The 72,089-nt window shown below is 43.5% G+C and overlaps 1 protein-coding gene across 1 annotated transcript; it reads right to left on the reverse strand.

Moving 5' to 3' along the window:
* Positions 1–20,851: 20,851 nt before the first annotated feature.
* Positions 20,852–22,091, reverse strand: LOC118476388 (uncharacterized). The gene is made up of 2 exons (XM_035965396.1): positions 22,047–22,091; positions 20,852–21,477 (listed from the first exon to the last, which is right to left on the reverse strand). Exon 2 carries the CDS (start codon positions 21,469–21,471, stop codon positions 21,088–21,090), a length of 384 nt encoding a protein of 127 aa, XP_035821289.1. The 5' UTR covers positions 21,472–21,477; positions 22,047–22,091; the 3' UTR covers positions 20,852–21,087.
* Between the last annotated feature and the right edge of the window lie 49,998 nt (positions 22,092–72,089).

Raw genomic sequence — 72,089 nt, forward strand, 5'->3', positions numbered from 1 at the left:
CGGGACTTTGGCTACAATCTAAGCAAAGTCCCACTCCTATGTGACAATGAGAGTGCAATCCGCATGGCGGATAATCCTGTTGAACACAGCCGCACTAAGCACATAGACATCCGACATCACTTTCTGAGAGACCACCAGCAAAAGGGAGATATCGAGGTGTTCCATATTAGCACCGAGAACCAGCTAGCCGATATCTTTACCAAGCCGTTGGATGAGAAAACCTTTAGCAGGTTGTGTAGTGAGCTAAATGTCTTAGATTCGCATAACTTGGATTGATCTATAGCATACATGTGTTCTATGCCTTTGATCATGTTACTTATGCATTTATGTAATTTGTTGCTTATTTATGGTGTTCAAGTTGTGCAAGGGATCCCCGGACCTCACAAGTCCATGTGTGAATGATGCACATATTTAGGGGGAGAAGTGCTACAACTTGACCCTTTGAGACTAACCCTTGTGTTTGAGTATACTTGATGCAGCCTCAAAGGTGAATTGAAAGGGAAAGGTGAACTTGGACCATGCAAAGACTTCCACTGCACTCCGGTATTAGTGTACTCACCTCCATGTTCATTCTTATGCTCTAGTTGCCTTTTTGCTCTTAGTTGACATTTTTGGTGAGGCAATGGGGATAAAGGGCCAAGAGTGATCCCGTTTTGGTGCTTAATGCCAAAGGGGGAGAAATTAAGGCCAAAGCAAATGGATCAGCTACCACTTGAGAATTTTGAAAATAGCAGAGTTAGAATTTTTGATTTGTCCAAAATACTTTTATTGCAAAATTTGGCCTCTTGTGGGGGGAGAATTTTTTATTATGGCAAAAAGGGGGGTACTTGATCAATTTTTCCATTGGAATATCTCTCTTTGTGCCTAAACAAGTGTGTTTGACTTAGAGATAGGAAAATGAATTTGGTTTGCAAAAACAAACCAAGTGGTGGCAAAGAATGATCCAAATATGTCAAAACTTGTGCAAAGACAATTTTGTTCTCAATTGCATTGATGTTGCACTTCTTTTGGTTGCTTTTGGATGTGTTGGCATAAATCACCAAAAAGGGGGAGATTGAAAGGGAAATGTGCCCTTGGGCAATTTCTATTATGTTTTGGTGATTAAGTAACCAACACATTTAATTGAGTTCTTATGTGCTAAATGAAGAGAAAAGTGCAAATCAAGACATGAGGTATGTTTCTAGACTTAGTACATTGTTTTGAGTACTAACATATTTTGTCTAAGTATTAGAAACAGGAAAAGAAAGAATTGCAAAAGACTTGGCTGTGTGCAGCCAAAGTCCAGCTCTGCCTGGCACACCGGACAGTCCGGTGGTGCACCGGACAGTGTTCGGTGCGCCATGCTGGTTTCCGGTGAACAGGCCACTCTCGGGAAAAGTTTGGCGGTGTACGGCTATAATTCAGCGGACTGTCTGATAGTGCACCGGACTGTCCGGTGAGCCAACTGTCGTCTGTGCCAATGGTCGGCCGCGCAATCCGCTGACGACGCGTGGCAGCTCCAACGGTCGGCAACGGGCTCCGGACTGTCCGGTGTACACCGGACAGTGTCCGGTGCGTCAACTGGCCCGGAGCTGCAATGGTCGTCTGTGACCGAAAAGGAAGGAGATCGGCACCGGACAGGCTACAGTAGCTGTCCGGTGGTGCACCGGACTGTCCGGTGCACCACCCGACAGAAGGCAAGTTTGGCCTTCCTTGATTGGTCTCCAACGGCTCCTAGCTGCCTTGGGGCTATAAAAGGGACCCCTAGGCGCATGGAGGAGCTACCCAAGCATTCACTAAGCATTCTAAGGCATCCAGACTCTGCTCCCGCGCATTCGCTTTGTTGTGTTAGAGATTTGAGCTCCATTCGAGTCGAGAACTCCCTATGTGTCATTTGAGCTCAAGTCTTCACTTGTGTGCGTTGGTGTGCTGCATTTTTGAGTCTTGTGTGTGTTGCTCTTCCCAACCTTACTCTTGTGCGTTCTTTGTGATCAATCTTGTAAGGGCGAGAGGCTCCAACTTGTGGAGATTCCTCGCAAACGGGAAAAGGATATAAGGAAGAAAAGCCGTGGTATTCAAGTTGATCATTGGATCACTTGAAAGGGGTTGAGTGCAACCCTCATCCATTGGGACGCCACAACGTGGAAGTAGGCAAGTGTTACTTGGTCGAACCACGGGATAAAATCGCGTGTCTCTTGTGATTGCTCTCTCTTTGATTGTCTGTGTTCGCAAGAGCTCGTCTCATTGACTTGATTAACCCACACTAATATCTTTATAATCAAGGTTGTTGGAATTTAGTGTTGAATTTTACAGGATCACCTATTCACCCCCCCTCTAGGTGCTCTCAGTAGGGGAAGGCGATGTGGGGTCCTGGGCGGCATTGCTGCGTCTGCCAAATTTGTGGGTGCAGCGCGTAGGGGAAGGCAAAGCAGATCTGGGCGCCATTGTCGTGGCTTCCAAAGGATTGGTCGCTGGTGCACATAGGCGAAGCCAGGAAGGCTTTGCCGGGGCCTGGCTGGTTGAGCGGCTGCACTGCAAGCCTGGCATGGCTGGTCGGGCATGTGCGCTGAGGGATAGTCGAGGTGGGTCCAGTTGGCAGTAGGAATATGTGTTGCCGAGGCGGGTCCACATGGCAGTCGGCAGGCTGCGCGTAGGTGCCTAGGTGGAGAAGAGGCGGGGGCATTGGCCGCGCCAGCGCCCACACTGGTGGCTTAATAGTAGTAGGGATTATGATCTGCACATGTTAATTTTGATGAGACCCAATAGGTCACCCTAATCTGACTATCTTTATACCTTGTTTACCATTGAACTTTTGGGTAGTACCTGTTATTGCCTTATGTGGTTTTGGGTATTAAGATACACATTATTCATGATCATGCTTTTATCGTCAATTTGTTATTTATTGTTCATGACAAGATCATTATGTTAATTGGAACATGGAGCGTGACCACCTAGGAAAACAGTGCTACCACAAGGGTGGTATGGGATTTCCTTGGCTGACTAATTAGGAAAGCTAGTGGAGGACTACCTTACCTGAAAGGGGCAAGGGTAGTAGGGGAGTGGTCGGTGTAGGGAGGTTCTCGGGTTGATTTTGCTGCGATGGCGGCCAGCCGGGGGATCCGTGCATTGCGCTTCCTAGAAACTGTAGCGGGTTTTCTGAAACTAGTGGAACTTTGTAAAGGCCTCATAGTGTTACCCTGCCTCGCTTCCTTGGTAGAGGTATATGAGATTCATGACCCCTTGGCAGATGGGTATCATGACTTGTGTGGCGGAACCGCCCGAATTATTCCAACTTAAGTGCCCAAGTCACGCCTTAGAGGCAGCAACACACTTAAACCGGAATAACCCGTCAGTCTCTCGGATCTAGTCCGATAAAGCCACTTATCCAGGATCGAATACCACTAGCTCACTCGAAGGTGAGGCACAGAGAAATACAATAAAACATAATACCACAAATTTAATAAGTATCATTGGTGATTACATTATCAGAGTTTCAGAAATAATAACCATAAATTTTAATGCAGCGGAAATAACTAACGAAGAAGAACCGAGTAACATGGCGAAGCCTGGCCACGCTACTCCTCCTGGTCCTCTCCTGCGGAAACAGTAACCCACTCGACCATCTATCCCGGTGGCAGGGATGGAGGCCAAGTCACACCAGCAACAAATCATCCTAAGGAGTACTTGCAAAAAATTGTGCCACAAGCAAGGCTGAGTATACTAATACTCAGCTAGACTTACCCGGTGTGAGGAGTCTACTCCTCTACCTCTAGACATGCAGTTGTTTGGCTGAGGGGTTTGGTTTGCCAAAAGCACTAGCTAAGTCTAAAATCAAGTTTTAGCTTTTCAAGTTTTAGTATGATCCTTTTAACTAGATGTGTACCTAGCTATTCATACATGATATCAAACATTTTATCAATCAACATCATTTTGCCAGTCACCTCATTTCCACTTATTACTCAATGTAGCAGCATGGATCAAGCAGTCTCATTAGCTGCGAGAAGCAGACGATTCGAATCGAGTTTTTAAACCTTGCAAGGTAAACCTAAACACACGACGTGGCGAGGCACTCCGTCCCCACACACATCAACCGTCCCCATCGATTCCCTGGCAACAGATCAGGGCTCACCGCCTTGGCGTACAATGCCTCACTGACCCCGACTGCCGTCGTGCAGTGACCGCACTTGTACCCACCATAACCGGAATGGGAGACCACGTCTCAGGTCGCGTGAGGGGTAAAGTCTGCGGGCAGGTTCACTCAGGTACTAGGCTTACCGATTTACCATATTTCTTGGCATATGTTTAGTACGTTCAAACGCTTGACTCACGGTACCACACCATAATCCTTATTCAAATTTTTATCCCGTAGACAACAAATCCCCATGGATTGTTGCCCACAAACCAACCTCGTTATGATATGAAAGTGAGTACAACAAATTCCTGACCTCGCGTGAGTGCTAGAAAAATCACTCGACTTCTACCGAGATCCCTAATTAGCAAAGCAGCTACTCGACCTAGCATACAAGTATCCATCTCAAAGGTATCCTGAGTTCATGCAACTAGGGTTTCAGGAAACTCCTACACTTAAGTGCACAGTACAAGCCTACAAACATTAAGTGCAGTAAAATAGCATATATAACGATTATGCATAAAACCGGGGCTTGCCTTTATTTTAACACTTAGATAGTGTTTGCTGGGGGAGGCACTCGATCGGCGAGCATCCACTGGTTAAGTCCACCATCCTCCAGTACGTCCACCAACTGCATCTTGTGGTTGGCACCACATCACTTGCACGGTCGTCACCTCCCGGTCCTAAATGAGATGCAGATGCATATGTATGAATACAATGAAAAATATCACAAGCTATATAAATACATGGTAGCAAACTAACATTTGATTGTAAGACACCACAACGACTATACGCAAGCGCTAGCTATTCGTATGTTATCGGCGTTCATCATTAACACCATTAACAAGACGACCATATTTTATTTATTTATGCAACACAAATACGATATGACAAGTACACGCATTTTCTACGCTCACCTTAATCATTCATTTGTTCTCCTATTGACCGCACAAGAGCAACCAAGACAACGTAAGTTTAAATTGGACCTAGGCATCAATGTCTATGAAACTCCTATATCACAATCAACTAGAGAAGAAACATATAAAACATGACACACATGCATTATTACGCTTAGTCATGGCAAGTCTATATTAATTTAGTGCTAACCAACCATTTTTAGCCAAAAGGGTGAACTAACAATTAAATAAGCAATAGCAGAAATTTTGGACAGCAATACAGCAGTTACTTGTTTCAATCATAACTTTTCAAAATATTAATCCAAAAATAGAAAACTAGGACTTTTTGAAAAGATTAAAAGGTGAACAACAACTTTGGTATTGTCATCACAGCATGATTAAACACTTAGCAAGGTCGAAAGGTGTTAACACAACAGCGCTGTCCAGATTTGGACAGATTCAGACTTGTGACTTTAAAAATTCATAACTGAAGATTCAGACATCCAAACAAAGTGATCTTAGACTTTCTGGAAAGCTAATTAAATGTTCTACAAATTATTTATAAACATCACTGGCTGGTTTAACATGTATCAAGGGTAAAATACACTATGAAGGCTGTGCTATCCAGAACTGGACAGATTCAGTCTTCAGACTTTAAACATCCATAACTTAATCTTCAGACCACCAAAAATAGTGATCCAAGACTTTTTGTAAAGCTTGGCAATTGCACTACATAACGTTTATAATCACCCAGAATTGGTTCTGTGCTTAACTGAATCAAACAACGCAGTTTTCAAAATCTGTTCTGACGGTGGACAGAACACAGCAACCAAGTTGTAAAATTCATAACTCTTAAACCGTCAGGTCTTTAGTTATGAAATTTTAACACAAGCAAGATCAGAAAAGCATCTAGAACTTTCTTATAACGACCATGAACAGGTGGCAACATTAAATTGAGCAAACAGTGCAGTTTCTGAAATCTGTACAGAATTTGGACAGATTCAGTTACTGAATTTGTAAAAAGCACAACTCCTAAACTGTTAGACCTGTGGCTGTCAAATTTTAACACAAGTAAGATAATAAAGTTATCTACAACTTTCTTGTGACCACCAATAACTAATTTCAAGATTAACTTAAGCAACCATTGCAATCTCTGAAATATGTTCAGAATTTCGACAGATTCAGGTGCTGGGCTTGTGAAAAGCACAACTCCTAAACAATCAGGTTTATGGCTGTCAAATTTCAGTACAAGCAAGATAATCATGTTATCTACAACTCTTTTATATGACTTTTCTACAGAAAACATGATTTGGTTTATCAACAAACAGCACGGGAAAATCACTGTGTGCAGTCCAAAACAGCAATTACTAAATTCAGCTCCTATACAATTCAAGAATTGCCGCGTTCTAGAGACTTGAATTATTCTAACGCTTTACCATTTGTTAGAGTTAAATTAATCAAATTAGGATCAACAAATCGACTTACTGCTTTTTATCCAAGTCATCTCGTGCCTAGAATTTCCATACTCAATTAACAACGCATTCTCTACGAAAATCAATGTCGAAGCGCTTTTCACCCAATAATTTGCATTTTAACTTAGACATCACATGAGCACTAATACTTTTTATCCGTGTCATAACCATACGCATTTAGACGACAACCAGCAATTCATCGTGACTACGAGCTTACCCAAACCCATCTATTAATTCGGCTAACTAGCGCAATAACATAGGCCGTTATACATCCTAAACGCTAGCTTGCCTCTTATTATCGCAATCCGAGACACAACATATATATACAACAATCACTTAACGAAATCGACTTCTACTTAACATGAGTTTACTAATCACAGTATAAGACCTACCGAACCATTTTAGACATCGTAACTCAAAAACATGGTTTGGAGCAGATTAATCAGCGTTTCTTACCCATGACTCAACTTAATTTAGTTAACACACCAGTCACCTAAAACAGCACATTGTTGGGGTCTAACCTAGAGGCATTTACATACGGCGTAAAACTCCATAAGTCTTACATTTGCTACTGAAGGACCTAAGGCACTTATGGGCATATGTTATCTGACTGTTCTTCAATTTTAGCAAGGATTGACTCATGAACGCTACTTGCCTCCAATAGTTATTGGACTGCGATAACACTCGTATAAGACCTCTAATCGACCAACAAGACATTTATTTATCCAAAGGGGCATGGAATGCAATATTTGACAAGGCAAGGCATCGACCCGCCATACCACAGAAAGCATGACGACACCGACAGATGCTATCAACTAATCATTTTTAAAAATATTAAACTTACTTCTCGCTTTACCACTACACCACCATTTAGTCACGTGACCATCGGGAGAGTCCTTCACACGATTATACAATAGCAACCTAAACGTCGGGTCACACAATACATACATATTTCTTTGTTGCGAGTATAACCATATTACGGCATATACCCATGCACCTCAATTAAATATCTCACGCCACCACTACTATAATACACTACGGCACACACACACATACGTGTACTAATTCAATCCTCACATCACATATATTTCCAAACTTACTCATCACATAAAACAAGCACGACACGCGTGTTTACCAAAACGTGAATGCGACCTTGCCACGACATATAATCCAAACATTTTATGCCCACATCTAATCAAACACCACTATACACCACATCGACCCAAAACGTAATTAGAAAACTACAAATCGCACACCTCAACAACCGCTTATTCTTTAACCGCAAATGCGATCCTACTAACGTGTATTGCCGAAACATATTACACACATCCACATATATACATGCATTGTCCGACATCAACCAAAACATATGTATTATAAACTATAAACCAATCAACCTGAATGGGTCGTGACTAGACGCATGGTTGTCCACATGGCTCGGTATTTCGTCGAACGGGCAAGGCACGACATCGACCACTAGCTGCGAAAACACACAATTTGTTGGCGGCAGTTCATCGAACATCACACACATTGGAAAATAAACATCGAGAACAGCGGGGGTTTCTCACCACGGTTTTCGACGGAGCCACGGATGGGCTGCGCAAAACAGCGAGCACACGACGGGCGTCGACGACGCGCTATCCATGGGGCTCCACAAAACAGCGAGCCGGCAGCGCGCGAAGACGTCGGGGCTGCGTAGATCGGCGGTGGAGCTCGCTGCGCGACGAAGCCGAGGCGGCTGCTGCAGCCCGAAACCAGATGGAGGGGGCTCGACATGGGGGAGCACTCGCGCGCAGTCAAGGGGTAGCAAGGGTGCGTGGTGGCTGCGACGGCCATGGAGGCGGAGGTGCGGTGCCGCGGAGGAGAGCAGAGGCGTCGCGGATCCAGGCGTCCAGGAGAGGTCGCCGGACCTGGGACCTAGCGCCGAGCAGGAAGACCAAGGAATGGAGCTCGGCGGCCATGGAGTTTTTGCCCCTGCGCACGTACAGGAAACGTAGAGGAGCATGTGCAGAGGAGGCCGACCATGGGGTGGAGAAGGGCACCGAGCACATGGGCTCTGGACGCCATGGCCGTAGGGGGCGGCTCCACGCGCGCCATGGGAGGAAGCTTGCCTGGGCGTCTGCCATGGAGGAGCTTCTGCGCACAGAGGAGGAAAGGATCCCTGCACTAAACGCCGTGGAGAAGAGGGGCGCTGGGCAGAGGAGATGGGAGCAGAAAGCTTGGGCGCCATGGCTGGGAGCGCGATGGAGAGGGCAGCTCGCTGGTGGCTGTTGCTGCCGTGAAGCAAGGAGGAAGAAGCTGGCGGCTGGAAATTTTTGAGGGGTGGGAATGGAAAATTGCCAAGGGCAAGGGGAGAGGGGTTCATATTTATAGAGGAGCTCTAGGGTTATGGTTTCCTTAGTGGGCTGGGCTGGGCTACAATGGGCTTGGCCCAAAACGCTAAATCGTGTCGCGCTAAATTATTTCCATTTTATTTTATGGTGTTTTGATTAAACACGGATTACCAGATCGCTAATTATTTCCCGGAATACAAATGCTCTTGCGGAGTTCGTTTGTACGCAAAATAGCGTGAACTAGAGTTCGGACGAATGGACGATTAATTCGGCCGAGAGTTGGATTTGATTTCGCTCGGAAATAATTACCTACGCGTGATTCGAAAATAAATCGTCCTAAGATTTGTTCGGCTTTGAATTTTTAGTCGGAGAAAATCGGATTGTGACTTTTTAAAATCGTTGTCGATACGGGGTTTTGAGCTCAGTCCAGCCATGAGATATTTGGCCGAGTGGAGTAAGAATTAATTAGAGGACGACATATTGAGCATTCCGTTTGAGAGTACGGACTTGGATAAAATAGTCGGACATCGATCGAAGTTCGAGGAATTGGACTCGAGCTCAGATCAAATAAAGGTCGTCGAGAGTTTGATTTAAAGAGCTTCTGATGAGATTTATAATTCGAGAATGATCTTCGAGTCTGCATTAGTTCCGAGAATTAAAAGTTTTTAACACGCTCCAAAATTGGTTGTTTCTCGCGATCGATTAACTCTGAATTCGGTGAACTTCCAAGAGAAAGCCTGATAAACAGAGATAGGCACGATCGAGAAATAGGAATTTTTACTGAGCATCCGAGATTAGGATTAATCTCCCGACATAACGCGAAATAGACACCTGGGGTGTCACAACTTGTGGGTAAAGATGAGCAACCTCTGTAGAGTGTAAAACTGGTATATCAGCCGTGCTCACGGTCATGAGCTGCTAAGACCCTCACATGAGTAACTTATAGAATTAAATTTAACTGGTCATTTGCATCGCACTATGGTTTATTATTAATTCTGATCTATTATTACTATGGTTTGGTATATACTTACATTTAGTAACTGCTAATAAAACTTGACCAACTTATTAAAAGCAATGCTCATCTTTAACCATTATTTGTTGATCAGCCTTACACTTCACATGAACTCCCACCTTTGGTGAGTTCATACACATTATTCCCCACAACTTGTTGAGCTATGATCTTTTGTGAGCTCACTCTTGCGATATATAACCCCTCCCACAGGAGAAGAACAGGTAGTCCAGGAGGAGGCCCGCAATGGGAGTACGAGATTATCTAGGTGGCGTCTCCTAGTCAGCTTGATGGTGCCAAGAAATAATTATTTAGTTCGTTTTATTGTTATCATTTATTTCTGTAAGACTTCCTGAAAGGGAAATAGGGTTAACCTTTCCTACAATTAATTTTGGTGGTTGAATGCCCAACACAAATATATGGACTAACTAGTTTGCTCTAGAATACATGTTCTACAGGTGCATAAAGGTTCAACACAAACCAATAAATATTCAAGTTAGGGATCAAATTCAAAGGAGCAAAATAAACCAAGTGTATTGTGGTCTGGCGCACCGGACTGTCCGGTGTGCCACCGGACAGTGTCTGGTGCACCATGACCGTACAGAGTCCAACCAGCCACTCTCAGGTTTTTGCAGGCGCCCTCCGATATAATTCACCGGACTGTTTGGTGCACCAGCGGAGCAACAACTAATGGTGAGAGGCGCACCAGATAGTGAACAGGATCTGTCCGGTGCGGCACCGGACTGTCCGGTGCCACAAGAAGACAACGACGCCAACGGTCGACTGCTCCCGAACCCTAACGGTTGGGTGACGTGGTGACGCACCGGACAGCCTACAGTGCCTATCCGGTGCGCCCATCGATAACAGCCTCCCCAACGACTTCTTTGGTGGTTGAGGGCTATAAATACTCCCCAACCACCACAACACCAAGCACCCAAGCATTCTGAACATTGCATTCAATACAAGAGCAATAGACTCCACTTCAAGACACAATCAAAGCGATCAATCCACTCAAAGTCCCCAAATTAACTCTAGTGCATTAGGACTTGTGAGAGGATCTCTTGTGTTCATTTGTTGCTCTTGTTTGCTTGGCTTGGCATTCTTTTTCTTTTCAATTCTTACTCTCAAGTGCTTTGTAAGCAAGGCAAGAGACACCAATTGTGTGGTGATCCTTGCGGGGTCTAAGTGACCCGTGAGATTAAGGAAGAAGGCTCACTCGGTCTAAGTGACCGTTTGAGAGAGGGAAAGGGTTGAAAGAGACCTGGTCTTTGTGACCACCTCAACGGGGACTAGGTTCTTTGGAACCGAACCTCGGTAAAACAAATAACCATGTTCATCTGCTTGATTCTCATTTGATTTGTTTTCACCCTCTCTCTCGGACTTGAATTTAATTCTAACGCTAACCTCGGCTTGTAGTGTGTGCTTAAGTTTATAAATTTCAGGTTTTGCCTATTCACCCCCCTCTAGGCAACTTTCAATTAGTATCGAAGCCTGGTGCTTCATTAGAGTCTAACAACTCGAAGTGATGTCGGGAGATCACGCCAAGAGGGAGATCGTGACCGGCGACAAGCCCGCAAGCTCGGGGAGGACTCTCTCAAGCGAGTCCGGCAACAAGCACAAGGAGGAATCCTCTTCCTCCATCAAGTCCCATCGGAGAGGTGACAAGAAAAAGAAGATGAAGAAAGTGGTCTACTACGAGACTGACTCATCGTCGCCCTCCACATCGAGCTCTGACTCGTCGTCCACTACTTCTAAGCGCCATGAGTTCAAGAAGTATAGTAAGATGCCCCTTCGCTATCCCCGTATTTCAAAACGCGCTCCTCTACTTTCCGTTCCCTTAGGCAAGCCACCATATTTTGATGGTGAAGATTATTCTATGTGGAGTGATAAAATGAGGCATCATCTAACCTCACTCCACGAAAGTATTTGGGAAATTGTTGAGTTTGGAGCGCACGTACCAAAGGTAGGGGACAAGGACTACGACTCGGACGAAGTCGCCCAAATTATGCACTTTAACTCCCAAGCCACGACTATACTCCTCGCCTCCTTGTGTCGGGAGGAGTATAATAAGGTGCAAGGGTTAAAGAGTGCTTAAGAAATTTGGGACGTCCTCAAAACGGCGCACGAAGGGGACGAGGTGACCAAGATCCCCAAGCGTGAGACGATCGAGGGAGAACTCGATCGATTCGTCCTCAACAAGGAAGAAGAGCCACAAGCAATGTACAACCGGCTCAAGACCTTGGTCAACCAAGTGCGCAACCTCGGGAGCACCAAATGGGATGACCATGAGATGGTCAAGGTTATTCTTAGATCCCTCGTATTTCTTAATCCTACTTGTTGGGGACTTGTTCTCAAATGCTATGAGTTAAGAACAAGGCAACACAAAATATTAAATGTTAATGTCCTTCATCCTTCGAAGCATTATTTCCCTTAGGATATAACGATCTTCGGACGAAGGTCATGAAGGACGTACCTTCATCATCACGATATACGTTAATGAAAGACAAAGCATATGAAACATGAAAGATAACATGAATAATCATATAACATCATTCACATATCTTCATTATATAATCTTGAATAGATAAAGACAATATTGAATTGCATTTGTACCTTCGGCTTGACAGAAGGCAAAAATCCAAGCGTGGCGCGCAAGCGAATACAAGACAGCGTGAACAGTACGGGGGTACTGTTCATCTATTTATAGGCACAAGACGCAGCCTGTGAGAAATTACATTCATGCCCTTCACAAATGATTACAATCATAATACAAGTTATCATGGGCCGATTGGTCATTTCATCTTTAAGTCGGTGCATTTGGAAGTACGCTACGAAGCTCTCTGATTGATAGCTTCGGCTTTGCTTTTGTGTCGATCTTCAAAAGGTGTTTCTTCTTATGGGACCTTCGGCGACGACGCAGACCCCTAACAGTAGCCCCTTCACGGTGCTAGATCATTTTTCGTAACGAGCTCGACCCATGAAAAATTCTCTTAGGCTTCGGAATGCCGAAGGTCCGAAAAACACCTTCCCTGAGCTCGTTATCGAGAAACGATTTAAATATTTTGAGTGAAAGGTGGTCCCACCATACGACGGGTACTCGCGATCTGGTGATTCGCCTTCTTGGGCACTATGGTCCACCGTTTAGTGGGTGCGGGCGACTGTTCAGCGGGTGCAAGCGGCTTGACGATTCACCTTCCCACCTGCAGCACTTTATAAACAGATGGGTAGGTGTGAAGTTACCATAGCATTTACTACTATTGCACTATTGTGCTGCCGAAAAATTTGACCACAGCCGAAGCTTATTCACCGTATTCTCAATCAAAGCATCGTTTTGCTTTAGCTTCGTCACAAGAGGGAGCTTCGGCAAAGATAAAAAGTAATCAACTTCGTCAAAACGCAAGAAATTCAGCATTAAATGGCCAGGGTGCGCTCAACAGCTAGGATTACACGCGACGAAGAGGAGACCGAAGCTATTAAGACTGCCTCAATCTCCAAAGTTATGAGGCAGTTAGGACTATTTGTGCCAGAGGGTGCTGCTGACGAAGGTGCACCTGCTGCCGAAGCCGAGCAGGCAGATATTGAAGAGGGTGATGGTGGTGAAGAAGAGATAGATTATAATACCACCATGCCATCCAAAACCAGCCACTTGGATTTTGGGAAATCGACTGTCTCCAAAGCTGACATGCCGATGATGACAAAACTAGGCTACTTCGGGGAAGCCGAGAAGAAGCTGATTCTCTTTGGCGGGGAAGAGACCATCCCGAAGCCAGAAAATGATGAGGTGGTAGTTTTTAAGAACTTCTTCAAAGCAGGGTTGAGGTTTCCTCTGCATGGAATGATTGCAGATGTTTTGGAAAATTTCGAAATTTATCTTCATCAGTTGACTCCTAACGCTATCGTTTGGCTCAGCGTCTTTATCTGGGCTCTTCGAAGCCAAGGAGTGGAGCCACTTGCCGAAGTCTTCTGCCGGGTGCACGAACTTCACTATCAGACGAAGGCTAGAGAAGATGGATTGCACGAAAACTTTGGTTGTTATAATTTTGCCTACCGCAAAGACATGAAGACACCGGTGGTTAGCTACCGCACCAAATGGCCAACCGGTTGAAAAACTGAATGATTTTATATTAAGATTGATGAGAAAAAGGAGAAGCTAGTTCAGAGTCCGCTGGTCCTCACCTTCGAGTTAACTAGGCCTCAGTGCCGCATGACGCCAGGGACATCATGCCCAGATGCTGTGGGCGAATTTAGAGTTGTATCTGAACATATTGGTACTAGGGATTTGGTTCAGGAGTACTTAGCCAATAGGGTATTCCCAACGTTGAAGGAATGGGGTATGCCGAAGCTTAAAGGAGAGAAGAAAAAGAACGAGCTCGTTCGGCTGCCCTACCATTTTAAGTTCAAGAAACACTTCAAAGAACCCTGCCAAGAATGGTTGGATACAATTGAGGTTATGTGCAATGAGATCTTGGGCAATTATATGAAAAAAGAAGATCAATTGATGACAGCAGCCTTCGGCACCCGGCCGAATCGCAGGTTAAACCCAGACTACGAAGCTTATATGAACGCTTTAAAATTTGAATACCCAGACTACGAAAGGCTAAGCAAAGGTGCCGAAGGGCCAAAACGAAAAGGAGCTGTCAGTGTTATGCAAAGACAAGCGCCATAATGATAAAAGAAGATGAAAACTTAGCAAAAAAGAAGAAATCCAGTCCTGAGCCGAAGGTGGTTGTGTCGAAGAAAAGAAAGGCTACAGCTCCGAAGCCAAAGGCTGATTTAGAAGAAGAAATTCCCTCAACACTTTCTGCCACTGACGCAAAAGAAATTTTAAAGGTAATGACCGAATCTCTACCTAATAAGCTAAGTCCGCTAGGACCGGAACTGATGAAGCTTTTATAGAAGAAGAAGGAGCCTTCGGCTGCCAAGAAGTCTGCTGAACCAAAAAAGCGAAGAATTATTACTGTCATTGAGGCTATTGAAGAAACACCGCCATCGGCCTCAGCGCTGAAAACAGCAGCAGCCGAAGCTGCTCCTGCCGAAGCTTCTACTTCCGAAGCTGCAGCACCCGAAGCCATAGATTTGGAAAACACACTTATTGATATTGATGAGATGATTTTGAATATGGCTGAGGAAACCCCGGCCACAGTGTCTGAGAAAAGGGAGAAGATGCCTGGAAAAGAGAAGGAGCCTGCTGAAGATACTTCGGAAGAAGAAAATTTCAACTTTCAAAACATAATTGGGCCAGAATTGTCAAAGGCTGAAAAAGAAGAGCTGAGGGACTATGCCATATCTTGTGGGTACCAGCCAGGGGCGCTGCTCTTCGGTGGTGTTGCCGAAGAGAGTTTAGGATGCCTTCGGGACCGAGTTGGGGCGAAGGTTGTCAGCACTTTGTCGAAAAGTGTTGGTTTCGAGGCCGATCTCAGCAAATACCGACGACAACATATCGCCAGTAGCCTGTTTTATTCTAACTTTAAGGTAAAATTCTTCCCTTAACTTTTTATTGTTTTGATATGAGGATGTTTTCTGATGAAAGGTTACTTTGCCAGAGCCTACTACTAAGCAAAGCCTTGAGGATGCAACAAGACCTCGAGGACAAGAAAAATGAAGTTATAATTGAGGGCTTAGAGAAGAAGACTAAAGATCATGAAGCTGCCCTAGAAAAGAAAGAATTTGTGCTTCAAACGATGGAAGGTTCACTGGCAGAAGCTCAAGCCGAGATCGCTAGATTGAACAGTGAACTTTCCCTACAGTCAAAAAGCTTTGAGCAAGAGAAGAAATATTTCAAAACAAAACTCGAAGCTGAAGCTGAAAAAGTTCAAATCGACAGAAATCACTCAAGGATCTGCAGGAAAAATGCTTAGGCTTCGGCACCCGGTGCATTCAACGGCTAAAGCAGGTCTTTAATTCAGTTGGAGCCAGCTCCGAAAAGTTTAAACCTTCGGTTGAAGACCTGTCGGGCACATTTGATCATATCGAAGGTGAAGTTGATGCTCTCGACGAAGTTATAGCTGGACATGATGACTTTTGTGCCTTGCTAGCTTCTCGAGGCACAGTTATCGCTTTCATGAAGGCTGGCTGTACACATGGAAATATTGTAAACAGACCAAACTTTAGCTTGTCGCCAGCAGACTTGGATGATATCCCCGGCCTGGCCCGAAGCATCGGAAACAGATTTGTTACTCAAATCTGGGCAAAGGGCGGGCGAAACCTGGCTGGTGACGAAGCTCGAAGTCACCTTAAACCGATAATAAACTCATACCTTGCGCTTACCTTTTCCTTGAAACTTGAATTTACCTTATAATGCTTTGATGTGTACAGGATGACGAAGCCGAAGAGCATTGAGCCGAAGCTTAGCAGATGATCCGAAGTTTATCAGTTGATGATGAAGCCGAAAACCTTGATGTGAAAAAACTCTAGAAAAACTCTTGTATTATCCTTGTAAAGAATATTGTAATTTGAGAACCAGATACTACTCTGTAAATTTTTCCATACCATGTAATATATTTTTACCTTTCCGTCCATGTATGAACTGCTTTGATGTGGATAAAACTTGTATTTTTTGAGCCGAAGGCGAAAAACACCTTCCCCTCTTTTCGTACACAATGAAGCATAAATCTGCTTCCGAAGCCGTAACCTCAGAGCCGAAGCAACTGTCTGTATTTGTATGATATGATGATGATGATCCTATGTATGTCTAAATGAATGTTTATGAATGCAATGTATGATGTAATGTATCGTGCAAATGAATGCCCAAATGCACACGTACGAAGCCACATCCATAACCTTCATTCCCTTAGGAATGACTGAAGTCACTTTGCCGATTATTTTTCGGCTGCACCGCTTATTTTTCGGTGTAAGTTCTGCATCCCCTTAGGAACATCTTTTGAACTTCTTTGCCTTCTATTTCGGCGGTATTCGCGTTGACTTTTCGCGCTTCGCCTTATATTTCAGCGGTATTTGGCTCTGCATTCCCTTAGGAATGACTTTTGAGCAGAAAACTTACGCTGCGCTCCCTTAGGAATGGCTTTTTGTAGCTTTGTCGTGCTCTGCATCCCCTTAGGGACGACTTTCGAGCTTCTCCCTGTTTTTTCCTTTTCTCTGCACTCGATGGTGCATACTCAGATTTTACATTTACATATTTTTGGGGATTTTGCTCTCGTAGAGCTGAATAGGAAAGGAAAAATTACAAACTATGGCCCCATTAAAAACATTTCTCCCCCTTTGGAAAGGAAAAGGGTGCCATAGGAAAAATGTAAAAGATTACATCAATTTATACATAATACCGTCGAAGCTCATCCGCATTTCAAGATCTAGGAATGTCGTTGTCGTCCATGTCCTTTAATCTGTAAGAACCGGGTCTTGACGAAGATGCTACCAGAAAGGGTCCTTCCCACTTCAGCTGAAGCTTGCCTACTGTGTCAGGGTTGGCTACTCTCCGAAGCACCAAATGTCCAGGCTTAATGTCTTTCAACCGAACTTTTCTATCACACTATTTTATTGTTTTGGCTTGATATTTGTTGATATTTTCCACAGCCTGAAGTCTGGTCCCTTCTATAGTATCCTTTGCCACAGAATAATTAGCTTCGTCTTCTACCGAAGCTACTGTTCTTATCGACCCCGCTTTAGCCTCTTCGAGGGTTATAGCTTCGTCACCAAACAATAACTTAAATGGTGTAAAACCTGTTGACCTTGATATAGATCTATTGTGGCTCCACACCACTTTAACCAACTCATCTGGCCACTTTCCTCTGGGCTGATTGAAGATTAACTTCATTATTCCCGTCATTATAATACCATTTGCCCTTTCAACTAGTCTGTTTGATTCCGGGTGCCTGACTGATGCAAAATGAATTTTTGTGTCGATCTGATCGCAGAAATCTTTGAAAGTTTCAGCATCAAACTGCGTTCTATTGTCTACAGTTATAGCCTTCGGCACACCGAAACGACAAACTATATTCTGCCAGAAGAATTTTTGGACCGTAGCCGAAGTTATTGTAGCCAAAGGCTTCGCTTCGATCCACTTAGAAAAATATTCTACCGCCACCACGACATATCTCAAGTTGCCCTGCGCTAGTGGGAGTGGACCTAGTAGATCCAGGCCCCATCTCTGCAATGGCCAGGTTGGTTGTATCAGCTGAGTCAATGACGAAGGTTGCTTCTGTTCTCTTGCACATTTTTGGCAATTTTCGCACTTTTGAACCAAATCTGTTGCGTCCGAAGCTGCCTTCGGCCAATAGAATCCTTATCGGAAAACCTTTCCCAGAAGAGGTCTGGACCCAATATGGGATCCACACAATCCTGCGTGTATCTCCTTCATCAGTTCTATACCTTCGGTTCTGGATAAGCATTTGAGAAGTGGGGAACAAACTCCATGTTTATATAACTCCCCTTCTATTATGACATATTGTCTTGTTCTTGCTTCCATTCTTTTTCTATAAACCTCATCATCCGAGAGATAGTTACCTTGGAGGAAAGATATAATCTCAGTCCTCCAATCTTCACTATGAACAGGAGATATTGTGAGCACTGCTCTTTCGAAAAGTTCCACCGAAGGTGCTCTTATTGTCTCAAAAAATACTTCCGAAGGTAGAGGAATCCCCTGTGCCGTTGACTTGGCTAGCAGATCAGCATGCTCATTTTCTCCTCGTGGAATATTCTTAACAGAAAATCCTTCGAAAGAAGCTTCAAGTCTTCGAACTGTGTCTAGGTATTTCTCAAGCTTCAGATCTCTTGCCTTGCAACTCTTGTCAACATGACCAGAAATAACTTGAGAGTCGGTTTTAAGGACTGCCCTTCTTATTCCCATTGGCTTTAACTTCCGAAGTCCCAAAAGTAAAGCTTCGTATTCAGCAATATTATTTGTACAGCTGAAATCAAGCCTTGTTGCATAGCATGTTCTAACTTTGGAAGGTGCGACTAGGACAGCAGCCGCACCTGCACCGAAGGTTCCCCAGGAACCGTCGCAGAACACTGTCCAAGCTTCAGCATCATTATTTGCTTCTTCTTCCTGAGCCCCTGGCGTCCAGTCAGCGATGAAGTCTGCTAACGCCTAGGACTGAATTGAGGATCTATGCACATAGTCAATACTGAATTCATTAAGCTCCGCAGCCCACTTTCCAATCCTTCTAGTGGCTTCTCTGTTCCTCATGATATCCTTCAGAGGCTGTGATGAAGGAACAATTATGTGGTATGCTTGAAAATAATGCCGAAGCTTCCTCGAGGCCATTAAGACAGCATACAACACCTTCTCCAATTCTGTATAGTTTTTCTTTGATAAACTTAGAACTTCGGAGACAAAGTATACTGGGGCTTGCTTTTTAGTTTGTCCTTCAAGCTTCTCCTGTACAAGCGCTGCACTCACTGCAGAGTGCGAAGCTGCCACATACAATAGTAACGGAGCCCCTGGCGCAGGTGGAGTTAATGTTGTTAGATCAATCAAGTATTGCTTCAACTCTTCGAAGGCTTTCTGTTGAGCTGGGCCCTATTGAAAAACTTCGGCTGACTTTAGTATTTCAAAGAATGACAAGTTTCTTTCTGCTGATCTAGATATGAATCTATTCAATGATGCCAGTCTTCCTGCCAACCGTTGGGCCCCCTTCTTTGTGCTTGGCGGCTCCATCCAAAGGATAGCTTCGATCTTGCTTGGGTTAGCTTCAATCCCCTTCGTTGAAACTAGACAACCAAGGAACTTACCCTTCTTCACTCCAAAGACACATTTTTCTGGATTTAATTTCAGGCCAGCTTGCATGAAATTAGCAAATGTTTCTTGCAGATTAGTAATGTGATTTTCTTGCTTCGTGCTTTTTACTATGATATCATCAACGTATGTTAGCAAATTTCTGCCTATCTGAGAATGAAGGACCTTGGTTGTCATTCTGCTGAAGCTTCCTCCAGCATTCTTGATCCCCTCAAGCATCTGAAGATAACAATAGGTGCCACTGGGAGTTATGAAGCTAGTCTTCGGCTCATCCTCCTTCTTCATCCATATTTGATGATATCCTGAGTAGCAATCCAGCAGACTCATAAGTTTTGAAGAAGCTGATGCATCTACAAGAGAGTCTATTCTTGGTAATGGAAATTCGTCCTTTGGACAGGCCTTGTTGAGATCCGTGAAGTCAATACACATTCTCCATTTGCCATTAGCCTTCTTCACCATAACAGTATTGGCTAGCCACTCTGGATATTTTACCTCTCTGATAACACCAGCACTGAGAAGTCTTTTTACTTCATTCCGAGCACCTTCGGCTTTATCATCAGACATTTTCCGAAACCTTTGCTTTCTTGGCCTAAAGGATGGGTCGACATTGAGTGAATGTTCAATGACGTCTCTGTTGACACCATAGAGATCATTGGCCGACCAAGCAAAAACATCTTTGTTGTTGAATAAAAACCTTATCAAAGTTCTCTCCTGCTCTTCAGATAGCTGAGACCCCAGCAGTACCTTCTGCTCTGCTATGTCTTCACATACACTAGTAGAGATCTTATCATCGATGACGTTCGTATTGCGTCACTGCATGTGTATATATCGTCACAGAGTAAGGTTTCTGACGAATTTGTGACGAGTTCGATTTGGTCATAGGGGTCGCGTCACATTTGTTGTGTTGTGACGGACTACTCAGTTTCGTCATCGATGTGTATACATTCTGTGACGAAAGGCGCGTTGTCATGGAAGTGAATGCATGCTATGACGATCAGTTGTGGTCATAGAGGAAGACACTTTTCCGTCATAATTCGTCGTCTGCCCGAGCAAACTGACGGCGTTGTTAACGCCGTTTGGTTGCTGTGACGGTATGGTATCGTCACAGATAGAGCCGTGGTTTGGTCATTACCAGCCGTTTGGAAGGTGCTGATGCGTATGACGTCAGCGCTGACGTGGCTAGTGACGTGGCAGCTGACGTCAGTGCTGACGTAACGCTGACGTGGCTAGTACAGTGGCAGCTGACGTGGCATATGTTTTATTATATGCCACCAGTTTGGTCACAGATGTGCAGAGAATAATTTTATTGGAAATTGCAAAATATACTAGAACAGAGGAATGAGCACACAATTCCATATTCCATAGATGAATACAACTAGTATTCCAGTGCGCATACAAACTAAGTGGACAACACTAAACTCAGTTCATAGCATCACCACTTGAGTTCACATTTCAGTTGAGTTTGCACAAACATAACAGCATATAATCAAAAGTTGACACCCACGAGCAACTAGAGTTTTTGGGTACCCTCATGTCAAAGAACAGGCCAAAAACAGCAGCTCTGACTAGCAGCCCTCATGTCGAAGAAGAGTTACCATGCAAGGACAAGAGCTTCTTGATGAGCACATTGGTCTCCTCCATCTCCTTGCTGTTCTTCTCTGTTATCTTCTTGTACTCCTCCAACTCCCTTTGTGTCCTCGCCTGCTGTTCCTCAGCTTCTTCACATTTCTTCCTGAGCTGGTCGAGTTCACCTTGAACAGCAGCCGTCGCTTCAGCTGCAAGTTGTTCCCGAAGCTCACTATGATTTGATGATGAAGCCTTGGAGGTTGCCGATGTTTTGATGCCGACGCTTTTCAGGAATTGGTGTGAGCTGCTCTGGGACAGCACCTTCGACACAAGGTGCACACTGGATGCTGGCATCTCACCTTCAGCAACAGGTTCAGCCCTCAAAGCCTCCATATGAGACTGAAATATCATGGACAGAAACAGTTACATGTTATTGCTAATGAGCAACAGGAAGATGCTGACAATAATGTGAAAACAGTGACTTTCATTGCTAGTGCACGGGTCCTACAAGGCATTAACAAAGACTATGAAAAATAGACTGACAGACTCTAAAAGCTATACATTTGTTGGCAAATTATAGCAGATTATAGCAGTTACAAATTATAGCAGATTTGCTTAAAAGCTATACATTTGATGGCAAATTAAAAGCTATTCATTTGAAATACTCTATAAATAGACTATGAAAAATAATGTGAAAACAGTTACAAATTATGGCAGATTTGCTTAACAAAGACTCTAAAACCTATACATTTCTAGTGCACGGGTCCTACAAAAAATAGACTATGATATTTACTTTCATTTCAGAAATTTGATGGCAGACAAAATAGACTATGATCTGAACTCCCCTGGGATGGGACAAGCGATCTCACTCATCGATCTCACTCCCCTTCGTTCCATCGACCCACAGCCAGCCTCCCTCATATGATCTCATAAAAATTACACTAAATAAAGAAAACAAATGAACTTACAAGTGCTTCTCTTGCCGGTTCACTCAGGCCACGTTTGGAGCTGGTATGACAGGTCTTGAAGGCGTCCACCGCATCTAGTTCTTCAGTCTGGTCTAAGCTGGGTTCTTCTCGGTTTCTCTTCTGCTTCTGTTTCGTGGATAAACAATCACATCGAAGTTTGCTCAGATCAAATGCAATAGAAGTTGAGTGCACAAGTGCAGGTAGTAGTACAAGGTAATATTTACTTACATATGCATGTAAGTGTGCCACATAGCAGCGAGAACCCGTAGCCTGATGAAACTTGACTTGACTGCGGTTCTGCTTGTTCTTTGCACTTATTTCCTACAAGAGAATGAACATGTCAGATTAGATCATAGGTTCAATATGCGAAGATCCTTTGCAAACGTATAGTGAAAGAACAATATATGACAAGATACCCATACCATGTTCTTTGGATCAGACCACTTTGCAACTAATGCCCTCCACTGTTCATCAGTCATGTAAGATACAGGAGAAGTTGTGCTAATCTCATTTGCAGGTACACCATTGAAGTATTTCTGCTTGAGCCGATAACGCTGGTTTTTACCGCAGAGCGTAGCATATCGGTGCAAGCTTCCTTTGTTGCCTTGTCCTCAGTGTTAACGGACAAGCGCCCCTATGCATATGACAATTCCATAGTTAGTCAATTCAGGTTAAGCAGTATACAAGTGAACCATAGAATCAGTAATGCACTTACATTTAGCTGTGACACAAAGCTGTTGTAGTATTTCTGGTCGTCCTTGTAATCTTTCCAACGAGTTAGGATAGGCATGGTTTCCCGAATAATGATGCCAGCCTCTGATGCAAACTTGGCAGCTTGAACAGGTTCATGTGGCCTTTTTTTGCCTTCCTCAACAGCTATGGGCAGTCTCCTTTGCATAACTTTAGTCATCCTGTCCAGTTGTTTTCCCTTGGTTGCTGCCCTGGGTCTCCTTGGTGCTCGCTGTGTAGGAGCTACAAAATATAATTCGCTTTTATTGAATAATGAAATTGTTTTGTTTCATGCAAATCAGCAAAAGAGATGCCTTATTTGACTGAAAAAATAGAACTTGCCTTCAGTTTCTTCATCTCTAGCTACATTGGCTTGAGCATCACCTGTACTGTCATGAGCAGCAGATGCCATGGCTTCCTCTTCAGCTCTGCTGAAATGATCAGCAAGTCCAGGTGTAGTACGGCTGTTGCCTTCAGCATCACCTGTACTGTCATGAGCAGCAGATGCCATGGCTTCCTCTGCAGCTCTGCTGAAATGATCAGCAAGTCCAGGTGTAGTAGGGCTGTTTGGTATGTGATCATTTCCATCTGTTGGTTCCTGTACATTGTGGCCATCTGTCTCTGTAGAGTGAAACCTTTTTGAAGATTGCTCCTCTGGTTGTGCACCTGCCCTCACTCTCTTGCTGAACCTAATGCCTGGAGCCATGTTGGGGTCTATCTTCTTCTTTGAAGCAAGGGTTGTGTTTCTACCTCTTCTAGGATACTGTCCACAAAAAAAAAGTCATGTGCATTAAAAAGCAAGACCATATATTAATTAAGAGGTATGAAATAAAGAATATGAATCTAAAGGCATGAGCATATATTAAACACCAGATAAAAAACATTGAAATGCAATGCAACTATTTGGCATCCACTACTTTGAAGATAGAAGGAGCACCTTCATTGCCAGGGGTTTTGGCTGCTCATAATATTCACTGTCATCATCAGTATCTCCTTGATCATCATCGTCAAGGAGATACAAAGAGACATATGAATCCGAATCTGAACTAGTATTTATCTTGTTTGCTGCATGTTTCCCCTTTGTTGATGCAGATGGTGAGACAGAATTATTTAGAACAGAAGTATATTTGTTCAGACCCAAATCTTGCATCTTCTTTATATTCTCCTCCACTTGTTTATCCCGTCTTCTCTCATAAGCAGTTCGCTCATGTTGAACTACTTGCAAGATAGATAAGAACAAGCATACTGTGTGTATTAGATAATGTAAAGGATTTTACTAAAAGCTAAGAGGTACTACTATTTGCAGGGAAGGATTTGACTAAAAGCAAATAGATAAGATGTGTAGATTCAGTCATTATGAAGCTTGGTTATGATTGTGCAAGTTCATAATTGTGGTTGCACTGTAACTGTAGTGTTTCCCCTGTTTGGTTGTGGAAATCTTTATGCAGGCTTAAACAATGTTCAAAGTACTAGCTAGTACATTGATTAGGCGATGTAGATTTACACAAGCTGATGAACAAAAAAAGTGAAGATATTCTCATCTCTTTCTACCAGCAAGGTTCAAGAAAGCACTAAGCGCTGAGCGAGCGGTATGGTGGTGAAAATGCTTAAGCGTGATTAATCGTGCTTAATCATTTTTGTTAAAAAAAGAAAAAAAATACATGATATTGGGCCACCCTGCAGCAGCCCTTAACCCCCACCTCCTCTCTTCATGAGTCTGCAGCCCACTAGGCCCACCTGCCAGGAGGCTCAACGCAAAACCCCTCTCCCGTGATGACCTCTCCTCCGTGCCGTACGCTCTCCGGCTCCCTCTCCCGAAGCCTCTCCTCCCTCGTGCGATCTTCACCTCTACCGTGAAGCCGCTCCGCCTCTCTCTCACCAATCTGCTGCCTGCAGCCATCGTAGGTCCGTCCGCTCTCTCTCTCTCTCTCGTTGATCCGTCGATTTGCTGCCTGCTGGATTGACCTCGGAGGTGTTCCTCCTCTTCCTCTCCCTCCTCTACTCCCTTAAACATGCCGAATGGGCACGATTAAGCAGGGCCAGCGCTTAATTGCCCGCTTAGTAGGTAAGCGATGCGTTGACCCTCTGCGTAGCGCTTAACCGCGCCTAATCGCACGCCTAATCGCGCTTTCTTGAACCTTGTCTACCAGTACTAGAAACATAAGTTCTCTACTAAAACATGGATGTGACTGCATATAACACAATGTAAGGAACCAAACACAACTGTATGAGTGCACAATGATTACATAAATCAATATACAATATCTCTGATAACAACGAATGAATAATTAAACTAAATCTAGCGATGCTTAGGGTTTAGGGGTTGGACCTTTCTGACTTCTGTGCCTCCTTTTGTTCACCATCAAGGTCGTCTGCGATGACCCAAATCCAGCGATGTTAGGGTTTAGGGGTTAGCGAGAGCAATGTGGATGGGGCGTGTTAGGTGGAAGGGGCGAGAGAAATGGGGATGGCAATGAGATAGAGCGGGATGCGGCGAGTGAAGTCGGCGCCGACGCAGCTCATCGACGCGATTAGAGGTAAGGGGGCGGCTGTGAGGTACCTGGTCGAGGGGGCAGGTCGTCGACGGCGGATGTGTCCCAGCGGCGGCGGTGAGGTTCCTGGTCGAGGGGGCAGGTCGTCGACAGCCGTCGTGTCCCGGCGGCGGCGATTAGGTTTGGAGAAGTGGGGGAGAAAGAAGAGTGGGGGATAAATAAGAGTGCGGGAGATAGAGGATGAGAGCGGAGTATGTTTTAGTGACGACGGCGAAAATGTTTTTGGCGCCCAATGTGTTTGGCAATGCGGAGTCTAATGCGTTTAAGTATACTAGCGCTGGGTATATGTCGAAAACACGTGCATAGCCCAATGGTTTGACTTGCTAACTATAAGGCCGAGCTCCAAGGTTCAAGCGCCTGCAAGGAGACTTTTTTTGTGTTTTGCATACCATTTTATATTAATTCTTTGTTTTTTATTTATCTCTATGTTTTTTTTGCAATTATCTATTCATGGACACATTAGTTGGGTTTATGATCATGTTATAATATTTTGAAATATTTTTGCAATAGTGGTACTATACATCTCTCACTTGCAATAGCATCTCTCACTTAGTAATTAGCCTTATATGAGAGATGTATGCATTTCTTAGGATGTGTGTCACCACTTTGTCCGAATGAGTTGCAACTATTTTGTGAACATTGTACACCAAAATGAATGGTCCATGCAAGTTTTTAGAGTTTTCTAGCTAGGCTATGGTATTGTAACAAATATCTTTACGAAATACAACAAATAATTACAGTAATTAGTAAACTAGGTCTGAACAATGCATAACTGCACACAACATCATATGTTGGTTCAATAATCATGCCATTAAAGTTTAAAATGGTTTGGAGAAAGTGGTAGTATTGATCCATCACAAGCATGAACATCTCTCACTTAGTAATTAGCCTTGTATGAGAGATGTATGCCTTTCTTAGGATGTGTGTCACCACTTTGTCCGAATGAGTTGAAACTATTTTGTGAACATTGTACACCAAAATGAATGGTCCATGCAAGTTTTTAGAGTTTTCTAGCTAGGCTATGGTATTGTAACAAATATCTTTACGAAATACAACAAATAATTACAGTAATTAGTAAACTAGGTCTGAAAAATGCATAACTGCACACAACATCATAGGTTGGTTCAATAAACATGCCATTAAAGTTTAAAATGATTTGGAGAAAGTGGTAGTATAGATCCATCACAAGCATGAACATGTCTCACTTAGTAATTAGCCTTATATGAGGGCTGTATGCATTTTTGTAGGATGTATGTCACCACTTTGTCAGAACGAATTGCATGTTTTTGTCAACATTGTACACCAAAATGAAGTGTACATGCAAGTTTATAGATTTTTCTAGCTACCTAAGGTTTTTTAGCACTTATTCTTTAGTAAAATAACAAATACTTACATTAATAGTTAAACTAGTTCTAAAAATTGCACCGGCACAAAATATCATGGTACACCTCCATTAACACCCCAAAAAAAGGTTGAAATGATTTGGAGAAACGGGTGCTATACATGTAAATAAATAAAAGAAAAATTCGAAAATGATTGAAAAATGTAAACAAAACAAAAAAAACCTACCTATCCCAAAGCTCGAACACAAGACGCCTGGGTTCACAGCAGCAAGGAGTTACCATTGGACTAGTCACGTTTGTTCGTTAGTAACAGAGCGCAGTTATATTTAAGCATAAACTGTTCTCTGTCCAGGATGTAACCGAGCGCCCAGTTCAGAGTCTGCATTTTCAGATTGTTCAGTTCAGAGTTAACTCTGCTGCCCAGTTCAGATTGGTGCCCAGTTCAGAGTTCAATGTTCAAGCAATCTGAGAACTCTGCCCAGTTCAAAGTTCAAGCAATCTGCCCAGTTCAGTTCAAGCAATCTGAGAATTTTTAGATGTTCAGTTCAGTTCAAGCAATCAGATTCTCAGATCAAAGTTCAGTTCAAGCAATCTGCCCAGTTCAGTTCAAGCAATCTGAGAACTCTGCCCAGTTCAAAGTTCAAGCAATCTGCCCAGTTCAGTTCAAGCAATCTGAGAATTTTCAGATGTTCAGTTCAGTTCAAGCAATCAGATTCTCAGATCAAAGTTCAGTTCAAGCAATCTGCCCAGTTCAGTTCAAGCAATCTGAGAACTCTGCCCAGTTCAAAGTTCAAAGCAATCAGATTCTAAACTGCCCAGTTCAAAGTTTAGATTCTAAACTGCCCAGATGGTCATTTCATTTTCAGAGATCAGTTCAGACTTCTGCATTTTCAGATTAAAACCCAGCTTAAATTTTGACAATAAATTAAAACTTGCTTAGATCACATGAACTGAAAATTGATTCCCATAAACCCAGCTTAGATCACATGAACTGAAAATTTTCAGATGTTCAGTTCTAAAAATACAGAAAATACAGAATACACATTCAGTTCACCACAAGTTCAGTTCACCCCAAACTCAGTATTTCAGACACACATTCAGTTCTGAAAATACAGAAAATACATTGTATCATCTATCCGTACTAATCTGAACTGAACACTTCATAAATCAACTATCAATACTAGAAATCCTCATCTTCATCTTCTATGGACATGTCATCATTGTTGTCATCGCCACCATCATTAAAATATTGAAACATTGTATCATCTTCCTCCTCATCCTCACTATCTTCAAGAATAATAGCAGCTTCCTTCTTTTTTCTTATTAGTTCCTCTAAATTGCCTTCAATTAGACTGGCTTCTCCACCTTCAACATTGTGCAGAACCTGATTATCATCACCTTCTTGCACTATATGGTCTGTATCAGAACAATAATCATCCTGATGCACATCATTATTGCCCTCATATTTTTCAGCCACATCATAAATATTCCTATGCTCAAATTTCTGCACAACTCGGAAATCTTTACATTGTGGAGTTGTGTCTTGCAGGTAAAATATCTTTTTCGCTTGGTCTGCCAAGATAAAAGGATCGGACTTGTACCAAAATGACTGCACATTGATGGATTTGAAATGGCTGTCATCTCGAATGCCCACAGTCTTTCCTACTTGGTTGTACCAATCGCATCGAAATACAACCACCGACCGACGAACTTGATAATTCGAGTTATATTGTAACTCAATTACCTCTTTAAGGACACCATAAAAATCTATGTTCTCCCCATTATGTTCACCTTCAGTCATTACACCACTATTTTGTGTCTGCATGAACTTCTCACGATCCACTGTGCTAAACCGCACTCCATTAATCTTGCAAGCTGTACTAGTCTTAACTCGCCGAGCTGGGCCACATGACAGTGCCCACAGTCCTTCGCTAACCAATTCTGAATTCTCATTACGCTTCTTCTCAACCTGTTGCAACAAAATTACTCAGCTGAGCAATTACATATGCATACCCAAAAATTTAGTAAACCTATAACATAAAAGTTTAGTGACTTACATGGGACATAAACCACTTTGCAAATCCTTGTTGAACCATTCGATCAACATCATTTGGACGTGCACCTTGCTGCGATAGCTCCTCCCTGTACAGACTGCATGGCATACTTTATTCATAAGCATATTTTCAAATTTAATAAACATAACATAAATTATGTAGCACATACCAAACTAACTTACGTCAAATATTCCTGTACTTCATCAGCATTATGTAGCACATACCAAACTAACTTATTCATGGTAGCATCATCAATGTACTCAGTCTTAGTACCTCCAACAAGAGTAGCACCATGCTTAAAAACAGACATGTCATTAGGCAATGGCATCTCTGTACCACTATCATCATCCTGGTTAAATCTAGTGTCAACATCCTTCATGTACCTAGAACAAAATGTTAAGGTATCACTTGCCATATATGCCTCAGCAATTGATCCTTCCGGCCTAGCCCTGTTCCTTACAAAATTTTTCAAAGTGCCTAGTCGCCTTTCTATTGGGTACATCCATCCATACTGAACAGGTCCTCTAAGCATTGCCTCATCGGGAAGATGGACACTCAAGTGCACCATGACATCAAAGAAGGCAGGTGGAAATATTTTCTCAAGCTTGCATAGGATCAATGGAATATCTCCTTTTAGCCGTTGCACAACATCTATCCGTAGATTTCTACTACATAGTTCCCTGAAGAAGGTCCCCAGCTCTGCAATTGCTTCATATACATCCTTCCTCACCAGTCCTCTAAGGCCAGCGGCTATGATTCTCTGTAGGAGTATGTGGCAAGAATGTGTTTTCAGTTTTCCAACCACCTTTGAACCATCTTCACTTATGTATCTTGCTAGGTTATCCGCAAATCCATCAGGAAACTTGATACCTTTGAGGAACTTGCAAAACTCGACTTTCTGATCCTTCCCCAACACATATGGAGCAGGTGGAGCCCTGCAGGCCGAGTTGCCATCTTGTTGCAAGTGCAGTTCAGGTCTTATGCCCATATCATACAAATCTAGCCTTGCATTATGTGTGTCCTTGGACTTGCCTGGTATACTAAGTAGTGTGCAAAGAATATTTTCACATACATTTTTCTCTATGTGCATCACATCGAGATTATGTGGAAGCATCAAATCTTTCCAATATGGCAATTGCCACAACCCAGATTTCCGGCTATAAATCTTTGGACCGTCACTACTACGCTTCCTTTTATTTCCAGTAATGTCAGCCTGCTTCCCTGGTCTGACATCTTTCACCTTCTCTAGCTCTTGTAGGACCTCATCCACAGTGAACCTGCCAGGCACAACTTTGTTTTCACGCTTACCATTGAAATCCAAGCTATTCCGCCATGAATGTGTCCTTTTAAGGTAACGACGATGTCCAATGTAGCATAACTTGTTCCTTATTGCCATAGACAACGGATTCTTGTCGCAATAAATACATGCATAATACCCTTTTGTTGTTCGCCCAGATAACGTGGCCAGCGCTGGATAATCATGTATACACCATAGTACAGCAGCACGAAGGTCGAACTTCCTACCAGTACATGCATCATATGTCTTGACACCCTTCCATAGCTTCAGCAGTTCTTCAATTAGGGGCTCAAGGAACAAATCAAAATCCTTTCCTGGACATCTTGGACCTGGGATGAGTAAAGACATAAAGCAGTTTGTTGGATTCACGCATTCCCATGGTGGGAGATTAAGCGGTGTCACAAGCACTGGCCACATACTGTACTGGGTACTCATGTTGCCAAATGGATTGAATCCATCGGTAGCTAAGGCTAGCCTCAGGTTCCTCGGATCATTTGCAAAACCTGGGTACTTTCGGTCAAAGTCCTTCCACGCTTCCCCATCAGCTGGATGGCTCATCACATTGGCGACTGGCTTCCTCACTTTCTTGTGCCATTGTGTTTCCTCTGAAGTTTGTTTTGAAGCAAAAATTCTTTTCAACCTTGGCAACAGTGGAAAATGCCTCAAAACCTTATGTGGAACCCGCTTCGAACCAGTTTCATCTTTCCATCTAGACTCTGTGCATACTGGGCACTCATTCAATTTAGCATTAACATTCCGAAACAACACACAATTGTTCTTGCACACATGGATGTTTTCGTATCCAAGGCCCAATTCTTTAAGATATTGCATGGCCTCATTATATGATTTTGGCAACTCACTATTAGGGTATCCATCGGACATCAGCTTCATCATTGCTGAAAATGCTGTATTGCTGATTCGATAACGAGACTTCATATACAACATCCTCACCATAAAAGAAAATTTTGAATGGCTAGAACCCGGACTAAGTGCCTTCTTTGCATCTCCAAGAACTCCTGCAAATCTTGGCTCTTCTCCATCAGCCTCTGCCGCTGCAAACAGTTCACCGATCATCTCAGGTACTCCATGATCATCATCGTAAACATCATCGTCCACATCCATATTTATCCCAAAGTCATTATCATATCCTTCGACATCCTCCTCTATACCCTCAACTTCTGTATCTGCCGACTCCCCATGATGAATCCACCTCGTGTATGTAGCTGACATTCCATAAATGTGTATATGAGTTTCTACTTCACTCTGAGGTCGCAACCTTTGATTAAGACAATTCACGCACGGACAACGAATGTCTGTGTCTTCTGGGTATCTTTCAGTAACAAAATTCATGAACTCTTCAACTCCTTTCACATATGCAGGTGTGAATTGTTTCCCATAAACCCATCTTCTATCCATCTATTTTGACAATAAATTAAAACTTGCATTAACTCCATAACTATGATTACATTGAACAAAATTGAAAACCACATCAAACACATGCATATATGAAATAAAATTCAAACGCACATAGAACCTTATTGTCAAAAACACAACACATCAAACCTTGTCTTTTCTCTCCGCCCTGCCGCTGTTCTGTCCACGCCCGCCGTAGCTATGCGCAAGACGCCGCTGCTTTGCCGCGCCCGAAGCTTCTCTGCCTCGCTGTTTGCAGACGACGCCGTTCTTCCAACACAGTTGGATCAATGGATCAGGCGACAAGATCGCTCATTCGCTGCGACGCTACCCAGTTGCCGATCAAGCGGACGACGACAGACGCCGGCGTCGTTGTGTGCCGTAACCTGACGGCCGATCGCACAAGCGCAGATCGCAGCAGGAAAAAACAGAACAGGCGTGATCGCAGAATGGCGGCTGGGAAAACCTGTTAACATAACGACAGATGGGAACACATTAATAAACGGGAAGTTTCTTTATATACACGAACAAGTCCGTAGTCTGGTGGTAGCAACGATTTAACGCAAGCCGTAGGTCCCTGGTTCGAAGCTCCGCAGGCGCACCTTTTTTTTGCCAAATAACTAACTGCCGCTTCGTACTGGGCCGGGTCCGCGTCGCCAGGTGGGGCTGTGTCCCAAAAAACTGCAGCCCATGTAGGCCAAGGATCCCACGCCGTGTGTACACGTGGGCCGTTTTTTACTAAAACTCATCTGTGACCAATTTATTTCAGCATTACGTCAGCCGATCAAGCCAAATTAATCTGTGACGTTCCTTTCATTTTCGTCTATGACGTTCCTTTCATTTTCGTCTTTAATATTCAAGTCTAATCTTCGTCCCTTGTAATTGTTGACGAAGCTATCAATTTGGTCATAGAAATGTATCAATCTGTGACTGAAGTCACCAGCGTCACTAGAAAATCGTCACTGATGATCACATTCTTACTAGTGATAGAAGCACGGGTTTCGGCTGATCAGCCGAAGCAGCCTTCTCTCTTCTGTACTTGTACTGTTCACAAGCTTTGGCTCCATCTATATTGTGGATCGCTTTTGAGTCTGCCCAATTTCCTTTGGCTTTTCTAGCAGCTTCCTGACTTCCATGAACAGCAATGGGCCCTTGTTCTGAAGGTATTTTCATGCATAGATATAATGGATGAAGTATTGCTTCGAAAGCATTGAGTGTCCCACGACCAATGATTGCATTGTAGGGGTATTCCATATCAACGATGTCAAACACAACCTGTTCAGTCCTTGTGTTGTGGACGAAGCCGAAGGTCACTGGCATCGTGATTTTGCCGAGTGCTGCAATTTGCCTTCCTCCGAAGCCACAAAGAGGGTGCGTAGCATCATGAATCTTGTCTTCTAGCTCTTGCATCTGTCTGAAGGCCTTAGCAAATATGATATCTGCTGCACTGCCTGTATCAACCAAAACATTATAGACTAGAAATCCCTTGATGACACAAGATATGACCATAGCATCATTATGAGGGTAATCCTTGAGCTGAAGGTCCTCCTGGGAGAAGGTGATTGGGATGTGAGACCATTTTGACTTGATGAAGGGTCCCTGCACCCCAACATGTTGCACCCTTATCTAAGCCTCCTCCTTCTGCTTCTTGTTGGCCGGTTCTGAGCATGAACCACCTGTTATCGGGAGCACCAGCTTCGTAGCCGAAGCAACTTCAGCTTGATTGTTGAACGAAGCCATCAGCTCAATAGTGGAAGTGAGTTCACCGGAGGTGGGCGCCAATGTTGGGGACTTGTTCTCAAATGCTATGAGTTAAGAACAAGGCAACACAAAATATTAAATGTTAATGTCCTTTGTCCTTCGAAGCATTTATTTCCCTTAGGATATAATGATCTTCGGACGAAGGTCATGAAGGACGTACCTTCATCATCACGGTATACGTTAATGAAAGACAAAGCATATGAAACATGAAAGATAACATGAATAATCATATAACATCATTCACATATCTTCATTATATGACATTGAATAGATAAAGACAATATTTAATTACATTTGTACCTTCGGCTTGACAGAAGGCAAAAATCCAAGCGTGGCGCGCGAGCGAATACAAGACAGTGTGAACAGTACGGGGGTACTGTTCATCTATTTATAGGCACAAGACGCAGCCTGTGAGAAATTACATTCATGCCCTTCACAAATGATTACAATCATAATACAAGTTACCATGGGCCGATTGGTCATTTCATCTTTAAGTCGGTGCATTTGGAAGTACGCTACGAAGCTCTCTGATTGATAGCTTCGGCTTTGCTTCTGTGTCGATCTTCCGAAGGTGTTTCTTCTTATGGGACCTTCGGCGATGAAGCAGACCCCCAACACTACTCAAGTTCAATTAATATGTGGGGATCCTAGATACAAACTAATGTCTCCCGAGGAGGTGATTGGCAAGTTTGTGAGCTTTGAACTTATGATCAAAGACTCCAAACATATTGTCAACTTGGAGCAAGGCGCCACCTCAACACCTGAGGTGCAACCCGTCGCATTCAAGGCAACGGAAGAAGAGAAGAGGGAGTCTACACCAAGTAGGCTTCCAATCGACGCCTCCAAGCTCGACAACGAGGAAATGGCGCTCATCATCAAGAGCTTTCGCCAAATCCTCAAGTAAAGGAGGGGGAAAGACTACAAACCCCGCTCCAAGAGGGTGTGCTACAAGTGTGGTAAGCCCAGTCATTTTATTGCTTAATGTTCAAATTCAAGTGATAGTGACAAGGGCGACGACAAGAAGGGGAAGAAGAAAGAAAAGAAGAGGTACTACAAGAAGAAAGGCGGCAATGCCCACATGTGTTAGGAATGGGACTCCGATGAGAGCTCCACCGACTCCTCCTCCGACGAGGACGCCGCCAACATCGCTGTCAACAAGGGCCTCCTCTTCCCCAACGTCGGCCACAAGTGCTTCATGGAAAAGGATGGCAAAAAGAAGAAGGTACAATCTAGAGCCACCCCCAAATATACAACATCTAGTGATGAGGGTAGCTCTAGTGAAGATGAAGATGATTTGCTTACTCTTTTGCCAACCTTAACATACAACAAAAGGAAAAATTAAATGAACTAATAGGAGCTATTAATGAGAAGGATGAACTCTTGGATAGTCAAGAGGAATTCCTTATTAAAGAAAACAAGAAGCATGTTAAATTAAAGAATGCTTATGCTCAGGAGGTAGAAAAATGTGAAAACTTGACTAAGGAGCTTAGCACTTTCCATGATTCAATTATATGTCTTAGAAATGATAATGCTAGTCTAAATGCTAATATTGATAAATTGAATGATGCAATTTCTAGTCTTAGAACTGAAAATGATAATTTAGTTTCTAAGATTAAAGAATTGAATGTTTGCAATTATTCTATTTCCTGTCTTAGAGATGAGATTGTTAAATTAAATGCTAAGATAGAAGAATTAAATGCATGCAAACCCTCTACATCTACCATTGATCATGTTTCCATTTGTACTAGATGTAGAGATGTTAATGTAGAAGCTATGGATGATCACCTTGCCATGATTAAACAACAAAATGATCACATAGCTAAATTAACTGCAAAAATTAATGAGCATGAAATTGAAAATGAAAAGTTTAAATTTGCTAGAAGCATGCTCTATAATGGGAGATGCCCTGGCATCAAGGATGGCATTGGTTTCCAACAGAGAAGCAATGTCAAGCTTAATGCCTCTAAAGGATTGTATAATTTTGTTAAGGGCAAGGCTCCCATGGTTCAGGATAATGAGGGCTATATTTTATATCCTGCTAATTATCCTGAGCACAAAATTAGGAAGATTCATGCTAGGAAACGTCATACTGTTTCTCACCATGCATTTATGTATAAAAATAAGACTTCTAGCTCTAGGCAAACAACTCACGTTAAATTGCCTAGAAAGAAAATTTCTACTGCATCAAATGAGCATAACATTTCATTTAAGACTTTTGATGCATCTTATGTTTTAACTAACAAATCAGGCAAAGTAGTTGCCAAATATGTTGGGGGCAAACACAAGAGCTCCAAAACTTGTGTTTGGGTACCCAAGGTGCTTGTTTCTAACGTGAAAGGACCCAAGACTGTTTGGGTACCTAAGAACAAGGCCTAAATTGTTTTGCAGGTTTATGCATCCGGGGGCTCAAGCTGGATAATTGATAGTGGATGCACAAACCACATGACAGGGGAGAAGAGAATGTTCTCCTCCTATGAGAAAAACGAAGATCCCCAACGAGCTATCACATTTGGGGATGGAAATCAAGGATTGGTGAAAGGTTTGGGTAAAATTGCTATATCACCTGACCACTCTATTTCCAATGTTTTTCTTGTAGATTCATTAGATTACAATTTTCTTTCTGTTTCTCAATTATGTAAAATAGGCTACAACTGTCTTTTTACTGATATAGGTGTTACTTTCTTTAGAAGAAGTGATGATTCAATAGCATTTAAGGGAGTGTTAGAGGGTCAGCTATATTTAGTTGATTTTAATGAAAACAAAGCTGAACTTGACACTTGCTTAATTGCTAAGACTAATATGGGTTGGCTCTGGCATCGCCGAGTTGCCCATGTTGGGATGAAGAATCTCCACAAACTTCTAAATGGACAGCACATTTTATGACTAACAAATATTCATTTTGAGAAAGACAGGATTTGTAGCGCATGCCAAGCAGGGAAGCAAGTTGGCACTCACCATCCACACAAGAACATCATGACGACTGACATGCCGCTCGAGCTACTCCACGTGGATTTATTCGGCCCGATCGCTTACATAAGCATCGGCGGGAGTAAGTATTGTCTAGTTATTGTGGATGATTATTCTCGCTTCACTTGGGTATTATTTTTGCAGGAAAAATCACAAACCCAAGAGAACTTAAAAGAATTCTTGAGACGGGCTCAAAATGAGTTCGGATTAAGGATCAAAAAGATAAAAAGTGACAATGGGGCGGAGTTCAAGAATTCACAAATAGAAGGATTTCTTGAGGGCATCAAGCATGAGTTTTCTTCTCCCTACACACCTCAACAAAATGGTGTAGTGGAGAGGAAGAATAGAACTCTATTGGACATGGCAAGGACCATGCTTGATGAGTACAAGACTTCAGACCAGTTTTGGGCGGAAGCAATCAACAATGCTTGCTACTCCATCGACCGGCTCTACCTTCACCGAATCCTCAAGAAAACATCATATGAATTCCTCACCGGTAAAAAGCCCAATGTTTCATATTTTAGAGTCTTTGGGAGTAAATGTTTTATTCTTGTTAAGAGAGGTAGAAAATCTAAATTTGCTCCCAAAGCTGTAGAAGGCTTTTTACTTGGTTATGACTCAAACACAAGGGCATATAGAGTCTTTAACAAGTCCACTGGACTAGTTGAAGTTTCTTGTGACATTGTGTTTGATGAGACTAATGGCTCCCAAGTGGAGCAAGTTGATATTGATGAACTAGATGATGAAGAGGCTCCATGCGTCGCACTAAGGAACATGTCCATTGGGGATGTGTGTCCTAAGGAATCCGAAGAACCCACGCAAGCACAAGATCAACTATCATCTTCCAACCAAGCATCTCCACCAACCCAAGATGAGGATCAGGCTCAAGACAATGAAGATGATGATCAAGATGAGCCACCTCAAGAGGAGGACAATGATCAAGGGGGAGATGAAGAAAACAAAGACAAGGAAGATGAGTAAGAGATTCAGGGTCAAAGACCGCCACACCCAAGAGTCCACCAAGCAATTCAACGAGATCACCCCGTAAACTCCATCCTTGGTGACATTCATAAGGGGGTAACCACTAGATCTCGAGTTGCTCATTTCTGTGAACACTACTCTTTTGTTTCCTCTATTGAGCCATACAGGGTAGAGGATGCATTAAGAGATTCGGATTGGGTGGTGGCTATGCAAAAGGAGCTCAACAACTTCACAAGGAATGAGGTATGGCATTTGGTTCCACGTCCTAATCAAAATGTTGTAGGTACCAAATGGGTATTCCGCAACAAGCAAGATGAGCATGGTGTGGTGATAAGGAAAAAAGCCCGACTTGTGGCCAAAGGTTATTCACAAGTCGAAGGTTTGGATTTCGATGAAACTTATGCACCCGTAGCTAGGCTTGAGACAATTCGTATATTACTTGCATATGCTACTTACCATGGCTTTAAGCTTTATCAAATGGATGTGAAAAGTGCTTCCCTCAATTTTCCTATCAAGGAAGAGGTCTATGTTGAGCAACCTCCCGACTTTGAAGATAGTGAGTACCCTAACCATGTTTACAAACTCTCAAATGCGCTTTATGGGCTCAAGCAAGCCCCAAGAGCATGGTATGAATGCCTACGAGATTTTCTTATCACTAATGGCTTCAAAGTCGGCAAGGCCGATCCTACACTCTTTACTAAAATTGTTGAAAAAGACTTGTTTATATGCCAAATTTATGTTGATGATATCATATTTGGGTCTACTAACAAGTCTACCTGTGAAGAGTTTAGTAGGATCATGGTTCAAAAATTCGAGATGTCTATGATGGGGGAGTTGAGATATTTCTTAGGATTTCAAATCAAGCAACTCCTAGATGGCACCCTCATCAGCCAAACCAAGTACATTCAAGACATTCTTAAGAAGTTTGGAATGAAGGATGGCAAACCCATCAAGACACCCATGGGAACCAATGGGCATCTCAACCTCAACACGGGAGGTAAATCCATAGATCAAAAGGTATACCTGTCGATGATAGGATCTTTACTCTATTTATGTGCATCTCGACCGGATAGTATGCTTTTCTATATGCATGTGTGCAACATTTCAAGCCGATCCTAAGGAAGTTCACCTTAGGGCCATGAAGAGAATCATGAGGTATTTAGTTTACACTCCTAAGTTTGGGCATTGGTACCCCAAGGGATCCACTTTTGATTTAATAGGATATTCCGATGCCGATCGGGCAGGGTGTAAAATTGATAGAAAGAGCACATCAGGGACTTGTCAGTTTCTGGGAAGATCCCTGGTGTCTTGGGCTTCAAAGAAACAAAACTCCGTAGCTCTTTCTACCGTCGAAGCCAAGTATATTGCCACAGGCCATTGTTGTTTGCAATTACTTTGGATGAGGCAAACCCTTAGGGACTATGGCTACAAATTGAGCAAAGTCCCTCTCCAATGTGATAATGAGAGTGCAATCCGCATGGCGGATAATCCCGTTGAATACAGCCGCACTAAGCACATAGACATTTGGTATCACTTTCTGAGGGATCACCAACAAAGGGGGGATATCAAAATAGCCTATGTTAACACCAAAGATCAATTAGCTGATATCTTCACCAAGCCACTAGATGAGAAAACCTTCAGCAAACTTAGGAATGAGCTAAATATTCTTGATTCTCGGAATTTTGATTGAAACATTGCGCACGTAGCTCATTTATATACCTTTGAGAATATCTCTTTCATTTGGTACATATACATATTTCTTATTCTTCTTGTGCCAAGGCTAAGACTAATATGTTTCCATGAGTATTTCTTGTATTAGTCTTAGATTGAAAGGGAAATGGAGTATTCGGCAAAGATAACGCTTCTACTCAACTCCATCGGTATTATTTACCCTTTGTCGTTACTCCGCCATCTCTCCAATTGGTATAATCTTTCACTCATATTATTTTATCAATGGGGGAGAAAATATAAAAAGGGCTCCAACGTTCTCCGTTTTTGGCGATTAATGCCAAAGGGGGAGAAAATATTAAGCCCAAAGCAAAAGGACCGCACCACCATTTCAAAATTTTCGAAATGAAAATTTAATTGGTTTTTACAAATGTTTGTTTTTCAATTGGTATCTATGCTTATGAAAATAAGATTTCAAAATTGGTATCCATTTAAAAACCCTCTTGAAAGCTAAGAGGAGAATGTCATTCAGGGGGAGCTTCTATTTAGTCAAAGGAAAAGCATTTGAAACAAGGGGAGAAATTTCAAAATCTTGAAAATGCTTCGTACAATCTTATTCATATACCTTTGACTATTTGCAAAAGAGTTTTGAAAAGACTTTGAAAAGATTTGCAAAAACAAAACATGTGGTGCAAATGTGGTCCAAAATGTCAAATAAAAGAAAGCAATCCATTCATATCTAGTAAGACTATCAATTGGTAATTCCAAGTAACCTATGCACTTACCATATGCAAACTAGTTCATTTCTGCACTTTATATATTTGCTTTGGTTTGTATTGGCATCAATCACCAAAAAGGGGGAGATTGAAAGGGAAATAGGGTTAACCTTTCCTACAATTAATTTTGGTGGTTGAATGCCCAACACAAATATATGGACTAACTAGTTTGCTCCAGAATACATGTTCTACAGGTGCATAAAGGTTCAACACAAACCAATAAATATTCAAGTTAGGGATCAAATTCAAAGGAGCAAAAGAAACCAAGTGTGATGTGGTCTGGCGCACCGGACTGTCCGGTGTGCCACTGGACAGTGTTCAGTGCACCAGGACCGTACAGAGTCCAACCAGCCACTCTCGGGTTTTCGCAGGCGCCCTCCGCTATAATTCACCAGACTGTCCGGTGTGCCACCGGACTGTCCGGTGTACCAGCGGAGCAACGGCTAACTCGTGCAACGGTCAACTGCAAAAGCTGATAAACAGATGAACACAGTGCGCGCAGAGTCAGAGCCGCAGAGTCAGAGGCGCACCGGACAGTGAACAGGATCTGTCCGGTGTGGCACCGGATTGTCCGGTGCCACAAGAAGACAACGGTGCCAACGGTCGACTGCTCCCGAACCTTAATGGTTGGGTGACGTGGCGACGCACCGGACAGCCTACAGTGCCTGTCCGGTGGCGCACCGGACTGTCAGGTGCGCCCATCGATAGCAGCCTCCCCAACGGCTTCTTTGGTGGTTGAGGGCTATAAATACTCCCTAACCATCACAACACCAAGCACCCAAGCATTCTGAACATTGCATTCAATACAAGAGCAATAGACTCCACTTCAAGACACAATCAAAGCGATCAATCCACTCAAAGTTCACAAATTAACTCTAGTGCATTAGGACTTGTGAGAGGATCTCTTGTGTTCATTTGTTGCTCTTGTTTGCTTGGCTTGGCCTTCTTTTTCTTTTCAATTCTTACTCTCAAGTGCTTTGTAAGCAAGGCAAGAGACACCAATTATGTGGTGATCCTTTCGGGGTCTAAGTGACCCGTGAGATTAAGGAAGAAGGCTCACTCGGTCTAAGTGACCGTTTGAGAGAGGGAAAGGGTTGAAAGAGACCGGTCTTTGTGACCACCTCAACGAGGACTAGATTCTTTGAACCAAACCTCGGTAAAACAAATCACCGTGTTCATCCGCTTGTTTCTCATTTGATTTGATTTCACCCTCTCTCTCGGACTTGAATTTAATTCTAACGCTAACCTCGCCTTGTAGTGTGTGCTTAAGTTTATAAATTTCAGGTTTTGCCTATTCACCCCCTCTAGGCAACTTTCAGTTCCACTATGTAATAACAATATGTGGGACATTTATCTCTATACACTTTGTAATTATATGTGATGTTCTTCTTTGGCGCACATATGAGACGCAACCGGCTTTACCCCTTAAATCCGGGTGTGACAGAAGTGGTATCAGAGAAAATGTTGACTGTAGGACGAAACCTAGATAGAACTGGACAAAACCCTTACCTACTTACCTTTACTTTGATTCTTTCTATACTTATCTTGATCCTGTCTCACCTTTTGTTGTTCTACTCTCACTACTCTTACCTTTACTACTCTAGAAAAACAAGAAGGATTTTACACCTTGGAATCCTACATCTAAGACCTATTAAAGAGATAGGAGACCTAAGACAATATATATATATATATGTTCTCTACCTGAAGTGATTGGATGTTTGTTCTGATGGTAAATGCCTGATTTGCTTCTTTGATTGACTAAATTAGTATAGCAGGACATTCTAGCATGTACCACCATAAGGTAATGTATTAGTCTTAGTAGGTTACACACTAATATATGGAGCTAATAAAACCCCCAAAAGATCATGTCTCATAATTACTCGTCTTATCTACAATTCTATCTTACCATGTGTTTTTAACCCAGATGGTCAATACTAGAAAAGGAGGCAGAATCGATCTACCTGCCAACCACCACAACAGGAGGATTGTTAGACAACCCCAATCAGAAATGAATCCTCTGAATCCTCCACCGGCTAGGACACATCCAGTGGTTGCCGCTCGGATGCAGATGCTACCGCAGATGGCAAACACGATGAATGAAATGCAGGCTCAAATGAGGCAAGAACGCTAGGAGATGCGAGAGGAGATGAGGCAAAAACGACGGGAAAGGCAGCAACAACCACCACTACCTCCACCACCACCACCAGTTCCACCCCGGGACAAGCACCAGGAATTCATGAGTCACAAGCCACCTACATTCTCCAGCTCTTCAGATCCTCTACATGTTGATGATTGGCTGAAATCAATGGAGAAGATGCTTAATATTGCTCAATGCTCTGATCGGGAGAAGGTGCTCTATGCTTCGGGGTGTCTTACTGCCCCCGCTGCTGATTGTTGGGACTCCTACACTGCTGCCCATGATGCTGCCAATAATGTCACCTGAGCAGAGTTTGCTACACAATTCAAAAACTACAGTGTTCCTTATGGTCTGATGAAAATAAAGAAGAAGGAATTCTTATCACTGAAGCAAGGCAACATGTCAGTCAGTGAATATAGGGATAAATTTATTCAGCTATCGAGGTATGCTCCAGATAAGGTTGCTAATGATGAAAGGAAGCAGGAGCATTTCATGGAGGGACTTATTGGGCCTCTTCAGTATCATCTGGTTTCTCACACCTTCCCATCTTTCCAGAGGCTTCTAGATAAGGCTATTGAACACAAACATGTTCAGCTGGGTGAGATGAAGAGGAAGGCTGTCATCCAGGGGCAGGGGAGCACTAGGATCTGTCCTCGCTATGTTCCACCCTAGGGTACACCAGCTCGTCCTGGAGGAGGGCAACGACCAACTCAGTATACACCACAAGCGACTCCGCAGACTCTACACAATCATCAGGCTGCCCCCACTGGCACCCCGGCGAGACCCGCAGGACACAATACAGTCACCACTTGCTTCAAGTGTGGTGAGGTCAGACATTACGCTAATGCTTGTCCGCAGAGGATGGCCACCACACCCGCTCGAAGTAATGTCCAGGGCAAGCAATAGACTCCAACATCTGGCAAAGGATTCAGCATTGCTAGAGTCAACCAAGTCAGTGATGATGCTACTGCTAATGGAGCTGACATCGCTATCGGTATGTTTTACATTAATTCAGTTCTTGCAACCATATTATTTGATTCTGGAGTTACGCATTCGTTTATTTCTGCTCGCTATGCCAACACCAATGAGTTACCACTTCAAACTATGCAAAAACCACTAATAGTAATTACCCCTAAAGGGCCTATTGAAGCAAATTATATGACCCACAGATTAACACTGACAATTATGGGAAGGGAATTCTGGTCTATGCCTATAGTATTAGAGGAAAGCAGTATAGATTTGATACTCGGTATGTCATGGTTAAGGAAAGAAAGGCAGTTATACATTGTGTTAAGGGAACCATAGAACTCACTAGTCCAAAAGGAGAAAGATTCGAAGTCGAGATTACCATAACCTCCTCCACCAGACCCGCCATATATCTAGTAGATGGAAAATTTGTGGACAGAAACATCCATGTGGTTAGAGATTTTCCAGATGTCTTTCCAGAGGAGTTACCTGGGATGGCACCAGATAGGGAAGTTGAATTTTTTTTTGATCTCTTACCTGGAACTGCTCCTATTTCAAAAAGGCCATATAGGATGTCAGTGGAAGAATTAAAAGAACTTAAGAAACAATTAACGGACTTGCAAGAGGTAGGGTACATTCGTCCGAGTTCCTCACCTTGGGCATCAGTGGCACACCCAAGAGCTAATGGGCAGGTGGAAAGAGCCAGCGGGATGATACTCGATGCACTCAAGAAAAAGGTGTTTGATAAGAGCGAGAAGCTCGCAGGAAAATGGATCAGAGAATTACCATATGTGGTCTGGAGTTAGCGAACCCAGACGAGCTGAGCTTTACACGAAAACACCCCATTCTTCATGGTGTATGGGTCAGAGGTAGTTTTACCAGCAGATCTGATCTTTGGAGCACTCATATTAACATTCGAAAGCATAACCGAAGCAGAAGCAACTAGGCTGGAGGACATCGACATACTAGAAGAAGAACGTCTGAATGTGGTCATTCAGTCAACCAAATACCAGCAGACCCTGAGGCGCTATCACGACAAAGCGGTACTGCATCGATCCTTCGTAGTGGGAGATTTGGTCCTCTGCCAAGTACTGACGGGGGAGGGATGGCACAAATTGTCACCACCATGGAAAGGACCATTCATCGTTGCAGAAGTTACACGGTCGGGATCCTACCGGCTCACTCAAATGGATGGCACCGAAGTGGGGAATTCATAGAATATTGAGCACCTCAGGAAATTATATCCATAACAATGCATCAAAGCTCTTGAGGACAAGTTGTACCTTGTAAGTAGAAGGTTTAATTATCAATAAAACTTCCATGTTCCAAGGCATACAAGTTCTTGATCAACAACTGACCTAGGTCGGGCTCAACTTGAAATCGACGCGGCACTCTTACACGACTTAGGGTGATCACCATACCCTACTAATAGAGCAATCGGCTTAAGTCGGAAACACCTTAAGTCAGTGTGATATGCTCACGCTTACACAACTCAGGGTGATCACTATACGCTACTAACGGAGCAACCGGCTTAAGTCAGAAACGCCTTAAGTCGGTGCGACATGCTCACGCTTACACGACTTAGGGGGATTATTATACCCTACTAACGGAGCAATCAGCTTAAGTCGGAAACGCCTTAAGTCGGTGCGACATGCTCACGCTTACACGACTTAGGGTGATCACTATACCCTACTAGCAAAACAATCAACTCAAATCAGGAACACCTCAAAGAAAAGCAACCCACCCACATATTCGAGGGTGGCCTCAGCGACCTGCTAACAAAACAATCAGTTCAAGTATAGCACAGTTACATGCACGTGAAATCCATGATACACTGTCTCGCTAAAAAAATAACTCAATGAAAAGTGTTTTTCATCCGAACAAATCACGGTGCAGGAGCATTTTTGCAGGAAGCCTCGCGAGCAGGAGTAGCAGAAGAAGAAGGTCTACTCATGATAGCAGGTGCAGCAAGAACGTCGGCAACAATGTCCTCAGGCACCACAACACCAGGCCTCCTCATCAGGATTCGCCCGGCGCGAACAACCTTGTCCATGGCTTTGTCGCACATTGCTTTCATAACAACACGGACATCCTCTAAGGCCTTGATGTTGAGGCAAGTGACCTCCAGCTCTTGCGTTACAAGTTTCTTTGAGGAACATAGCTCCTTGATGACAGAATCCTTTGAAGACAGCAGCTTACCAAGTCGTGACACTTCAGTCTGGGATGCCCTCAATTCGTCCCGATGATGGTCCAAGTCCGACATAGTGAAGCGATGACTCCTCTCCAGGATAGTCAAGGAATTGCTAGCCTCAGAAACAACAGACACGTGGTTGTCGACGAATGAAAGTTGGTTGTTGGGATCGATTGGTGGGATGATCGGAACAGTAACACTTTGTATCTTCCTCTTGGGAGCCATTGTGGTTTCTCAAGCGAGGCGGGTGGACTCAAGAGCTCAGGAAACAGGAAAGTGGTGGAGGAAAAAGCAAGAACTAGGGTTCGGAATTCAAGGGGATACGTCAGCAGAAGCATGGGTTGGCTCGATAAGTCGGGCGCAAAGCACCAGACCGTAACTCGGAAAAGTGTAGATCACAAGCATCACTCGGGCATTAACTCTAAAATGCCAGCGAGCCACCAAATGCGCAAACAAAACTTGCAACAATGGATCAACAAGGAACTACATTTTCATTCATAGGGGGAGATCATTACAAACGTGAGACCGACTCATCCTGAGTCGGCCTCCTCACCCCTCGGTCATTACATTACACTACACTACTAACTAATACTACCTTATTCTACTATTACTTACTACTACTATTGCTGCTACCTATACTAATATTTAAGCTAGCAGCATTATGTTGTCGGCCTCGTTGTCGCCGTCGTCGCCCTTGCCGTCGTCGTCGCCCTTTCCGTCGCTATCGCCCTTGTCGTCGCCTTTGCCGCTACCGTTGTCATCGCCCCTGCTGTCTCCCTCGCCATCGCCATCTTTGCCGTTGACATCTTCGTCGTCGCCATCACCACCGCCCTTGCCGTCGTCGTCACCGCTACTGCCGTCGTACTCGCCGCCATCGCCCTCGCCGCCATCGCCCTCGCCGCCGCTCCACTCCTCGGAGTCGAAGGAGTCCTCCACCTCCTCCGAGACATCCGACTCATCGAGCCCGACACGTTCTATGGAGCACCAGTATGCTCGAGCCATGGTGGACAGCCCCATGGAGTCGTCCGAGTCCTCGGACGACGCCACAGGGGATGTAGGAGCGGGCGACCTATCATACTCGGAGGAAACTTCCTCCGAGTACTCTGAGTCACCAAAATCCTCCGAGGGTGGACTTGGAGGACGCTTGCGCTTGCCGTCAGCGCGGTGAGGCCATCCCTTGCCCCTGCCCATGGTCGTGCAAGAAGTGGAGAAGTGGCGAAGAAGAAGAGAGCAAGTGATTAGGGGCGAGTGAAGAAAACAACCAGGGCAAGCGGGCTATTTAAAGAGGCCGAGGGGTGACCGTCCACTTCCTATCCCACTCGTCGAACAGTCGCAAGAATTGAATAAGCAATTCAAGCCACCTGAAAATGAGTCAGGCAACTGGTGCCTTTCACGGCACCGGTTGGACCCAAGTCAATTGCTCAGGCAAATGATTACACCCCTCCATCACATCAAATTACTACTTCAGGATAATGCGATAAACACCCTACGTAGGGCAGACACCCCTTGGGCACACCCATTGGGTGTATCACCCGGAATTTTCAAGATTTTCTGAAGAGGTGATACCCACAAAATATACGCAATGAATATACCGCGACAAAAAGAGGAGATTGGCTGAAACAGGAGAAAGCCCAAATGTGGTTACTGAAGCGCAAGTCCAATCAACAGAAGCATTAAAGTTCAGGACATAGTGGTCTCCAGCTGAAGGCCTTCTGTCTCAACCAGCCAGATGTTCAACTTGTCACCGATCAAATTGATTCTAGACCTAACAAGGCATGGACAGATGGCATATCCTGGTTATTATGAAAATGATTTCAAAAGCATAAAGATAAAGACCTTTGAATGGATTATTTCTAAAATCCACTCAAAGCACGAGGGCTACACCACAATACCTTGAAGCCAAAATGCTGATTTCAAAAGCATAAAGATGAAGACCTTTGAATGGATTATTTCTAAAATCCACTCAAAGCTCGGGGGCTACAACCAACAGATTCACAATACCTTGAAGCCAAAATGCTGATTTCAAAAGCATAAAGATGACGACCTTTGAATGGATTACTTCTAAAATCCACTCAAAGCTCGGGGGCTACACCCATTGGGTGCACCTTCGGTGCACCCAACAGATTCACAATACCTTGGGGCCAAAATGCCGATTTCAAAAGCATAAATATGAAGACCTTTGAATGGATTACTTCTAAAATCCACTCAAAGCTCGGGGGCTACACCCAATGGGTGCACCTTCGGTGCACCCAACAGCAGTACAAAAAATCAGGCCATGCAACGAACCCACAGGCAAGACCAGGAACCTTTGAGTCAGTTATTTCAAAATCAACTCAAAGATTGGGGCTTGTGGGGGACAGATATCCCCCAGGTCCACTAGAAGGCGAAAAACCCTTCCATGGGGCTACAGACCAGTTGCCCACAAGGTCGTCTCGTCGTGAGCCGGATAAAGACTACAAGTGAAATGGGCCAACCCAAGAAGGCAATGGGCTCGTGCCCAGATCGTCCGCGGATTATGCACAATCTCAAGGGAACTGTCCGTTTTCTAGCGCCCGACGCCCTCAAACGTCGGAAATGGATCAAGATGAAGTCGACAGGTTTTCCTTAAGATAAGCTGAGTTAGTTCGCTATTTGCTAGGAGATAAGCTGGAAGAGTGTGATCATCGTGTGCGTAGGGAGTGTCCCACGATCGTGTATATAAGGCCTAGGGGGAACCCCATCATTTTCATCTCATTAGCACCTCTCCATTCGGGAAACACCACTTGTAAACACACCACGCATACAAAGCCACCCCAGGAAGTAGGGTATTACGCCTCTCAAAGCGGCATGAACCTATAGAAAATCGCCCGACTCTCTCTCTCTTTCTCTGTCTCTCTCTCTCGTGCTTCTGGCACGAACCATCAAGCTGTGATTAGCAACACCATCCTACCCAAAAGCACAACGAGGGTCCCCCGGGTGTGCGATCGGCAATAGACACCAACACCGACACAAGTCACCTACCCTGTGGCTCACTGGGAGCTTGGTCGGTCCATGACTCCATGTAGTCCTGAACTAAGGATGTCTGACGAATATGGAAAAGGCGACGGATCATGAGTTCATGTTGTTCACGACCAAAGCGGTCCTGAATGGTTTGGCAAAATTGGTGCTTGGACATGGCAGCCAGACGGGTTTCAACGGACTGTAAACATCGTTCCTCGACTCCCACGAAATGTATGGTGGCTACCTTAACCCACACTACTGTCTCAGTGGAGTACATAGCAAAGTATTTCTCTCATTTGGTTTGGCACAACTTAGGATTAGTGTCGCCAAAGGATGGGAAATTCTGCTCGAATAACCCTCCTAAATTACGGCTCCACTGACCCGCTGGATCAGTGCTACCAGGAGGCAAACTACCGCTATGAGATATGGCAAAAGTGGGGCGGGAGTGGGGTTCCACATACCCATGATTGGGTAGTGGAAATCGGCACCGGGGTGCCCAGATCCACTATCCCAGTGGTAGAAGTCATTGCGGTGCCCAAAATTGGAGCCACCGGAGAAGTCCGCGGCGACAGGTGAGCGTCCCACCACCGATCTATATGCGCCGAGTAGCCCGGGTTGGAGGAGACCGTCGGCACACGCATCATGGCCCAGGGTACCTCCATCTTCGCGACCTCGATGTGGATCCACTCCATGGTGGAGCGTAGATCCTCCAGCGACGAATCCACACGGGGTCGCTAGATCTTGACACTGTGTGCAGACAATTCGAGGGCGAAGAGGCGATGGTGAGTTTCCACCTCGATCTGGCGAAGTCGGGCATTGGTCGAAGTGTCGGCTGCTATGAGATGTGCCTCGACATCGGCACAGAGGGTGGTGGAGAAGTCCGACAGGGATCGAGATCGGTCGATTCGAGAGCGCCGACCCACGATTCCCACTTGTTGTTGATGACCTGAAGGCGTTTGTGAGAGCACCTAGAGGGGGTGAATAGGTGATTCTACAAAATTCAATACTAATTGTTGGTCCTTGTTCTCGGATGCTATACACCAAGAACAAAGCAACACAATTGTTAATGATAAGAGACCTTCATCCTTCGAAACATTATTTCCTTCTATATATAATGATCTTTAGATGAAGGACATGAAGGACATACCTTCATCATCACAATGAATAAAGATGTAAATAGAAGCATATGAAACATGAAGAGAACATAAATAATCATTCCAAATCATTAGATTATTTATATTCATATTCTTATGCTGTAAGTAGGAATAAACATCAATAATTCTCATATTAAATTTGTACCTTCGTCTTGATAGAAGGCAGGTGGACAAGAGTGACGCAAGAGTGATTACAAGTCAGCGTGAACAGTACGGGGGTACTGTTCACCTATTTATAGGCATGGGACGCAGCCCAGACAAAAATACATTTGTGTCCCTAATCATCAATTACAACTCTAACACAACTTATCAGGGACTCGGTAGTCTTTTCCTCTTTAAGTCGGTGCCATCCTACATCTTAAGCATGTCGTTATACCGAAGCTCCTTCAATTGTAGCTTCGGAAGTATATCTTTATGTCGTGTCTGCTTGCATATCGTCCTGCCGAAGGTGTATTTTGCTTAAGGGGACCTTCGGCGGAGAGATGAAGCCCCCAACAGTAGCCCCTTCGCGGTGCTAGATCGTTTTTCGTAATGAGCTCGATCCGCGAAAAAACTAGGCTTCGAAATGTCGAAGGTCCGAAAAACACCTTCCCTGAGCTCGTTGCTGAGAAACGATTATAATATTCCAGGCGCCGAACGGTCCACCATTCAGCGAGTGTGAGCGGCCTGGCGGTTCGGCTTCCCCCCTGCAGCACTATATAAACAGACGGGTTGGTGAAGAGTTACCACAGCATTCATTGCCACTGCACTGTTACGCTGTTAAAAAATTTAACCATAGTCGAAGCTTTCTGCACTGCGCTTTCAAGCAAACGCTTCGTCATTTGCAGTTAGCTTCTTCAAACAGTAAAATCATCGAAACGGCCAGAGTGCGATCAACTGCTAGGGTGTCTCGTGAGGGAAATGAAACCGAGGTCGCCGAAACAGCATCGATTTCAGAAGTAATGAAATGATCAGGTTTAGTTGCGATAAAGGAGGTTGCTGACAAAGGTGCTTCGAATGCCGAAGCTGAACAAACTATGGTTGAAGGCAAGAATGTTGATGAAAATGTTGATGAGAGTGAAGAAGACTATAGCATTTTGATCCCAACGACACCCAGTCATCTTGATTTTGGAAAATCTACTATGACAGAGGATGACATGCCCATGATGATGAAATTGGGCTATTTTGGAGAAGCTGAGAGCAAGCTTGTTCGATTTGCTGGAGAAGCGGTGGTCCCAAAGCCGGAGAAGGATGAAGTTGTTGTTTTCAAGAGCCTCTTCGGAGCAGGGTTGTGATTCCCCCTGATTGAGATGATAGGGGTAGTTTTAAAGAACTTCGAAATATATCTTCATCAGCTGACTCCTAAAGCTATTGTTAGGCTCAGCGTCTATATCTGGGCCCTCTGAAGCCAAGGGATGAGCCCATATGCCGAAGCATTCTGTCGAGTGCATGAGCTGCACTATTAGACAAAGGCCAGGGCAAATGGTCTTCACGAAAATTTTGGTTGTTATAATTTTGCGTATCGAAAGGATACAAAGGCACCAGTCCTCAGCTACCGCACAAAGTGGCCAATCGGATGGAAAAATGAATGGTTTTATATGAAGACTGATGTGAAAAACAGGGAGAAGCTGATGAGCATGGTCATGAGTCCACTGAGTTTGAGCTTCGAAATGACCCGGCCCTTATGCAACATGCAACTAGGGTCACGCTGTCAGCTGGCCAAAGTGGAATTTAGAGTTGTAGCTGAGCAGATCAGTACCAGAGAGCATGAATATTTGGCTAACAGAACATATCCTACGTCAAGTGGCTGGGGAATGCCGAAGAAGAAGGAAGCGGGGAAGAAGCATGAACTCGTTCGACTTGCTTACCGCTTCAAATTTGAGAAACAATTCAAAAACCTTGCGAAGAATGGCTGGACATGATTGAGACCATGTGCAATGAAATACTTGGAAATTATACCAAAAAGGAAGACCAACTGATGACCGCGGCCTTCGGCACCCAGCCAAAACGAAGATTGAACCGGGTGATGGATGCCTTGAATTTTGAATACCCTGATTATGAAAGGCTTGACAAAGGTGCCAAAGGTATGAAAAGAAAAAGAATTGTTAGCATTCTGAGTAGGCAAGCTGCTAGAATGGTAAGGGAGGATGAGAAAGCTTCAAAGAAGAGAAAATCTACTCCTGAACCGAAGGTAGCAGTTTCGAAGAAGAGGAAGGCTGAAACTCCGGAGCCAAAGATAACTAAGGCAACAGAGGAGACTCCTTCGATGCCTCCTGCTGCCGATATAGCAGAGATTTTAAAGGTAATGACTGAATCTTTACCCATCAAGCTGTTAAGTCCTCTGGGGCCAGAACTGACGAAACTTTTACAGAAGAAGATGAGCCTTCGGCTACAAAGGAGAAGGCTGACGGTCATAAAAAATGAAGAATTGTTAATGTCATGCAAGCCATCGAGCGGACACCACCGCTAGTCTCGGCATCCAAAATAGCACCTATTGCAAGTGCTGAGGCCACTGCCGAAGCTGCTACCTCTGCCGTAGCTACAGCTGCTGCCAAAGCTGCCAATCTTGAAAGTACACTATTAGGGATTGATAAAATTCTTTCGGATATGATTGCAGAAGAGGCAGCTATGGCATCGGAGAAGGTCATGGCCGCAGTGCCTGATGAAGGGAAAAAGATTACTGATGCTGCTGCAGAAAAGGGGGACTTTGACCTTCGGAACCTGGTAGGTCAAGAATTGTCCGAGGCTGAGAAGGAGCTACAGGAATATGGGGTATCCTGTGGCTACCAGCCAGGAGCTATGCTCTTTGGTGGAATTGACGAAGGAGCCTTAGGATGCATTCGCAATCGCGTCGGGGCAAAGATAATCGGCACTCTATCGAAGAGTGTCGGTTTCCCGAAGCTTGAGGCTGATATTAGCGACTACCGGCGATAACATATCGTCAGCAGACTGTTTTACTCTAATTTCAAGGTAAAATTCTTTTTGCTAGATTTATTTTATTTTTGTGATGAAGTAAGATTATTTGATGTCGGCTTATTTCTACAGAGTATGTTGTTAAGTAAAGCATTGAGGATGCAACAAGACCTCGAGGACAAGAAAAACAAAATCATAATCGAGGGCTTGGAGAGTAAGATCAAGGATTACGAAGCTTCATCAGAGAAGAAGGATTTTCAGCTTCAAGCAACAGAGAGTTCGCTCGCAGAAATTCAAGCTGAAAATGCTAGACTAAGCGAGGAACTTCTCCAAAGTCAAACAACCTTAAAGTAAAAATCAGAGAGCTTCGAACAAGAAAAGAAAGAACTGCAAACAAAGTATGAAGCTAAAGCTGATAAAAATACTAAGCTACAGATTTCTTTGAAGGAACTTCAGGATACATGTTTAAATTTTGGCAGCCGCTGCGTGCAATGGTTGAAAGGGGTCTTCAGCTCGATTGGGGCCAGCTCTGAAGATATCACGCCTTCGACTGAAGACATATCAAATACTTTCAAACATATTGAAAATGAAGTTGATGCACTCGATGAAGTGATAGTTGGGCATGGTGACTTCTGTGCTTTGCTAGCTTCTCGCGGCACAGCTGCCGCATTCTTGAAAGCCGGTTGCACGCATGCGAAGACAGTGAACAGACCAACCTTTAGCTTGTCACCGTCAGATTTGGTTGATATTCCCAGTGAAGCCCGAAGCGTCGGAAACAGATTCATAACTCAGATTTGGGCAAAGGGTGGACGAGAGTTGGCTGGGGATGAGGCCCAAAATTTGCTTAAACTGGTACAGAACTTATACTTGTTGCTTGCCTTGATTCTTGTAATTACTTTTTACCTTATACCATTGTTTGTCTGCAGGATGATTGTGTCGAATGATGATAACCCGAAGCACATTCCCAAGGTTGCTGAAGCTTCTCTTTAGGCCTGCTTGTATAGAGCTTAGAAACATTTGTATTATCTTTGCAAAAGATTGTAATCGAGAATTGAACAATACTTTGTATATTTGTCCATACCTTGTAATATATTTTTACCTTTTCATCCATGTGTGAATTGCTTTGCTATGGACGAAACTTGTATCTTTTGAGCCGAAGGCGAAAAACAATTCCCTTCTTTTCGTACACATCAAAGCATTTCCTTTCATAAAGTATGTTTGAAACGAAGCTAAGCTTCTTTGTGTTCATCGAAGCATCTCGTCGTCGAAGCCAGAGTATTTCTGTTCGTGCTTTATGTTATGATGATGATGATCCTACGAATGTCTAAATGAATTTTTGTATGAATGCAATGCATGATGTGTACTATGCAAATGAATGTCCCAAATGCACATGAAGCCACACCCAGACTCTACATCCCCTTAGGAACAACTTTGGAGTCTTTAAGCTCTGCATTCCCTTAGGAACGACTTTGGAACTTCTTCACCTTCTATTTAGGTGGCATTTAAGCTCTGCATCCCCTTAGGAACGACTTTGGAGCTTCTTCACCTTCTATTTCGGTGGCATTTAAGCTCTGCATCCCCTTAGGAACGACTTTGGAGCTTCTTCACCTTATATTTCGGTGGTATTTGGCTCTGCATTCCCTTAGGAACGACTTCTGAGCTTCGGAACTTACGTTGCGCTCCCTTAGGAACGACTTCTGTAGCTTCAGAACTTACGTTGCGCTCCTTTAGGAACGACTTTTTGCAGCTTCCTGATCCTTTGGGGTGATTACAGCTCTGCATCCCCTTAGGGACGTCTTTTGAGCTTCTCCCTGTTTTCTTTTGCACTCAATGGTGCAAGCTCTGATTTTACATATTACATCATTGGGGGATTTTGGCCCTTGTATTGCATAGGGCTAAATAAGAATGAAAATTACAAACTATGGCCCCATTAAAAACCTTTCTCCCCTCCTGAAAGGAAAAGGGTGCCATAGAAAAAATGAAAAAGATTACATCAATTACACATAGTACCGTCGAATCTCATCCGCATTCCTAGATCTGGGTATGTCATTGCCGTCCATATCCTTCAATCTGTAAGAACCGGTTCTTGACGAAGATACTACCAGAAAAGGACCTTCCCACTTCAGTTGTAACTTGCCCACTGTATCTGGGTTAGCCACTCTCCGAAGCACCAAATGACCTGGCTTGATGTTTTTCAATCGAACTTTCCTATCACGCCATCTTATTGTTTCAGCCTGATATTTATTGATGTGTTCTATGGCCTGAAGTCTGGTCCCTTCTATAGTGTCTTTTGTTATTTGAGAATCAGCTTCGTCCTCTGCTGAAGCTGTTGTTCTTATTGATCTTGTCTTTGCTTCTTCTGGTGTTATTGCTTCGTCACCAAATAGTAGCTTGAAAGGTGTAAAACCTGTTGACCTTGATACAGTTGTGTTGTGGCTCCACACCACTTTAATCAACTCATCTGGCCACTTGCCTCTGGGTTGGCTGAAGATTAACTTCATTATTCCTGCATTATAATTTCATTTGCTCTTTCTACCAACCCATTTGATTCTGGATGCCTTACTGATGCAAAATGAATTTTTGTACCAATTCGATCACAGAAATCTTTGAACGTTTCAGCATCAAATTGAGTTCCATTGTCCACAGTTACTGCCTTCGGCACGCCGAAGCGACAAACAATGTTTTGCCAAAAGAATTTCTGTATTGTGGCCGAAGTTATTGTGGCTAAGCGCTTTGCTTCGATCCACTTAGAAAAATATTCCACTGCTACAATGATATATTTCAAATTTCCTTGTGCTGGTGGAAGTGGACCTAGCAAATCCAGACCCCACCTTTGTAGTGGCCAAGTTGGCTATATTAACTGGGTTAGAGACGAAGTTTGTTTCTGGTCTTTTGCGCATCTTTGGCAATTTTCACATTTTTGAACCTGATCTGCTGCATCTGAAGCTGCCTTCGGCCAATAAAATCCTTGTCTGAAAACCTTCCCTAGCAAAGGCCTAGACCTAATATGAGACCCACGTAAACCTGCATGTATTTCCTTCATCAGTTCTTGACCTTCGGTTCTGGATAAACACTTGAGTAGTGGAGAGCAGACTCCATATTTATATAACTCCCCTTCTATGATCACATATGGTCTTGTTCTTGCTTTTATTCTGTTATTATAAACTTCATCATCCGAAAGACACTTACCTTGGAGGAAAGATATAATCTCAGTCCTCCAATCTTCACTATGTACAGGTGATATTGCAAGCACTGCTCTCTCCATAAGTTCGACTAAATGTGCTTTTATTGTCTCAAAGAACACTTCTGAAGGCAAAGGGAGCCCTTGTGCCGCTGATTTAGCTAGCAAATATGCATGCTCATTTTCCCCCCTTGGAATATTTTTTACAGAAAATCCTTCAAAAGAAGCCTCCAATCTTCGGACTACATCCAAATATTTTTCAAGCTTCGGATCCCTTGCCTTGCTGCTTTTGTCTACATGGCCAGAAATAACTTGGGAATCAGTTTTAAGGATTGCCCTTCTTATTCCCATTGCCTTTAGTTTCCGAAGCCCTAACAGAAGAGCTTCATATTCAGCAATATTATTTGTGCAACTAAAGTCCAGATTTACTGTGTAGCATGTTCTGACTTTAGAGGGCGCTACTAGAACAGCAGCCGCTCCAGCGCCAAAGGTTCCCTAAGAACCGTCACAGAATACCGTTCAGGCTTCGACATCTTTTGTTGCTTCTTCTCCTTGAGCCCCTGGTGTCCAATCAGCAATGAAATCTGCTAGCGCCTGAGATTGAATTGAAGATCTATGTACATAATCAATGGTGAATTCATTGAGTTCCGCAGCCCATTTTCCAATTCTTCCTATTGCTTCTCTGTTTCTCATTATGTCCTTCAAAGGTTGTGATGAAAGGACTATTATATGATATGCTTGAAAGTAATGCTGAAGCTTTCTGGAGGCCATTAACACAACATACGATACCTTCTCCAATTCTGTGTAATTTTTCTTTGATAAACTGAGTACTTCAGAGACGAAGTATACTGGTGTTTGTATTTTGACTTGGCCATCTTGCTTCTCCTGTACAAGTGTCGCACTGACTGTAGAATGGGAGGCAGCCACATACAGGAGTAACGGAGTTCCTGTTGAAGGTGGAGTTAGAGTTGTCAAGTCTATCAGGTATTGCTTTAACTCTTCGAAAGCCTTCTGTTGAGCCGGACCCCATTGAAAAACTTTGGCTGACTTTAGTATTTCAAAGAATGGTAGATTCCTCTCTGGTGATCTTGATATAAATTTGTTCAACGATGCCAGCCTTCCTGCCAATCGTTGAGCCCCTTTCATTGAATTTGGCGGCTCCATCTGGATTTAACTTGAGACCAGCTTGCCTGAAATTGGCAAACGTCTCTTGCAAATCGGCAATGTGATTTTCTTGTTTCGTGCTTTTTACTATGATGTCATCAACATAAGTTAGGACATTCCTGCCTATTTGAGAGTGAAGAACCTTGGCTGTCATTCTGCTGAAGCTTCCTCCAGCATTCTTGAGCCCATCGGGCATCCAAAGGTAACAATAAGTACCACTGGGAGTTATGAAGCTTGTCTTTGGCTCATCCTCTTTCTTCATCCAAATTTGGTGATAGCTCGAGTAGCAGTCCAATAAGCTCATAAGTTCTGAAGAAGCTGCTGCATCTACAAGGGAATCTATTCTTGGTAAAGGGAACTCATCTTTCGGACATACCTTGTTGAGATCTGTGAAATCAATACACATTCTTCATTTCCCATTAGCCTTCTTCACCATAACAGTGTTAGCTAGCCACTCTGGATATGTTACTTCTCTAATGACACCAGCACTAAGAAGTCTCTTTACTTCATTCCGAGCACCTTCGACTTTATCCTCAGACATTTTCCGAAGTCTTTGCTTTCTTGGCCTGAAAGATGGATCCACATTCAGTGAATGCTCAATGACATCTCTGTTAACACCATAGAGATTGAAAGGGAAGTAGGCTTACACCTATTTCCTAAATGATTTTGGTGGTTGAATTGCCCAACACAAATAATTGGACTAACTAGTTTGCTCTAGTCTATAAGTTATACAGGTGCCAAAGGTTCACACTTAGCCAATAAAAAGACCAAGAATTGGGTTCAACAAAGAGAGCAAAGGGATAACCGAAGGCACCCTGGTCTGGCGCACCGGACTGTCCGGTGTGCCACCGGACAGTGTCCGGTGCATTACCGGACAATGTCCGGTGCACCAGGGAACTCCAAACCAAACTCTTCACCTTCGGGAAAACTCAGAGGCGCTCCGCTATAATTCACCAGACTGTCCGGTGTACACCGGACAGTGTCCGGTGCTCCAGGAATGAAGCGACTCTGAACTTGCCAGCTTCGGGAATTCGCTCCGCTATAATTCACCGGACTGTCCGGTGAGCCAGCGGAGCAACGGATACTTCGCGCCAACGGTCACCTGCAGAAGCAATTAATGCGCGCCAGAGTGCGCAGAAGTCAGGCACGCGCGAAGTGGCGCACCGGACACTCTACAGTACATGTCCGGTGTGCCACCGGACATCCAAGCGGGCCCAGCAGTCAGAGCTCCAATGGTCGGAACCCAACGGCCTGGTGACGTGGCTGGTGCACCAGACACTGTCCGGTGTGCACCGGACTGTCCGGTGCACCATGCGACAGACAGCCTCCACCAAACGGCTAGTTTAGTGGTTGGGGTTATAAATACCCCCAACCACCCCACATTCAAGTCATCCAAGTTTTCAACCTTCCAACCACTTACAAGAGCTAGGCATTCAATGCAAGACACACCCAAGTGATCAAATCCTCTCCCAATTCCACAAAAGCTTTAGTGTTAAGTGAGAGTGATTTGTTGTGTTCTTTTGAGCTCTTGCGCTTGGATCGCTTTCTTTTTCTCATTCTTTCTTGTGATCAATACTCAATTGTAACCAAGGCAAGAGACACCAATTATGTGGTGGTCCTTGCGGGGAAGTTTTGTTCCTGGTTGATTTGAGAAGAGAAAGCTCACTCGGTCCGAGGGACCGTTTGAGAGAGGGAAGGGGTTGAAAAGACCCGGCCTTTGTGGCCTCCTCAACGGGGAGTAGGTTTGCGAGAACCGAACCTCGGTAAAACAAATCCGCGTGTCACACTCTTTATTCACTTGCGATTTGTTTTGCACCCTCTCTCGCGAACTCGATTATATTTCTAACGCTAACCCGGCTTGTAGTTGTGATTAACTTTGTAAATTTCAGTTTCGCCCTATTCACCCCCCCCCCCTCTAGGCGACTTTCAATTGGTATCAGAACACGGTGCTTCATTAGAGCCTAACCGCTCGAAGTGATGTCGGGAGATCACACCAAGAAGGCGATGGGAGACCGGAGAAAAGCCCACAACAAGCCACGAGAAGGCTACATCGGAAGAGTCCCGCAACAAAGGGAAGGGGAAGGGGAAGAAAGCCTCTTCCCACAAGTCGCATCGGAGTGGCGACAAGAAAAAGAAGATGAAGAAGGTGGTCTACTACGAGACTGATACTTCATCACTGTTGGGGACTTGTTCTCAAATGCTATGAATTAAGAACAAGGCAACATAAAATGTTAAATATCAATGCCCTTCGTCCGCCGAAGCATTATATCCACAAGGATTTAATGAACTTCGGACGAAGGTCACGAGCATAATGTTACGAAGGTTTCACCTTCGTAATTAAACTTATAAAGATAATACAAAATAATGTAAAACGTGAAACATTAAAGATAAATATATTGGAAATAAATGACATCATTCACATATCTTATTATATGAATCTAAGATGTTTGAATATAACGTTTAGGTACATTTATACCTCTGCCTTGACAAACAATAATTCCCGAGTGATGTGTTTGCAATTACAGGAATGCGTGAACAGTAAAGGAATATTGTGCACTATTTATAGGCACAGGGCACAGCCTGTGAGGAATTACAACCATGCCCCTCATAAAAGTTTACAACATTGACTCAGACCCTTATGGACTAAAAAGTCATTCTATCTTTAAGTCGGTTCGATCCCTCATCCTCGGACATGCTGTAATACAGAAGCTTCATGAATGATATCTTCGGCATTACGTTCAAGCAGCTTTCGCCGAAGTTGTTTCCTTTCTATAGGACCTTCGGCGACGAAGCATGGTCCCAACAGTAGCCCCTTCGCAGTGCTAGATCGTTTTTCGTAACGAGCTTGATCCGTGAAAAAAGTCTCTTAGGCTTCAGGTAGCCGAAGGTCCGAAAAACACCTTCCCTGAGCTCGTAGCGGTCCCATCATGCAGGTTCACTATTTTGGTTTTTGCGGCCCACCGTGCAGCGGGTGCGAGCAACTGTTTGCCTGGTGTAAAAATCCTGACGATTCACCTTCTTACCTGCAGCACTATATAAACAGACGGATAGGTGTGAAGTTACCACAGCATTCATTGCTATTGCACTGTTTTGCTGCCAAAAATTTTAACCATAGCCGAAGCTTGACTTTCGCATTCAAACGAAGCTCCAGTTTAGTGTCTGCTTCGTCAGAAGAAGAGCTTCGGAAGAAAGGTTATTAATTTCCAAGCAATTTTCAAGGAATTCAAAATCAAATGGCCAGAGTGCGTTCTACTGCTAGAGCTGAGCGCGAAGGAGACGAAGCCGAAGCTGCGGAAACTGTTCCTATCTCGGAAGCAATGAGGCGATCTGGGTTGGTGACATCGGAAGACACCCCTGCTGTCGAAGCAAAAGAAGCAGATATTGAAGAGACTGATTCTGAAGGTGATCACAGTATCGCAGTACCAAGCAAGCCTAGCCACCTGGACTTCGGAAAGTCAACCATCTCTAAGGCTGATTTTCCTAAGATGGTGAAGTCGGGCTACTTTAGCGAAGAAGAGAAAAAGCTGATTCGCTTCGGTGGAGAAGAAACTACCCCGAAGCCACAGAAAGATGAAATAGTGATTTTCAAGAGTTTCCTCAAAGCTGGTTTGAGATTTCCTTTGAATAGGATGATTGCTGATGCGCTAAAGAAGTTTGGGATCTATCTTCATCAACTAACTCCTAACGCTATTGTTAGGCTTAGTGTTTATATTTGGGCTCTCCGAAGCCAGGGGTGGAACCGTTTTCCGAAGGTTTCTGCCGGGTGCATGAATTACATTACCAAACCAAAGCCAGAAAGGATGGGTTACATGAAAATTTTGGTTGTTACAATTTTGCCTATCGGAAGACTACAAAATTTCCTGTGATCAGCTACCGAAGCAAATGGCCGGCAGGCTGGAAATTGGAATGGTTCTACGTCAAAGTTGACGATGACAAGGAGAAGCTGGTACAGAGTCCGCTTGAACTGATCTTCGGAGAGACCAGACCCCAATGCAGTATGACACCAGAAGGTCCAACCCACACGGCGTTGGCCGAATTCAGGATTATCGCAGAGCACATTGGTACTAGAGATCTAGTGCAGGAATTTCTGGCGTTCAAAATATTTCCTACTATGAAGGAATGGGCTATGCCGAAGCTCTAAAGAGAGAAGAAGGAGGGGGAGCTTGTCCGCCTGCCCTACCACTATAAGTTCAAGAAATATTTTAAAGCACCCTGCCAAGAATGGCTCGAAACAATCAAAGTAATGAGTACTGAAATTCTTGGGAATTATTCTAAAAAAGAGGATCAATTGATGACAGCAGCCTTCGGCACCCGACCGAAACAAAGGCTAAACAGAGTGCTTGATGCTATAGGCTTTGAATACCCTGATTACGAGCGGCTAGACAAGGGTGCCGAATGGCAGAAAAGGAAAAGAGTAGCTAGCACTTTGATTAAAGACAACGAAGATCAACCAAAAAAGAAGAAAGAAAAGTTTGAACCAACGCCGAAGGTAGTTGCTCCAAGAAAAAGAAAAGCTGCATCTCCAAAACCTGTATCTCCAGAACCAAAGAGATTGGTCCGAGATGAGGAAATTCCTGCGACACCTTCTGCTACCGAAGTAGAAGAAATTCTGAAGGTAATGACTGAATATTTGCCTGTCAAGCTAAGTCCGCTGGCGCCGGAACTGACGAAGTTTTTTCAGAAGGACAAAGAAGCTTCGGCAGCAGAAAGCCCTGCAAAGCCGAAAAACGGAGAATCATTCAAGTGACAGATGTGATTCATCAGACGCCGCCACTGGTATCGGCGTCAAAAATTGTTATTGCCGAGACCGCCGAAGCCGAAGTCGCCGCAGCCAAAGCTACCGGGGCTGAAACCACTGAAATTGCAACTGCCGCAGCCGAAGCTACCGGAGCCGAGGCCGCCGAAATCGAAGCCGGGGCCACCGAAGATTCAAACCTGGAAACCACGCTGGAAGTTATTGACAATATTCTTCTGAAAATGGCTGAAGAAGAAGCTGCTGTGGCTGCGGTGAACACGGCTACTGAAAAGGGAAAAGAGCAGGTTGAAGACATTTTGGAGGAAGAAAATTTTAACTTTCAAGATTTACTTGGACAAGATTTAACAAGTGCTGAAAAATAAGAGCCGAAGAAATATGCCATATCCTGCGGATATAAACCAGGGTCTACGCTATTTGGTGGGGTCAACGAAGGGAAGCTAAGATGCCTTCGGAATCGCACCGAAGCCAAAGTTGTTAGGACCTTCTCCAAAAGCGTTGGCCTGCCGAAGATAGAAGCGGACCTTTGCAGGTACTAGCGACAACATATCGCCGGCAGCCTGCTCTATGCTAATTTTAAGGTAAAAAAATATTATTATTATTTTATTATTATTATTATTATTATTATGTCGTTTTCTGACGAAGGTTGTTTTGGCGGAGTATACTATTAAGTAAAGTGCTAAAAATGCAACAAGATCTTGAAGAAGAGAAGAATAAAGCTATCATCAAGGATTTAGAAGAAAAAGTTGAAAATTACGAAGCTGTTCTGAAGAAGGACTTCACTATTCAAGACCTTGAAATCATAGCTAAAGAACACGAAGGTGCCCTAGAAAAGAAAGACTTTGTTATTCAGTCTATGGAAGGCTCCTTGGCTGAGGTCCAAGCCAAAAATGACAGTTTAAAGAATGAATTACTCAAAAAGTCAGAAAAATATGAGCAAGAAAAGGAGAAGCTTGAAGCAAGTCTCAAGACTGAGGTCGAGAAAAATTCAAATTTGCAAAAATCATTGAAGGATCTCCAAGAGAAATGCCTAAATTTCGGCAGCCGATGCGTGCAGCGGCTGAAGGACGTATTTCACTCTATCGGAGCCAGTTCTGAAAAATTTTCACCTTCAGCCGAAAACCTGCCCAGCACCTTGGAACATATTGAAGGCGAGGTTGATGCTCTTGACGAAGTTATTGGTGGGCATGCCGACTTCTGTGCCCTGGTAGCTTCTCGAGGCACAGCTACCGCTTTTTTGAAGGCTGGCTGTACGCACGGAAAGATTGTGAATAGGCCAAACTTCAGCTTGTCAGCAGCAGATTTGGTTGATATCCCAAGCTTAGCCTGAAGCATTGGAAATAGATTTATGACCCAAATTTGGGTAAATGGCGGGCGAAAAATGGCTGGTGACGAAGCTCGAAGCCATCTTAAGCCAGTGAGAAACTTATATTTGTTACTTTTACCTTCTCCTTGGAATTTGCACCTTTCTTATTCTGTTCTTTAATATGTGAAGTATGACGAAGCTGAAGTATGACGGCCTGAAGCTTAATAGTTGTTATAATAGACTTTCCTACAAAACATTCTGGAGAGATCCTTGTAATATAATTATGGAAAAAACTTATGTAAATTTGTACATACCTTGTAATATATCTTGTCTCCTTTATCCGTGTACAATCTTCTTTGCTGTGAACGAAACTACACTTTTGAGCCGAAGGCGAAAAACACCTTCCCTTCTTTTCGTACACAACAAAACATGAAAATTTTCCTCTTTCTTCAAAGTTTTTCCTCATTGTCGAAGCATCTGTCTTTTTTGTGTGGTATGATGATGATGATTCTATATATGTCTAAATGAATGTTTATGAATGCAAATGACATGATGTAATGTATCGTGAAAATGAATATCAGAACACATTCAAAAACCATAATCATAGCCCTTCATCCCCTTGGAAATGATTCAAATCTTTTTGTCGTTTACTTTTCGGCTCCACCGTTTACTTTTCGGTGTATCAGCGCTGACTTTTTGCTGTAAGCCTCCCTTAGGAGCTTCTTCGCCTTTTACTTTCAGCGAAATCAGCGTTTATTTTTCGCTGTAAGCCTCCCTTAGGAGCTTCTTCGCCTTTTACTTTCGACGGAATCATCGTTTATTTTTCGCTGTAAGCTCTGCATTCCCTTAGGAACGACTTTTGAGCTTCTCCCTGTTTTCTTTTCTTTTTCCTTTGCATTTACATTTACATTTTTTGGGGGATATCACTCTTATAGAATGGAAATAAGGAAAAGAAAAATTACATGTTGTGGCCCCATTAAAAACCTTTCCCCCCTTTGGAAAGGAAAAGGGTGCCACAAAAAAGAATAGAAAAAATTACATCAAGCTAAACATAATATCGCCGAAGCTCATCCGCATTCCATGATCTAGGAATGTCGTTGCCGTCCATATACTTCAATCTGTAGGAACCGGGTCTTGACGAAGATACTACCAAAAAAGGTCCTTCCCACTTCAGCTGTAATTTGCCTACTGTGTCAGGGTTGGCTACTCTTCGAAGCACCAAGTGTCCTAGTTCAATGTTCTTCAGCCTAACCTTTCTGTCACGCCATTTTATTATTTCAGCTTGATATTTGTTGATGTTTTCCACAGCTTGAAGCCTGATCCCTTCTATAGCATCTTTTTCCACAGAATAATCAGCTTCATCTTCGACTTCTACCGAAGCTACTGTTCTTATTGATCCCGTTTTGGCTTCTTCCGGGGTTATTGCTTCGTCACCAAATAATAGTTTAAATGGCGCAAAGCCTGTTGATCTTGACACTGTTGTGTTATGGCTCCACACCACTTTGATTAATTCGTCTGGCCACTTTCCCCTGGGCTGATTGAAGATTAACTTCATTATTCCTGTCATTATGATCCCATTAGCTCTTTCAACAAGTCCATTTGACTCCAGATGTCGAACTGATGAGAAATGGATCTTCGTGCCAATTTGATCGCAAAATTATCTGAAAGCTTCAGAATCAAACTGTGTCCCATTATCCACAGTAATGGCATTCGGCACTCCGAAGCGACAAACAATATTTTGTCAGAAAAACTTTTGAATTGTAACCGAAGTTATTGTGGCTAAAGGCTTTGCCTCAATCCACTTAGAAAAATATTCCACTGCCACTACAACATATCTTAAGTTCCCCTGTGCTGGTGGTAATGGACCTAGCAAATTAAGGCCCCACCTTTGCAACGACCAAGTGGGTTGTATTAATTGAGTTAAAGACGAATGTTGTTTTTGATCTCTTGCACATTTCTGACAACCTTCGCACTTTTGAACTAAATCCGCTGCATCCGAAGCTGCTTTTGGCCAATAAAATCCTTGACGAAAAACTTTTCCGAGCAAAGGCCTAGATCCAATGTGAGATCCACACAGGCCTGCGTGTATTTCCTTCATCAATTCTATGCCTTCGGCTCTGGATAAACACTTGAGTAACGGGGAACAGACCCCCTGCTTGTATAATTCCCCTTCTATTATGACATATGGTCGAGCTCTTGCTTCTATCCTCCTGTTATAAGCTTCATCATCTGAAAGAAAATTACCCTAAAGGAAAGAGATGATCTCAGTTCTCCAATCTTCACTATAGACAGGGGATATGTTGAGGACTGCTCTTTCAAGAAGCTCGACCGAAGGTGCTTTTATTGTTTCGAAAAATACTTCCGAAGGTAAGGGCAGCCCCTGTGCTGCTGACTTGGCTAATAGATCAGCATATTCATTTTCTCCACGAGGAATATTTTTAACAGAGAATCCTTCAAAGGAAGCCTCAATCCTTCGAACTGTATCTAAATATTTTTCAAGCTTCGGATCTCTTGCTTTATAGCTCTTGTCAATATGACCAGAAATAACTTGGGAATCGGTTTTAAGAATGGCCCTTCTGATTCCCATTGCCTTTAACTTCCGAAGACCCAAGAGCAGAGCTTCGTACTTAGCAATATTGTTTGTGCAACTGAAATCAAGTCTTGTCGCATAACAAGTTTTAACTTTGGAAGGTGAAACCAACATAGCAGCTACTCCCGCTCCGAAGGTTCCCCAAGACCCATCACAAAACATTGTCCATACTTCGGCATCTTTATTCGTTTCTTCCTCCTGAGCCCCTGGCGTCCAGTCAGCAATGAAGTCTGCCAATGCTTGGGACTGAATCGAAGATCTATGCACATAATCAATACAAAATTCATTGAGCTCTGCAGCCCATTTTCCAATCCTTCCAGTAGCTTCTCGATTTCTCATAATATCCTTCAACGGTTGTGAAGAAGGAACAATTATATTGTAAGCTTGAAAATAATGCTGAAGCTTCCTGGAGGCCATCAAAACAGCATACAGTACCTTCTCCAATTCTGTATAATTTTTATTTGATAGACTAAGAACTTCTGATACAAAGTATATTGGGGCTTGCTTTTTGATTTGGCCTTCAAGCTTCTCCTGAACAAGTGTTGCACTTACCGCTGAGTGCGAAGCTGCCACATATAACAACAAAGGAGCCTCTGACGTTGGTGGAGTTAGTGTTGTTAGATCTATCAAATATTGCTTTAGCTCTTCGAAGGCTCTCTGCTAGACTGGTCCTCATTGAAAAACTTCAGCTGACTTCAGCACTTCGAAAAATGGTAAATTTCTCTCTGCTGATCTAGATATGAATCTGTTGAGAGATGCCAGTCTTCCTGTCAATCTTTGAGCCCCCTTCTTTGTACTTGGTGGCTCCATTCGAAGGATAGCTTCGATTTTGTTTGGATTAGCCTCAATTCCTTTTGTTGAGACTAGACAGCCAAGAAATTTCCTTTTCTTTACTCCGAAGACACATTTTTCTGGGTTCAGCTTTAAACCAGCCTGTCTAAAATTAGCGAAGGTCTCCTGCAGATCAGCAATGTGATTATCTTGCTTCGTGCTTTTTACAATGATATCATCAACATAAGTTAGCACATTCCTGCCTATCTGAGAATGAAGAACCTTCGTTGTCATTCTGCTGAAGCTTCCTCCAGCATTCTTAAGCCCCTCAGGCATTCGAAGGTAACAATATGTTCCACTAGGGGTTATAAAGCTGGTTTTCGACTCATCCTCCTTCTTCATCCAAATTTGGTGATAGCCTGAATAACAATCCAGCAGACTCATAAGCTCTGATGAAGCTGCTGCATCAACTAGGGAATCTATCCTTGGCAATGGAAACTCGTCCTTCGGACAGGCCTTATTGAGATCAGTAAAATCGATACACATTCTCCATTTACCATTGGCCTTCTTTACCATAACAGTGTTAGCCAACCATTCTGGGTATTTTACCTCTCTGATAACTCCGGCACTGAGGAGTCTTTTCACTTCATTCCGAGCACCTTCGGCCTTGTCATCAGACATCTTCCAAAGCCTCTGCTTTCTGGGTCTGAAGGATGGATCAACATTGAGCGACTGTTCAATAACATCCCTGTTGACTCCGCAAAGATCATTAGCTGACCAAGCAAAAACATCTTTGTTGTTGAACAAAAACCTTATCAAGGTTTTCTCCTGCTCTTCGGACAGTTGAGATCCCAAGAGCACCTTCTGCTCTGCTATATCCTCACACAAGAGCATGGGCTTCGGGTGATCGGCCGAAGCAGCTTTTTCCCTTCTGAACTTGTATTGCTCACAAGCTTCAGCTCCATCTATGTTATGGATTGCTTTTGAGTCTGTCCAATTTCCTTCGGCCCTTCTGGCAGCTTCCTGACTTCCATGAATAGCAATGGGCCCTTGGTCCGAAGGTATCTTCATGCAAAGATAAGCTGGATGAAGAATTGCTTCGAAGGCATTGAGAGTACCACGACCAATGATTGCATTGTAAGGGTATTCCATGTCAACAATATCAAATACAACTTGTTCAGTCCTTGTGTTGTTAATGAATCCGAAGGTTATTGGCATTGTGATTTTTCCAAGTGCTACGATCTGCCTTCCTCCGAAGCCACAAAGGGGATGTGTGGCATCATGGATTTTGTCTTTGGGCTCTTGCATCTGTCTGAAGGCCTTAGCAAATATGATATCAGCTGCGTTGCCTGTATCAACTAAAACATTATGGACTAGGAATCCTTTGATCACACAAGAGATAACCATAGCATCATTGTGTGGGTAATCCTTGAGTTGAAGATCCTCTTGAGAGAAGGTAATTGGAATGTGAGACCATCTTGATTTGATGAAGGGTCCTTGCACCCCGACATGTTGTACCCTTCTCTATGCCTCCTTCTTCTGCTTCTTGTTGGCTGGCTCTGAGCATGATCCGCCTGTTATCGGGAGTACCAGCTTCGGAGCCGAAGCAGCTACAGCTTGATTGTTGAATGAAGCCATCAGCTCAAAAAAGTGGAAGTGAGTTCACCGGAGGTGGGCGCCAATGTTGGGGACTTGTTCTCAAATGCTATGAATTAAGAACAAGGCAACATAAAATGTTAAATATCAATGCCCTTCGTCCGCTGAAGCATTATATCCACAAGGATTTAATGAACTTCGGACGAAGGTCACGAGCATAATGTTACGAAGGTTTCACCTTCGTAATTAAACTTATAAAGATAATACAAAATAATGTAAAACGTGAAACATTAAAGATAAATATATTGGAAATAAATGACATCATTCACATATCTTATTATATGAATCTAAGATGTTTGAATATAATGTTTAGGTACATTTATACCTCTGCCTTGACACACAATAATTCCCGAGTGATGCGTTTGCAATTACAGGAATGCGTGAACAGTAAAGGAATATTGTTCACTATTTATAGGCACAGGGCACAGCCTGTGAGGAATTACAACCATGCCCCTCATAAAAGTTTACAACATTGACTCAGACCCTTATGGACTAAAAAGTCATTCTATCTTTAAGTCGGTTCGATCCCTCATCTTTGGACATGCTGTAATACCGAAGCTTCATGAATGATATCTTTGGCATTACGTTCAAGCAGCTTCAGCCGAAGCTGTTTCCTTTCTGCAGGACCTTCGGCGATGAAGCATGGTCCCAACAATCACCTTCCACCTCCGGCTCCGACGCGCCCTCCATAACTTCTAAGCGCCATGAGCGCAAGAAGTTTAGTAAGATCCCCTTACACTATCCTCGCACTTCTAGACATACTCCATTACTTTCCGTTCCATTAGGCAAACCGCCAACCTTTGACGGTGAAGATTATGCTAGGTGCAGTGATTTAATGAAATTTCACCTAACCTCACTCCACAAAAGTATATGGAATGTTGTTGAGTTTGGAGCACAGGTACCATCCGTAGGGGATGAGGATTATGATGAGGACGAGGTGGCCCAAATCGAGCACTTCAACTCCCAAGCCACAACTATACTCCTCGCCTCTCTAAGTCGAGAGGAGTATAACAAGGTGCAAGGATTAAAGAGCGCCAAGGAAGTTTGGGACGTGCTCAAGACCGCGCACGAAGGAGATGAGCTAACCAAGATCACCAAGCGGGAGACGATCGAGGGGGAGCTCGGTCGCTTCCGTCTCCGCCAAGGGGAGGAGCCTCAAGACATGTACAACCGGCTCAAAACCTTGGTGAATCAAGTGCGCAACCTCGGGAGCAAGAAATGGGATGACCACGAGGTGGTTAAGGTTATTTTAAGATCACTTATTTTCCTTAACCCTACTCAAGTCCAATTAATTCGTGGCAATCCTAGATACACACTAATGACTCCCGAGGAAGTAATCGGGAATTTTGTGAGCTTTGAGTTTATGATCAAAGGCTCAAGGAAGATCAACGAGCTTGACGGCCCCTCCACGTCCGAAGCACAATCGGTCGCATTTAAGGCGACGGAGGAGAAGAAGGAGAAGTCTGCACCAAGTAGAACACCCATCGACGCCTCCAAGCTCGACAACGAGGAAATGGCGCTTGTCATCAAAAGCTTCTGCCAAATCCTCAAGCAAAGGAGGGGGAAAGACTACAAACCCCGCTCCAAGAAAGTGTGCTACAAATGTGGTAAGCCCGGTCATTTCATTGCAAAATGTCCACTATCTAGTGACAGTGACAGGGGCGACGACAAGAAGGGGAGAAGAAAGGAAAGAAGAGATACTACAAGAAGAAGGGCGGCGATGCTCATGTTTGTCGTGAGTGGGACTCCGACGAAAGCTCTAGCGACTCCTCCTCCGACGAGGACGCCGCCAACATCGCCGTCACCAAGGGACTTCTCTTCCCCAACGTCGGCCACAAGTGCCTCATGGCAAAGGACAGCAAAAAGAAGAAGGTTAAATCCAAATCCTCCACTAGATATGAGTCTTCTAGCGATGATAATGCTAGTGATGAGGAAGATAATTTGCGTACTCTTTTTGCTAACCTCAACATGCAACAAAAGGAGAAATTAAATGAATTGATTAGTGCTATCCATGAAAAGGATGATCTCTTGGACTCTCAAGAGGACTTCCTTATTAAAGAAAACAAAAGGCATGTTAAGGTTAAAAATGCTTATGCTCTAGAAGTAGAAAAGTGCGAAAAATTATCTAGTGAGCTAAGCACTTGCCATGAGATTATTGACAACCTTAGAAATGACAATGCTAAACTTATTGCTATGGTTGATTCAAATGCTTGTAATGTTTCAATTCCCAATGATAATGAAGATTTGCTTGCTAAAATTGAAGAATTGAACATTTCTCTTGCTAGCCTTAGGATTGAGAATGAAAAATTGCTTACTAAGTCTAAAGAACTAGATGTTTGCAATGTTACAATTTCCGACCTTAGAAGTAAAAATGATATATTGCATGCTAAGGTTGTAGAATTAAAATCTTGCAAACCCACTACATCTACTGTTGAACATACTTCCATTTGTACTAGATGTAGAGACATTAATGTTGATGCTATTCATGATCACATGGCTTTAATTAAACAACAAAATGATCACATAGCTCAACTTAATGCTAAAATCAATGAGCATGACTTAGAAAATGAAAAATTTAAATTTGCTAGAAGCATGCTCTATAGTGGGAGACGCCCTGGCATTAAGGATGGCATTGGCTTCCAAAAGGGGGACAATTTCAAACTTAATGCCCCTCCTAAGAAATTGTCTAATTTTGTTAAGGGCAAGGCTCCCATGCCTCAGGATAACGAGGGTTACATTTTATACCCTGCCGGTTATCCTGAGAGTAAAATTAGGAGAATTCATTCTAGGAAGTCTCACTCTGGCCCTAACCATGCATTTATGTATAAGGGTGAGACATCTAGTTCTAGGCAACCAACCTGTGCTAAGTTGCCTAAGAAGAAAACTCCTAGTGCATCAAATAATCATAACATTTCATTTAAAACTTTTGATGCATCATATGTTTTAACTAACAAATCCGGCAAAGTAGTTGCCAAGTATGTTGGGGGCAAGCACAAGGGGTCAAAGACTTGTGTTTGGGTACCCAAAGTTCTTGTGTCTAATGCCAAAGGACCCAAAACCATTTGGGTACCTAAAGTCAAGAACTAAAATTGTTTTGTAGGTTTATGCATCCGGGGGCTCAAGTTGGATCATCGACAGCGGATGCACAAACCACATGACAGGGGAGAAGAAGATGTTCTCCTCCTACGAGAAAAACCAAGATCCCCAACAAGCTATCACATTCGGGGATGGAAACCAAGGTTTGGTCAAAGGATTGGGTAAAATTGCTATATCACCTGACCATTCCATTTCCAATGTTTTTCTTGTAGATTCTTTAGATTACAATTTGCTTTCTGTTTCCCAATTATGTCAAATGGGCTACAACTGTCTATTTACTGATGTAGGTGTCACTGTCTTTAGAAGAAGTGTTGATTCAGTAGCATTTAAGGGAGTGTTAGAGGGTCAGCTATACTTGGTAGATTTTGATAGAACTGAACTCGACACTTGCTTAATTGCTAAGACTAACATGGGTTGGCTCTGGCACCGCCGACTAGCCCATGTTGGGATGAAGAATCTTCATAAGCTTCTAAAGGGAGAGCACATTTTAGGATTAACAAATGTTCATTTTGAGAAAGACAGGGTTTGTAGTGCATGCCAAGCAGGGAAGCAAGTTGGTGCTCATCATCCACACAAGAACATCATGACGACTGACAGACCACTGGAGCTCCTATACATGGATCTATTCGGCCCGATAGCTTACATAAGCATCAGCGGGAGTAAGTACTGTCTAGTTATCGTGGATGACTATTCTCGCTTCACTTGGGTATTCTTTTTGCAGGAAAAATCTCATACCCAAGAGACATTAAAGGGATTCTTGAGACGGGCTCAAAACGAGTTCGGCTTAAGGATCAAGAAAATTAGAAGCGACAACGGGACGGAGTTCAAGAACTCACAAATCGAAGGCTTCCTTGAGGAGGAGGGCATCAAGCATGAATTCTCTTCTCCCTACACGCCACAACAAAATGGTGTAGTGGAGAGGAAGAATAGAACTCTATTGGACATGGCAAGAACCATGCTTGATGAGTACAAGACTTCGGATCGGTTTTGGGCCGAGGCGGTCAACACCGCTTGCTACGCCATCAACCGGTTATATCTACACCGAATCCTCAAGAAGACATCATATGAACTCCTAACCGGTAAAAAGCCCAACATTTCATATTTTAGAGTCTTTGGTAGCAAATGTTTTATTCTTGTTAAAAGAGGTAGAAAATCTAAGTTTGCTCCTAAGAGTGTAGAAGGCTTTTTACTAGGATATGATTCAAACACAAGGGCATATAGAGTCTTTAACAAGTCCTCTGGACAAGTTGAAGTTTCTTGTGACGTTGTGTTTGACGAGACTAACGGCTCTCAAGTAGAGCAAGTTGATCTTGATGAGATAGGTGATGAAGAGGCTCCGTGCATCGCGCTAAGGAACATGTCCATTGGGGATGTGTGTCCTAAGAAATCCGAAGAGCCTCCAAATGTACAAGATCAACCATCCTCCTCCACGCAAGCATCTCCACCAACTCAAAATGAGGATGAGGCTCAAGTTGATGAAGGAGAAGATCAAGCAAATGAGCCACCTCAAGATGACGGCAATGATCAAGGGGGATATGCAAATGATCAAGGCAAGGAGGATGAAGAACCAAGGCCGCCACACCCAAGAGTCCACCAAGCAATCCAACGAGATCACCCCGTCGACACCATCCTCGGCGACATTCATAAGGGGGTAACCACTAGATCT

This window comes from Zea mays, chromosome 2 (genome assembly GCF_902167145.1).
Source record: "Zea mays cultivar B73 chromosome 2, Zm-B73-REFERENCE-NAM-5.0, whole genome shotgun sequence".
Lineage (NCBI taxonomy): Eukaryota > Viridiplantae > Streptophyta > Magnoliopsida > Poales > Poaceae > Zea > Zea mays.

Coding starts and splice junctions, on each gene's coding strand:
- LOC118476388 (XM_035965396.1), bottom strand. CDS start 21,471: ATGGAGGCTTTGAGGGCTGAACCTGTTGCTGAAGGTGAGATGCCAGCA.